Source organism: Micromesistius poutassou (genome assembly GCF_964030765.1).
Source record: "Micromesistius poutassou genome assembly, chromosome: 17".
In the NCBI taxonomy this organism is placed as follows: Eukaryota; Metazoa; Chordata; class Actinopteri; order Gadiformes; family Gadidae; genus Micromesistius; species Micromesistius poutassou.
Window position 1 is genome coordinate 13715775 of NC_140287.1, and position 64487 is coordinate 13780261.

A 64487-nucleotide genomic window follows, 5' to 3' on the forward strand; every position below is an offset into this window, starting at 1 on the left:
GTTTAACAAAGAAAACAAAACATCATACTGCTGAAAATAGTATTTCTCTTTTAATTCAGTAATACTACACATAGGAGACAAGGGTTCACTTTTAGAAAGGAAACACTGGCACTGCCTCCATCTGTAAACCAGAAATACTGAGGAATGATTTTGGCACAATGTTCGAGAAGGCTGAGACATGAGCACAATTGTGTGCCATTCCTAAGAAAAGAAAATAGTTACGAAGATCCATTCCCAGAATCCATGCAATACCTTTTCTTGTCATACTAATGTAAAGAAGTTATATCGTCGCCTCATATGTTATCGTTACTCTTCAAGAATTTAGCTTGGCCCGGGTGCAAAATCATGATTACTCGCATACATTCAGCATAGGAACAGGAAGGAAAAACTGGGAGTAGGCCTACAATTATGAAACAGTAAAGGTCGAGAGGGGACTAAGGGAGGGGGTTACCTGCTGAAGGTCCTAAAGTTAAGTGCTGGCTAAGTGTGGATTATGGCCCTACACAGCCACAATGACACCATGAGCAAGGCTTTACAATGGCAGCCTTTGAGGACAACTTGCAGCTCAGAACCTTAAAGCCGATTCTGCCCGCTCCCTGCCAGCTTGCTAAGCACATTCTAGATGACTTGGTTGCAAACCAAAAACCCAGGCCGGATCCAAACAATGGTTCGTAAATAATAGATGTTTATCCATACGCTCCCAGACTTCCACAGGGTAAGGGGTTAACCATTTGATTGGCCAGAAAGGAAAGTATGTTCTCTCGCTTCCATTCATCAAGACCGGCCTTACCTTCAAGATAAAACTCCTCATGTTCACATTGATCACTAAGCTGACACAAGTTTCACAACAAAGCACAAGTGAGGGACATTGTGAGGACAGTCTCCTACCAAAACACCCAGCCGCTTCTATAGATGGTTCCACTGAGCCTTGAGCTCCTCTAAACCTGATGATCAATGCATTTTAACATTCCCAAAGTCCCGTCCACAGCTAGAGATGAAAAACGATGGAGATATGGATTCTGGTCAGGATGGAATATAGCTTAGTATTCAGGCTAGTTAGCCCAGACTACAGCGTGATCTCAGTGAGACCTGGTCAAGTTAAGCCCAAGGGCACCCTTTACCAGTGAGGTATGGCTGGTGTGTAGGGAGAGAGAGGACGGTACAGTTCTTTGGACCTGGAGTACTGAACAGTGATGGTGCATAACCCTAACCCTTACCCTAACACAACAGTGGAGGGGGTTCCTGCCTTGGTCTTCAGAAAATAAAGACGACATGCGTTCTTTAGACGGGACCCCCTGCAACGCCTCCATAAAACCTGCAGCTTCCAACAGCTGGCCTCTTCCTGCCCCCCCCCCCCCTCTAGGTTAAGACTCTTCTGAGGTATGAGTGGGAGGATGAGGGGGAGACATTGTATAGGAGGGGTGGTGAGGATGTGGGGTTTATTTGGTTACAGGAAGAGAGGGTTCTGAGAAGGGACCTAGCCTGGCTAAGTCAGCCAAACGGCACTAAGCATGGCTTCCACCTATATATACCACCGGTATCACCAAAAGAACAAGAAACCCGATATCCAATGACACGCATACAAACACACACAGACACACAAACCTCCTTTGGACCTCCAGCGTATCTAATTCCACCTCCACGTGTGAAGAGGTTAGATGGGTTCCCCATTAAGGACACATTAACAACGTCCAATAGTACAACACACTCATGGACAATCACCCCATGCATTTTAAACGGTCGGAACTAGACAGCGGATATCTTCCTGCACGTCGAATCTGCCTTAAGGGGACAACGTCACTGTCAAGCAGTCTTCCTCTCCTTCAAAAGGAGAAGAAAAAATACGACAGAATTAGATGCAGCCTTGACCTCTGACCTTTCCTGAGAACCCGGGGGGAGCAGTCTGTCACTTTCTCTGGGAACAACCCCCCCACCTCCCTGCCAACTGCTTTTAGAAAGCCTGTCTAAACTATTGAACTGTCCTCACTGAGAAGCAAACGTATTCCTCATGGAGAAGAGAGGAGACGGAAAGATGACATAAGGGGAAGGAGGAATAAAGACGGATAGAGCAGTGGAAGTCTCGCTCATTCAAAAGTCCAGAACAGAAGGGGGGGGGGGGGGGGGTGTTATAGTTTCATGTAAATAAAGAATTGGATGTATAGAAGGTGGAGGATACCAGAGACTATTTTAAAGGATGTGGTCACCATCTCTTGTCCCACAAGCATAGAGCTCTGACACTATGGCTGTTCTCTCTCTATCAGCTCTACACAAAACTCCACTATCACCACGCCACCCAAGGCTATAAAGCAACTTTATTAAAACAAATCAAAAGTGAGGTGCAGTCTACAATCGTTTAAGGGAATGTCTTTTTTGTTAAGTTTGGCTTAAAATACAATACTCCGTGATTTTCTGGGTGAAAAACATTCTCTACACTCGGATCCAAAAACTGCTCAAATAATAAATAATAAAGGAGTATTAATAACAATATCACACCATTCAAGCCTTATTAACATTCATGTCATACAATACAGCAAGTAGTGGAGATCAACACAACTGACATAGCCCAGTATACTGGCTGAGAGTCCACCAGTTGAAACTCAAGGCACTAATCTGTTATAGAGGGAAGGAGGGGGCATCAATGACATAACATGAGCAATTGGTGAATATAAAATAGGTACATTGGGAAGTATAACTTAACTTGTTTGGTTTTTAACATAATCCATAAATGAAAACAAGGACTAATTACTAAAATGTAATCGCCTGGTCATGGGTTGGTTGGATGGATTGGGTGGATTTCTTATTGATTGATTTGATCAATCGATTGATATGACTACCTCAGACTTTATGGATCAGGTCAAGAAATGATGAAATGTGATTAAACAGGTCTGAACGCAAAAGCGTAAAAAAAAAATCTAAAATCGACAGCAGAATTTCAGGATAAAAAGCAGGGCTTTCCACTAATCCAGTGCCCCCCACCTATGTTCACTATTGCTTTTGCTGTCCCACATAATGAAGAGGAAGTGGATGGTAGGTTAGGTAGGATAGCTGCTGATTCAGCCACTGCAAATTCATGCCATCAAGCAATAGTCATTACCAGATGCGTTTCAGAAGAAAAATGTGGCCCTCCTAACCATATAAGAGTTTCCGGTCAAGAGATGAACATTTGTACTGACTTCCTATTTACATTTTTGTATGTCTTAGATTAAAAAAAAACGAGCAGATAATGTTGTTACTCAAGAGACCAGTTGAACTGTGCTGGATGAATACAAACGTAAGCGGTCACATCTCAATAATATCTTCTACGTCGACCGTAAAATACTTTACGCAAGGTTTCATACTACAATTGTTTCCATGGCACCCCCAAACGGTTACAAGTTCTCCAGCCGAATTGTAGTTCGAGATAAAAGAGTCTGTAGCCCACCAAAGCACAAATTAAAGTTGGATTCCGTAACAAAATAATACACCTCTATTAGATATAGATATATATAGATATATACACTTTTTTTTTAAGGAGCAATGTTAAGACGATTCGCACGGCGAACCCAGTCGCATCTCGAGGTGAACTTTTTTTGTGGCGGGGGGGGGGGGGGGAATCCAAGATGGAGGACTCCTCCTGAAGGTGTGATGATGCGCGGCTGGGCGTGTCCATTCACAGCACAGACTGTTGTTACGCGGATAAGGTCAGCCATTCCAGGCTAGGTTTGCTGCTGGTACGCCTGGTTCCAGTCACAACAGTCAGTTCCAGAAAGATCCGTCTGCGCTTTTTTGAATCATATTGCAGAGAAGAAGTACAGCCGCAACCGAACTTGAATCAAGCACCATGGGTCGTGAAGTGATTAATGAAGTCCCTCAGACAAGAAAATACACATTGCATTCCAGAGAGAGCAACAGCAATGTGTTCCAATTTGAGGAAGGGAAAGGAATGGCCGATACAACAGTGAAGCTAATTACCGAAAAATATTTAAAATAGCCTGTTAAAACTAAATGAAGCAGGCATAATGTTAAGACGATGGCCAAATGAAGAATCTGCAGGGTTTTTTCAAAATGGACCCTTTTTGTAAAAGGAGCCAGCGCATTCCCAGACATACTCCTACATACTGCTCCTAATTTAGGAACATACTCGACTTCCGGAACATGCAGACATTCTCCATAAATAGTCCCCGACCATATATGCAGCATTAGGTCACGCAGACACGCACACACAGGGGTTTACATATGGGTTTAAGATATGCTGCTATGGTAAGACGGTGGAAGCATGTGTTTTTACATCTGTTTCTGCCATGCTGTTCATGAATGCATGTATGCTAGCGTTTTATACTTTAATAACGAAATAATAACGAAGTGTCATAATATTGCGATACAAGTTCTCCCCCAGAGTTAACGTGAGTAACTCGCTCCCTGGCTTCTTTGGTCCCATCCGGGGTAAGGAATCTGTTCTTTCCGTATGGAAGTCTAGGGCTGCACGTTGTAGCTGGGTTCATGTATTTCTTCCTCCTCCTAATAATATTAGCTGCTTGCGACAGACAGACAGAGGGACAGTGGAGAGGGGGGGGGCACATGATGACACACTTCCGAAATGCTATAAAAATCCATCAAGGTCACTGGCCGCTGGTCGCCCCCCCTTTTCGAAGGCCCCTTTCTTCCTCTCCACCCCCTCACCATCATCATCATCAGCCCCCCCCCCCCCTCCCGCTGCGGCCACAGCCTCTCCCTTTGTCAGATCGCAGCGGCAGTTAGCAGTAGCGGCGGCGGCAGTGGTGGTTATACATGTAATACATCCAACAGAGGGAAGCAGAAGAGGACACATAGGCTGGTTGAAGGCTAGGCTAGGCTAGGCTAGGCTAGGCTAGGCTAGCCCCCTCCCCCCGCCCCCCTCCCACCTCCGACACCCCACCACCTCCTTTCAACTCTACATCACTCCCATGGAAACACACTCCATACACAGCCACTGAAAAGACTGTGTGCAGTTACGTCCCCCGCGGGAGTCACAGAGGTTTCCGGAAAGGAAAAGGAAGAAGTGGGGGGGGGGGGTGTTTGGGGGTAGTTGGGGAGTGTGTGGGCGGGGGTGATTCTGGTAGCGCCTGAGTACATGCGTACGCTCGGGGGTCAGGGGTCAGAGGCAGCCAGTCTGTGGTGCTATGATGGATCCTACGGCTCGCGTGGCTGCTGCTGCTCTGTGTGATTCAGTTCTATACTCCTTGCAGCAGGAGCAGCGGATGCAGTGAGTGCAGGCCTGTGGTGGTGGAGGAGGAGGAGGAGGCAGCCACGATGGTTTGCTGGGGACCCCCAGGGGCCGTCTTGGAGCAGGTGAGATTGAGTGCTGTATGGAAAAAATGAGAAAAGGATCACAGCAACGGTATGGTTTGAAGATGTCGTCACAAATCTTCGTCACGCATCGTGATAAAAAGGCCCTGGTCGTTTTTAGGTTGAGATTTACCTAGGAAACGGATTAACCCCGGGCCAAGGGGGTTGCTAATGGGAACTTCAGCAGAGCGTGGGCTTTGTCACCACCTTATTGGACGTACTTCAGCGAGTGTTGACACTCTTGAGGGATTTGACTTAAAATATTCTTAAAATATCTTTCCTTTCATTTGGGATCTGAGGGGATGTTAGTATGCACATTTATTTAAGGTTTCTTTAACGCCCACACAGAGCCCACTGGTAAGACAACAGCAACAACAATTTCAAGCAAACAGGAAGGCGCTGGGTGAAGTTGGCAGGACAGTGAGGAGAGAGAGGGAGAGAGAGAGAGAGGGGATGAATTGTGTTCTGCTGTCTTTACTGTTAGTGAGTGCATAAGAGGTCACACACACACACACACACACACACACACACACACACACACACACACACACACACACACACACACACACACACACACACACACACACACACACACACACACACACACACACACACACACACACACACACACACGAACGAAACCGATGTGAATAAATAGAAAAAAGTACATCCTTTTCTGTTTCCCAGAATGAAAGACCGAAATAGGAAGCGAGCATGACAGACAGGAAGTCTTCCTACCTAGTCTCCCACGGTGTGAACGTCCGACCCAGAGCCGACCTGCTCTAGTGGCGGTCGGCCTGCCGCTCCCGGTTCCAGGGACGGCTCCCTGGCCCGCTCCTACTCTCCCCCTGGTCCAATGAGCCCTGACCTCGGCTGGACCACGGCTCTCCTCTGGGGGAGACCCCCGCCGTCTTGTGGCCCCGGTCGTAGGAGCTGCCCAGGCGGTGGGAGTCACCGCTGGGGGCCAGGGGGCGTCTCCGGGAGGCCGGGCTGTGCCAGGGGTCCGGGATGGGGTCCGGGCGCTCAGCAGGCTGGAATAGAGAATATGAAGAGTAGAGTGGGAGTGTGAGTGTGTGCGTTATGGTGTCTGAAGGCCTTCAACACATCTTTCTTTGGCAGAGCTTACTGACGCACATTGTACACACAATGTTATAACAAAAACCCTGATTGTTATACCACATGTGTATGGAAATGAAGGAAAGCAAAGGAAACAGCACATGGTATCAACTCTGGTCTGTGCGCTCCGCAGCCTAGAATAGAGAATATGAATAAGGTCTTGATAATGCACAGGAGGGTTTCACATGATGCCACACACAATCAGAGTGGCCATCTCAGTACTTTTTCCCCCCATTACAAAGAGAATAACAACAAGTGGTTGCTTTTGCTTGGTTCTTCTCAAATGTTTGTTAAATAAGTACAAGATGGTGGGCTTGAATCTATTGTACCAAAGTGTGTCAGTAAACGAGGGTTTACATGTCGTCAAGTCTGAAAGTGAAAAGGCGATGTCATAGAACATATTTCACATTACTCCCCCCCCCCCCCCATATTCTATTGTTTTACATAAGAGCAATTTGCCCTGTTAGCATAGGGCTTTGTTTGATCCAGCGGTCTATTATTTGGGTATTAGAAACATGCTGTTCATGTGAACTGGTGTGTGACAAAAGAAGATCAATGCCATGTGGATCTTTGCCAGAGGGAAATTTCCCAACTCCGAAAAAACCCAAACATACCCCAAGCTGAGGGACGTATAATTTGGTAGGTCGTCAAAGTTGCAAAACAAAATTCCCCGAGTTACTAGCGTGGGGAGGCTGCATCAGTGCGTCCCCTGGAATAACCTCAGTGACCCCACGAGTGCGAGGAGAAGGGAGAGTTCCATGACGAAGCAGTTCCTAAAAACACACAGAAGCAGCATTCTCCACTCCTGTAATTTCAGCTTCTTAAAACGCACCATAATTAGTGACAGTTGGTGGGTAGGAGTTGGCTTCTGATCTCAGCTTAAGAACGCATTCTTGCTAATTGCCTTTAATGGAGCACTGCTGGACGGCCTGACTCGATCTCACAGGGCGACAGACAGGAAATCCAGTCAGCACGGTAATGGTGCCAAGTGGGTGTGGCCGATTGTGTCACTTCCTGCTTCAGGGGAGGAAATTGCACGGGAGATTTGTCCTTCTACGGTAAGCTACCACGGCTGCAGGCTGTATTTGGTCTGTGGACTAAGCAGGCAGGACTGTAATGCTGAGGTTGATGCTATAGCGATGCTGAGCTCGGCCAATCCGTTCCTTAGTGTCCGTTTATGCACCGGCTAGCATAATATTGTTCTAGAACAAGTGGTTTTGAATGTGTATTGCAATGTGATGTTGTAATGTGTTGTAATGTAATGCTGAGGATTTCATCATCTCAGCACATTCAGTGCTGAATGACGTGCTAAATGACGAATAATTTAAAACACATTTCATTGCCACATTTCTTTACTTCTTTTTCAGAGCCGTTCCCATGGCCAGGCAGAAATGACTCAATGTCCATCCATCACACACACTACCATTCTCCAGTCACATTGCTCGCGGGTCATTTGTGTGAGACTCTGGCTGCTCCAACCTCCTCCTAGACACCCTCCGACTGCCATGCCTGCTCCGGCTGTTATTTCACCTTGTTACTTTCTTCCTTGCACTTCCTTCTCCGTCAGGGTTACGTCAGGCTAAACAGTAAAAAACCAAACCACAACGTTAAGCCCATAGCTTCACCTTGCTGCCGCCAGAGGTTTTTTTTCGACCAGACGGAGAGAAAAAAAGAAAGAAAAAGAGAAAAGGATGTTTTGGGTTCCTGCTCCTCGTCCGGACCGGCTCCGCAGGTCTGGGCCAAACATAAGTTCACAGCCCATTCATGTTGAGCTTGAGGTTTTTTTTTTCCGACAGCAGCACAGGGAAGGAAACACTACAATGCTGTTCTGTACAACGCCGGGAGGTGAGGAGAGACCGCTACATAAAGCACGTAGCCAGACCTGCCAGCGTTATTCACAATGGACTTTGTGTGGCTTTTGGACAATATCCTTCATGCCCCGCCATGGTCTGTGATCCCAAAGCCATTAGTGGGATGGGGGGCGGGGGGACATGACCTCTCAGTAGATACTAAAGTGTGCCTCATTCCCCCATAAAGGCTCAAAAGAATAACAGATTAACAATCTGTTATTCAGCAATCAATCAAAATGATCTGGTATAACAGATACCAGATCATGAATGCATGAGGAACAATAAGCTTTGATTTTATCTGGTTTTATCATGGTTCTCACAGGTTGTCTCCTAAATGACTATTGACTGATGGGGGGCCTTTCTGGGGGAACTTAATTTCAGGCTAGCCGGACGTAATTGCTTGCATTCACTGGGCCGGATTTGCCAACATTTGTAAAAAAGAACACTTAATAGTGGAAAGCATATGTAAAAACAATATATATTTTTTAAGAAAGATCTCTATCGATTTTTTTTGGACTCTGTACTGAGCTGGATGGATAGCTTGTTTTTAACACAGGAAATTGTATTGACCGGGGCAAAGATCACTGATGACAGGCCATTCTGAAGCTATCAAATCAGATAATGCTTTGCTTAGCATATCAAGGATCACTCAAAGCCTGCCCAATATCAATCGAGAAGAAAGGGTGTGATGGTCAGTTGACGTGGCCGATAGCGTCTCTCTTACATTCTCTCTTATTGACCCCCTTACTCTGGTTTAATAACGTAAAATCTGTTCTCGCAACCTTTGCCCTGCCATAATCACATAGTTATCTCCACACGCTTCCGTATCCAAAAACACAGCCTAATAACAGTTACTCTTACTTATGTAAGACATTGCGATTCAAGCCACTGAAATATATTAAAATTGCAAAACCACCAGATTTCAGAATGGAGTTCCAAGATGAGGTTTGAAGGAAGACATTTTATTTTTTTTAAAGCAAAGATTTCTGTAGTGGAACTCTTTTCACTGAAGCGTACTTTGATTATTATGTCTGTTCGATGGAGCGGCTAGTTCCCCAAGTCTCTGAGGTTTGTGGAGGAACAGTATTTTTCAGCTGCACCACAGCGGCGAGATGTTCCCGGTAATCAAGCCTGGAGACCCCCGGATGTCAGCGAGAGCCAACGACAGATTGACAGAGTGGAAGTGAAGGAGTAGTGAAGTCGGGGCACCAGTTCATCTGCTAACAGATGGTAGAGCTCTTGAAGACTGGAACCTGGGCCACGGGCCAAGTGATGATTTCGTAAAACCCCCATAGTCTATCGTTATTTAAGAGCATCAGGGGAGAGGGGGTGGTGAAGGATGGACGAGATGGAGAGGGGGGAGGTGGGGTGGACAGTGAGGCCAATGTCTGTGAGTGGATCTTCACGTGCTTGAGTTTAGGCCTCTGCATCCATTAGGTCAAATATCATGTATCCATTTAATTACGATGCCAACAGTATAACTCACTGAATTAGGAAAATGAGACAAATGATCAAATCTAAGAATATGATAAATATAACCATATATTAGGTAGATTATTCATCGCCTTGGGGAAATTCTGGTGTCCAGCAGCTCACAAAGGCAACTATCGATTAGAGACAATACACAATTACTTAATAAAAAAGAAAGAAAAAAAGATGGATTCACAGCCTTACAGTCAGTCCTGCATAGATGGTGGAACAATACTGTAGCTCTCTTGTTTTAAATTGCCATTTATAACAAGGTCAATTCCTTTGACTGTAGTTCTCAGTCTTGGAAACAACAGCTTTTCCAAAGCTCCTTGTAAGGGCTTGAAAGCACAGGGTGTGCACCAAACATTAACATGACCACAGACCTTTACTAGACCCATCCAAAACAAAAAAAAACCCTTCTCTTCCAATCAGAGCAGCAATGACAAACTGAATGTTGGCAGGACGGGGAGGGAGAGTGAAACAAAAGAAAGACAATCCGAAAGGTCGAAAAATCACAAGATAAGTGACAGACCCCCACTGGTTTGAAGGTCAACGTTCTGTGGTAATGATGAGTGTGTGTTTGTGTGCATGCGTAGCTACAGTGATTGGGGGGGGGGGGCATGTTCCCTCCTATGTTATTTTTATAATTGGTCACCTGGCTGAAGATATGGGGCTCCAGCTCTAGACCAAGGGCCAGTATCCCGGTGTCCCCTGTTCTTGATTTGACGTATGATCGTGATACCCACGTTGATTTTTCTGAATGATGCAACCTCATTAAATGTCACTTAATATCATAGACCATTTACATTTAGGGCATTTAGCAGACACTTTTATCAAAAGCGACTTACAATAAGTACATTTGTCATAAGAAAGTGAAACAATATAGCTGTCGGTACAGTAAGGATTTTCATAGAACAAAGTGCAAAGCACTAACAATCACTAGGTTAACCCATTCCCTGTATACAACAAAGCTAGCTAGGATAGGTAGCTACATAACTAAGTACTATAACTAAATATGACATACATTAAGTGCCAGTCTAGGTGAACTCTGACAAAGTGAGACCATCAGTGATGGTCTGTTGCAGTAAGAACCTGCCAGAGCACTAGAATCAGCCTACTAGTGGCTGACCGTGCAGCCCTGCATGGCTTTTGTTGTAGAACACAGCTGATCCCCCATAACACCGCCCCTTGCCTACACATTGTGACCTCTCTGTGACCTTTAAATGACTATATCACAACAGGCTCTGCTTTCAAAAAAAGCCAGGACACCACACGCATGACCACACAGGGAAAGTAACGACACGGCAAACATTTGGCGTTGGTTAGTAGTCTGGCTAGTGGCTGGGTGGAAGGAGGACATTTTGTGTTTTTGTTTGAAATTGTACCATTAAATGTATTACCTGAAGAAGTTGTCTCGCAAGACTACAGTGACGAATGTCTGGGGCAGACAAAATATCAACCTGACACTAGAACGAACCGCCACCGTACATACCGGTCATAGTCTGCTTCACCTTCAATGTCTAATCAGGCATTGCATAGCAACTAAAACATTATATAATGAAAATAATCATTGTCATACCCCTTGGCCCTGAAATCGTCTTCTTGGGAGTCATTTGAGAAAGTCGCTAATGTCAATCCCTTACTACACATTTAATGCTAAATAAATAATGCTAAATATGAGTTAAAAACATATGAAACAAAGTCAGTGAGTACGACAGAGTCCATGCTTATATTAGAGGTATTTTACTGATCCTAACACTTTTGGCACGGCCCAACATTAATAAGGCGCTCACTGGGCTAATGTGCCTTTGTTTGACAAACTTAATACTAGGAGACAATGGCATTTAAGTTAGTGGTGTTGCCAATTCCCCTCGGGAAAAATACAAACTCAATTGAATAAAAAAACACATAAATAACACCTAGTTGAAAAACTAAAAAATGCACCGAAGCCCAAGTTAGATGGAGCACAGATAGATGTAGGTGTGTGTGCGACTGTGAGTGTGAGTGAGTGTGTGTGGAAAAGCAACGCAGCCTGGCCCTGGACCCAGACGACTAATGTGCTGGCATTCTAAAATACGAGAGAGCTATTTTCTTCTCTTTGAGGTTTCCCTAACCTTTTCTCCCTGTTAAGGTCTTTTTCATTTCCAGCCTCCCACATATTTTCTTCTCTCTTTTTTTCTCTTTTCCTTCAGAGTCCCACCCTGTTTCTCTCTTTGTGCTTAGCAGGGCAGCGGGAGAGCAACTTACAGAACTGCTGTGCTAAGCTGCGAGTCTCAGGGTCTGGCGAGCAGGGGGAAAAAAGCACAAGTCGGGGCCAAGCTCCGGCAAAGTGGACACACCAGTAGCGAAAACACTGTGACTGTGCTCTTTCCAGACTCCACTAATCTTCCCATGCTCAATTGTTTGCAGATTGGAAATGATAATTCCTTCAATTATGGAGATATTTCTGTCTCATTATTTTTTTTTCTCTTTTCCTGTACTCAAAATGTACAGCTTCCAGCTCCTGATGACTGCTTTGGCTAATTCCTTTTAGAGTGCAGGCTATTTAAATAACCATACATCAGTACGCTGCTAAACACTGCTCTTTGTTCTAATGCAGAGCCAGACATGTTCATTAACCCATCACTCAAAGAGGCAGACACACCAGATACTGCACTGATTACGGGCCGATTCTGCTATGGAAGCAGGGATCAGTCTGTTAAGCTTTGGTTTGATTAAAAAAAACGATGTACTTAACTGCCCAAGCACCACATGGGATAGTCCCAACATAGGAGGAGGTTCATCAATTTGTTCAGGAAGTAACTGAATGCTGTGAAACATATGCTCAGACAGCAGCAAACACTGTATTTAAACATGATGTACCCATGTGCACATTTAGCACATGGGTGAGAAGATGGAGAAAAAAAGACATCAGAGTGAGTGTAGCCATTTTCCCCTTGCCAGGGCGTAGAGAGATAAGATAAAGGTTAGCTCTGTATTAGACATAAGTGTCCATTGTGACTATGATCAATCAAAAAACCTATGTTCACTATTTACGTGCATTAAGGTGATTAGAGCTCCAAAATCCTCCAGCTCAGTTGTTCCACTTACCGCGGGCTGCGAGAACGACCGGCCCCACGTCTGTGAGCTGAGAGGCTCATGGGCGATGGCTCTGCCCAGCCCTGCCGCCTCGAAAGAGGGGGACGTCGAGGTCTTGATCCTGCGGGCTCCAGGATCCTGGGCTTCTCTGGTGCCAGGGGCATGGGTAATCTTTCGCATATACAGCTGTGAAAAAGTTGAAAAGTGTTGTTATCATAGAATTACTAGTTCAAAATGTGTATAATTTGCTGTTGTTTTGAGTAGCATCCAGCTGCAGCCCCGGAGCCGGGGCCTTCGGTGTGGCAAGTCCGTTTTTTTCTCTATTTTTTTTTTTAGAGTTTTTCAACGTTTATTAACGTTAATTAACCCTAACCCTTTATTATTTTCAATTAGATTCATTATTCTTATTCATTAATTAATTATTCTATTGAAATTTAACAAGAAAAATTTACATTGAAAAACTCGACTGCTATGGGCCAACAGACGCAAAACGTCGAACAAAGCCGAAAAAACTGACCTGCCACAGGCCCCGTTCCTCCACCACAGGCCCCAGCTCCGGGGCTGCAGCCGGATGCTAATGGATTTTATACTTTTTATGCTGCATTAATATGCCAAAAATGTGGATGCGTGTTAGAAATGCACCCGTATTTATATTTGACATACTGCGTCGCCGTGTCTCACCTCAGCAGGCGTGGCCTTGGCTCCCTTGGGTGCCGTCACACCACAGCCGGCCCCCATCCGGCAGTTCCCCGTCTCCTCGGCGTCCAGGATGCTGCGGGCCCTGTAGGCCTTCCACGGGGCTACCTCATCGTCCGAGCCTCCTCCACCACCGCCGCCGACACCGTAATCGCCGGTCCCCAGGGGACTCGTCTTCCCCCGGACGCATGGCTCAACGGACGCAGGGCTGGGGCTGGAGCCGGCCCGGTTCCTCAAGGTGCTCCTCACCGTCACGTTCCTCAGGTCCGGCAGGTTGTCGTCCTGCAGGGGCGGCCCGTACGTCTGGCTCCTCCAGCTGCTGAGCGAGGCGGCGGTGGTGGTGTTGCTGCTGCTGCAGCTGCTGCTCTCGAAGCCCGACTCGGTGTCGTAGCTGAAGTCCGCCGAGGTGGAGTTGGTGGTGGTGGTGTTGCTTGTGACCTCCGGGGGCGACAGGAGGCTGAAGGCGCTGCGATGGGAGCGGCTGGTGGAGGTGGGGTCCATCCTGGAGGTGTCGTAGAGGCTGGACCTGGAAGGGGGGGGGACCCCCAGGTCTTCTGGGCCGTAGTCGTCATAGTCCGGGCAGGTGCGCAACGGGATGTCACTCTTGGGGATGGAGATCTCGTACGGTATGGAGATGCTGCCGCGGTGCTCCATGCTGGGGCCTGATGGTGATTCAAATAAATAGGATTCATTTTAAGTTTTTTTTATAATTCTATTATTATTCATTTATACATTTATAAAAATATCTGTTTTCAGTTCAATTTTGGGCTTAGCCTAATTCGTTTTTTGATAATCATTTGCAATACTCACCGTTAAAGGTCCACAGTTTAATGCACAGTTGAGAAAAAGACATGATAACCTACCTATGAGGATGTTACTGGTAGAGGTGTGTCGCTCCCGGCCCGACATGGGTTCACTGGACACACTACTGCTGCGACTGCTGGTTCTGGAAGAGCCGGGGTCGTTGGGGTAGATGGTGATGCTGCTGGTCATCTTACTGGCGGCGGTGATCACCATGGGCTTGGTCGAGATCTTGGGTTTACCGTTGGTCGCCAACGTCTCTGACATCATCACCTCCTTCCTGTCGCTCTCCACGATGGCCGGCTTGATGACGGCCTTTGACCTCAGCGCCTCCCGCGGGCTGCACACCCGCCGGAGGTCGATCCCCGACGGCGTGTGCAGGGGCTCCGGGACCCCGCCGTCGGCCAGGAGCGGTCTGCCGTGGAGCTCCTCGTCGAATGAGCTCCGGGTGGAGGAGCCCTCCGAGGGGGGGTCGCGAACGCCGGAGTACCGGGGGTACTTTGGGGTGGTGGTCCTGCTGCTCAACGTGGTCACAGTGGACGCCTCGGACATGGGTTCGGGCTCAGACCGCCTCGACCCTGTGGATTCCGTCTCAGAAGCGGAGGAGGAGTGACCCCCTTCTGACCCCTGGTCGCCGGGCAACAATGGCGTGACATGGGATCTGTACGCGGTGTAGGATCCGTTGGCCTTCGACGCCAAGAGGGGGACAGTGACTGACTCCTGGACCGGGTCCGGGGTTTCCTGATGGGACGGAAAGACAGATTCCTTGTCCTGGGAGGAGACGCTGTTGGCTTTGCCGTACGTCTCGGGCAAAACATCAGAGTGGTTTGACTCGCTGTCGCTGCCACTGTACAACTTGGAGAATGGTTCCACTTTGCTCTTCTTGCTCTCCACCTCAGTCTCCTTCTTGGCGGTCTTCCAGTGCTTCTGATCATTCGCTGCTGGGGGGTAGCGGCTTAAGACCGAAGCTTTCTTGCCTTCGACGGCGGACACACTTACAGAGGCACCGCGCGAGGCACCTTCTCTCGCCCTCTCAGACATTGCTCTTCCGGTCTCTCTTACTCCGTTATCAGATGTGGTTGTGGTGGTCGTCGGGGTCTTTGGCGTCCTCCTGGTTTTGTGTGCGGGACTGACGGGCCTCCTTCCAGCACTGAGCATTCCAGCATCCTCCGAATGGCTCAGCTCTCTGCTCCGCAGCTTGGTCTCCCTCTTGTGCTGAGGAGACAGCTCCCGGTTCTTGGCTTTAGGGGAGCTGGGCTCCGAGGGGGCTGCGGCGCTCCTGTACTTGGGCTTCTCCTGCCTGAAGCCCCCCTTGACGTTGATCTCCTCGTTCTCGGCCTTGCCGTTCTCGTGGACTTTGGCGAGGGTTTTGGGGCACGCGTTGGGGCTCCTGTTGCCGTGACTACTGCCATTATTATCCGTGTCCCCGTTAGCGCAGAGCTGCGTCTGGAGCTGCTCCACCTGCTCGCCCAGTTGCCGTGCTCTGGTGCACTCCACCTGGAACCTCTCCTGGAGCTCTCCGTTCTTGGACTCTGAGTTCTTAAGGTCCTCCTCAACGATCTCCAGTTGTTTGAGGCGGTTCTTTAACCTTTCTACCTCTTGGGTCAGCTCTTTCACCTTGTTGTCCTCCTCTCTCTGACCTTCTAGGCCGCTGTTCTTCTCGTTCCGTAGGCCGACGTTGTCCTCTGAGGACTTCAGGTAGTCCAGGCTCCTTTTGCGTTGGTTCAGCCTGCTGTTGAAGAGGCCCACGGAGAGTTCGTCCTCAATGCACGACTTCCTGAAGTCCCCGAGTCCGGGGTCTGCCGCAGTGCCGATGCGTTTCCTCTGATGCTCCACTTTTTCCGTCAGCTTCATAATGGTCTTCTCGTTGTCCCTCTGGCTCTCCAGTAGCCTCTTGCGCTCGCTCACAAAGGCCTGGGTGAAGCCTTTGAGTTTCTCCAACTCGGCGGCTAAAGCCTGCTCCGCCTTGTCCAGCCTGATCTCAGACGTCTCCATCTCCTTCAAACGGGCCTTGAGGGTCTCCAGCTCAGACGAGAGTTTCTTGGTGAGGTTCTTCTCCTCGTTGAGGCTGAGACACAGCTGGCTACAGTCGGACTTGCTTTTACCGAATGCCTCCTCCAGCTTCTCCAGTTCAGCCATCCGCCGCTGGAGACGTTCGATCTCGGCCTTGAGCTGCTGGGTGAGGCTCTCCTCCTCTTCCAGTTTCTCCCGGACCGTGCGGCAGAGGTCCTCGCACTTGCGGACCTCCTCGTCCTTTCCTTGGATCTTCAGGAGCCTCTTCCTCAGTGCCTCCGCATCGTCCAGCAGGGAGGAGTTGCTGCCTTCTGCCTGGATAATCTTGTCCTATGGTAAGGGGGGAGCGATTTATTAATGAATTTATTTTGAAACCATATACCATCTTGTAATAACTATCCACAAAGGTCTTTATATACATCAATCTCCATCTCTGGGAGAGAAAATACACATTATGCACTTTTTTATCAATAAATCACTATTTATTTCTCAGGGTTCGGCCCAAACTTTTTTTTGCATTTGACTAGACATCAGAGTACTAACCTGCAGCTCAACCAGCTCGTCCTCAGACTTCTGCAGCTTGTTGGTGGCCTCCTCCAGTTCGTCCAGCCGTCGACCGAGACTCTGCAGCTTATGCCGCAGGTGGCGGTTCGTCATGTCCTTGTGCTCAGACATGGTGGTACAGAGTTGTGTATGCGTGGTCTTGATTTCTGATCTAAGTTATTTGACACGGTTTTGGAAAGCCAACATTTGTGTTGGAGTAGCAGCAACGATCCCTCGTGTCCTGGTTAGTATTCCACTCGAGTCCAGCAGAATGGATGAAGGAAGGGAGATGACAGTTCCTCTGCTTGTAGCTTCAAGGGACAAAAGTTGGGTTTTGAGTAGGGAAAACCATCATCTGCAGGGAAGAAGAGAAGAACAACCGAACGTGTTTTCATCAATAACTCGAGTCAAACTCGCTGCAGAGCAAGAGTGAGTACAAGATAGCACACAAGAATGATGGAGAGAGGAAGAGAGAAAGGAAAAGAGATAGAGGAAGAGAGAGAGCACTCAACAGATGGTGTCACAGTTATGCTTGATTACCATGACACAAGCAATTAGCGTGGGTTAAGAGATGGCCTGACAGACACACATACACACTAAAGGAACACACACCCACTCGCCATCTCTCACTATCTCTCATACATGGCAAAACATTTGTGAGAAGTACTGTACGACCGGAAGCAAGTCAACAGCAAATTACCAAATACCAAATAAATAGAAATCAACAAGACCATGTTAACATTCAACTTGGGTCAACTATGTTTCAAACAATCATCAAGCCCAAAATTTTTTTTCCCTAGTTCTCCCGAGCGTAGGCTCACTTAGAATCACATGCACAATTCTGTCTTTAGAGTTAAGGGGAAGCCAGACAGAAGAGAGAAAACATGTAGCATTTAACACAGAAAGACAGCAGTGGGGTTGAACCCAGGACATTTTATCTATGATGCCATGCCAAATTAATCAGCTGCATAGTATCTTGTGCATTCATTTAGCTCTAGACGAAGCTAGCTTGCAGATAGAGTAGAGCATTTGGTGTGGGTCTTTCAGCAGGCTATTCTTTCTATTATACCGCTTCCATCATGATTTTATTAGATTGTATCTGTATTCTATTACATAACAAACCACATTGTTGCCACTCGTTTTTGAAGATCCAGTGTACAAAAGCATGATATGAATTTAGCAATGTATTTAAGATTTGAGGTTAATTGGAATGATACAACAAAAAAATTAGGTTAACATAATCTTGCACTAGTTTTGTGAAACCACGTAGCACTGCATAAATGCAAATCTGAACATAATGGCTTCTCCTCTTCTTGTTTCTATTTTGTTATTCAAATCATTGTAATCATCATGTTTCACCTTCCCTTTCTGTAGGACACACAGAGAGGGAGGGGGTTGTGCTGTGTGTGTGTGTGTATGTGTGTAAAGGATTTTATATCAAGCTATTGATACTAACCGGGCCTGCCTAGACTTGCTGACATCAGCGAATCTCAATGACACGGCTGCCTCTCTGTCGATAAACACACAAAGCAGCTGTCCCCATGGCAACCACGACATCAGAGGGGCCCCCCCTATCACAACACTATTCTTCATCATCAACCAGGTGGGGGGGGGGATGCAACGCTTATTGCAATAAACGCCGTTACATTTCCTTTTTTTCATAAAACGTAATAAACATGTCATAATAAACATATACACACATACAGTACAAGTGTCCAGCCTGAAAGAGAACATGTGCTTGTCCAGAAACCTACACGCTGAACACTATGTTCACCAGCCCGTAGAGGAAACAGGATTTCTGTAGCATGAGAACGGAGATCATTACGCATTCAGAAAAAACTGCTTAGCGGTCAGACTGCTAAGCACTTTCACCTCATGCATGATTCAGGTTCTGGCTCAATTCTTGGCCCCATGTTTATGTTCCTGACCAACCCCCTACTCCCCCACTGACCGTTGAGAGGTATTGACCGAAGGGGATGGGGGGGGCATAACGTCTGCAACCAGAATCACTCATTGTCCCCTGGGAGAGGGGCAGCCTTCACACCCTGCAATCGCTCTCTTCTCCACAGTCCCATCATACAATCTCCTCTTTGTTCCTCATCCGCAGTCCTCCAGCCATCGGCACGCACAATAATGTTAATTGAATTGATGGCTTCAAACTTATCTCTTTCTTAAAGACTAAAAGGAATCTGTGTCTGCTGCCATGGCTTTTTTTTAAATATATATGAAGTAAAGTTGTTAGCCCTGTAAAAAAGACCCAACAATAGCTCTTTGATAGAAACTAATTAACTCAACTGGCGCCTTGTTTGGTGAAACTTTTCATCTCACTGGTATACAAGCACATGCTTCAATGTATGGCCCCAACTTGTTATTTTGGGTTACTTTCAGTGAAGATTCATTCAATGTCTTTTCATTTGGTGCCGAATCCTCAAGCGCTTAACCCGCAATACATTCAAAGACTTGTTGAACACGGACCAAGGCAACAAGCTTTAAGAGGCAATATGGCAATGATTATTTTACTAACGAAAACAGCACAATGTGGAATCAAAGCATTTGGCCTCAGAGTTTTAATTATTTTTTCTACTTTTATGAGGTCTGGTGGTTTGGTAGTGTTGAGAGTGTAACATGATGTAGGCAAAATAAAGCAGCCGTCTCAAAGAGAGCAACGAAGAGATATATATTTTTAAATGGGCGTTGTTGGAAGGGACCACTGCTTAAGCTTAAGCTGTCCACATTTAAACCAAAAACACCTTAGTTAATAAACAGTTTTTGTCTGACATTCGGTGGATCCAGCTGTGCCTCGTTAAATGAAGAATAGGGCCAACTTCTCTCTGTCGTCTCCCATAAAATTTAGTTGGTGTCTGCAATCAAAACTGTCCAACCTGCCCTGAATGATGAACGAACAGTAGAGTAACCTCGAAACGAGGTCTGTCTGTCTGTCTGTCTGCATGTTGTTGGAATTTACCTAAACTGTTTCTTGGATTCCTGATAGGATCAGGACATACTATAGCAACAGGTTTAACTTGTTAAGTTCTTAATAGCTCTCCAAATGCAACGCAGGTGGGGCCTCATGTCCTGGTTGGCGTCACTGCTGCTTGTTAGGTAGGTACAGCTACGCCCTCTCTCGCTCTCACTCTCTAGTTTGTTTGCTTTCTTACTATGCCAGATATATTCCATGCTCTCTCGTTCTATCCCTCCCTCACCCTCGCGATCCCTAGTCGTGCCCCCCTCTCTCTCTCTATCCATTTATTTCACTCCCTTGTTCTATCGATTCCTCTTTCTCATGCTGTCCCTCTCTTTTTCTCTATTGAAAATTTTCCTCCCTCACTCTCTCACTCCATTCTTTGTCATACACGCGTGCCGGGCACATGCTCCTAGGGAGAGGCTGGGTAAACTAAAGTGACTCTGGCAAGAGCTGGTGGCGGCCAAGCCCATCAACATACCTGGTTCCCCTTAGGCCAGAGCCAGGGGCCTCATTAGCTACCTTTAGAAGACACGCCCCGGGCAGGGAGAAGTGGGGTTGTTGGAGGGGGTGAAGAGGATGTGGAGGAGGGAGAAGGAGAAGGAGTTGAGGGTGAAGTGTAGTTGGTGAAGGAGAGAGGAGACGTGGAGGGAACGGAGGAGACGTGGAGGAGGGAGAGGTGGAGGATAAATGGAGTTGGTGGAAGAGGAGAATGGTTGAGGAGGGATAAGGAAGGAGGAAGGAGGAGAAAGGGTGATGTGAGAAAACAAGGGAGGCATGATCATCGTAAGTAATGAAAATTATGGCTGAATGAAGAAATGGACATAAGATAGTGTGACAGAAGACAGAAAGTGTGAAATACAAGAGCCAAGCATTTTCCCCTTCTGTTTTTCTTCCACTCTTCCATCTCAGGATTCTCCAGAGAACCCCCCCCCCCCCCACACACACACACACACACACACACACCATGCCATGCCAAGCTTCCTGGACTAGTGGTTGCAATTACTGGATGCGTGCATCCATGGCACACAATCAAAAGGTGTGTGTGGCTGTTTGGGCAAGAACAGGTTTAAATTGAGGAAGAAATGAGGGCGGGACAATCAGGAGCGAGAGAGTGGCTGTGGAGGAGGTGTGGAGGCGTTTTGAACCTCAACCCGTGTTCTTCACTGTGTCATTTATGGAAAAACCTGGAAGAAGGAAGGGCCAAAACGCCTTGTTGAAACAATTACATAGCAACTAGGACACCGCCAAAACCTCTGTCTGTCCGTCTGGGCACACAGCAAACTTTATTTTCCACTTTGTGTTAAACCTGCTGTTTGTATTGAGTGAGATTCAACAAGACAATACAGACATTGCGATGTCAATCAGCGTGCTTGTTATTTTAATCTCACTTGTGCGGGACGGATTTTCTGCTTAGTCTCTCCTAAGAAAACAATCCATGAGCGGCCCGATGAGAAATCCCACTGATGAAAATCCACAGCCAAGTCAAACTACTCTCTGTAAAATGATTAAATAATAAGCATGCATCGCATGCAGTGCTGTGAACAGCCATAGGTCACTGTTCGGTCACCTTCTGTTTATTCTAATCTGGACAGGAAGGTCTTCCCTTGACCTCGGTTTCCCTTGTTTGAGTGGCCTTCCACTAGGGACACAGGCTCGAGATCCAACAGCGAGGGCTGGAGGGCTGAGGAGGTGCTGGGCTCCCAGATGAGAATGTTGCGGCTGTGGGGCCGGAGAACCAGAGGTTCCTGGGGAGGAGTTAACCAAATGGGCCAACAACAGGGGTGAGTGGATAGTAGGAGTCGAGAGAGCAAGAGTGAGAGAGAGGCAGGTAGGGTTAGGAATCTTACTCAAGGAAGCCTACAGATGGACGTTTGGGGTTTGAACGCGGTTCCTTTTGGCAGGATAGGCTAACCACTAGCCTATTCTGCACCTTAAAAGCCCTCCCAGTGACAGGAGGAGAGAATAGAGTCGCAGAAAGAGATATAAAGGATATATTCTAGTCTCGGGGGCCAACAATACCAATGGGGTTTGGAAGTGCTGAAGAGGTCTGTTTTCTATTTTTTCTGCTGCTCGTGCACTCACCCAAACACACACACACAGCAAGTTCACAATCATACACTATATCATTAGGGCTCTAGCCACTCTTCCTGCCTTGTCGTTGATTCCAGTACATTCTGTTCTCTCTTAAAGAGAGACACAGAGAGAAATATTCTCCCCTTTCCAATCTTGCACTTGACGGTACCTTGGAGCGTGCAATAGAGTTATAAACAATGGTTAATAGGGGGACTTGACCACAGCTCCATGGAGTAGGTCACTTCCAGTGTGTTTAGTGAATACATAACTGCCACTGACAAGTGTGTGTGTGTGTGTGTGTGTGTGTGTGTGTGTGTGTGTGTGTGTGTGTGTGTGTGTGTGTGTGTGTGTGTGTGTGTGTGTGGCGGGGCATCGTTAGCCACAAGATGGTGGAGAGGCCTGACGCTTGCCCTGCATTTTTTACTTTTTCCAAGAAAGAGAAAACCGGCATCCCATAATGTTCGGTTTTGTCGTTTCCTGTGTGCAGTCATGTCTTTCTTTTTCCCTTTTTCTTGTGTTTTTTTTTTATTTGCTTTGAGTTGCTTCTGGAAAAAGTAAAGCAGTGTGGCATTTAAGCAGAAAATGGCCTTAGGAACTGAGAAGCCAATAAAACAAATAACAAAATAAAATTTCAAATTAATATTTGACCGAAAAAATAAATAAAAAAGAATGCCTTTGCGTTACTCGCATAACATCAACAACAAATCACATTTCTTATTAAAAGTCCATAGTTACTTACTCCTTTCTAACAACTTTCTGGTACAATGCTTAACACGCAAAGTATATCCTTCCCAGTTTGAGTTCATGGTCGGTTATTGTGCCTCTAGCCAGGTCTTTCCAAGAAAAACAACAATTTCTAAGAACTGTTTCTCTTCTTGGGTTTTCAAATAGCAATACAGAGAACAGCGAGCCTTATATTTTGTTTTGGTTTTGTCAAAGAACCAAACGAGAGGGAAAGAAAGGAGATGCCAAAACAAAATGAGAGAGGAGAATAGATAAAAGAAGAGTTGACAGGCGAGCCAGAACAGGGCCAGTGTGGCACAGCAACGGCTGAGCACAGGGCCAGCAGATGCATAGGACAGGGGCAGCAGAGGGCCAGTATAGGGCCAGCAGAGGGTCAGAAGAGGGCCAACCAAGTGCTAGCAGAGGGCCAGAACAGGGCCAGCAGATGGTTAGAACAGGGGCAGCAGAGGGCCAGTATAGGGCCAGCAGAGGGTCAGAAGATGGCCAGCAGATGGTTAGAACAGGGGCAGCAGAGGGCCAGTATAGGGCCAGCAGAGGGTCAGAACAGGGCCAGCAGAGGCCCAACATCACGTTTGTGAGGTTGGTGCTTGGCCCTGCATGACCTTCGTCAAAAAAATCAACTTTAAATAGAGCGCTGCAGTTTTTTTTACTACTTGTATATGCCACACTAAAAGACCTGAATCCCTGTGTTCTGTCCTTTACCCTTAACAGTACCCTCTTATAACTCCCAGCCCCTCTCACCTAATCTAACTGTACCCCCCCTCGTATATATCCTCTGTTATGCAATCCAACTCTCCCTCCCAAGTCTTCTTTAACGGTGCCCCCCACTAGAATGAATACTTCCAGTAAACGGAGCAGAGGAAGTGGGTCTCTCTAGGCTGCAGCAGAGTGGTTTCCAGGGTAACATCCACCCCCCCCCCTCTCTCCCTAAAAAAAGCTCATTGGTCTAGAAATGGAGTTTTGTTATTGGGAGGTTGTAAGTATCTAACCCCCCCATCCTACCCCACTTCCTTACTTACTCACTCAATTTCCTCTCACGCCCACACACAGCCCACTGGTAAGACAACAGCAACAACAATATCAAGCAAACAGGAAAGAGCTGGGTCAAGTTGGCAGGACAGTGATGAGGAGAGAGAGGGAGGGTATAAGAGGTGGCCTGTGAAGATGGATGAGGACACACACACACACACACACACACACACACACACACACACACACACACACACACACACACACACACACACACACACACACACACACACACACACACACACACACACACACACCTCTTCATGACCTAAATGTGGACTTTTCAACAGACTGAGCGGATCTCAAAGTCCCACGGGCCACTGGTCCTGATCTGAGGCCTGGAGGCTAAGGAGGTGGGGGGGAGGAGACAGGATTGGACCCTGATGAGCACTACTGCTAGGGGTCCGAGAGGGGGTCTGCAGGGTCATTAGATGCTCTATTTAAAACCCATCAGCACCCCGTAAAATTGGAGCCAGTCATCTGGAGAAACTCTACCGAGGAGAGGGGAGAGGAACGCTGTGCCCCAATGGAACTAACCTTGGACTGGTTCTATGTTCTATATCCCAATCAGAAGAGCTGGGGTACGTCAATAGGGAGAGTATTACTTAGAGTACTATACTCAAAAAGTCTTATTTAGAGCACAGAGCACAGCACATATTCGCGGAAATTGACGACGATAATAGATCCTTTTCACACAGGTGTCATTGGAGAACAAACAGAGGTGTCGCTCATAACACATTATGCGTCTGTTTCTTTTAATGTACCAGGGCACAGGGAGTTATGCTGGGTACACACAACAAGATATCTAGCCCAATGTGTTGCCCCGATTTCCGCCTCCTGACTCTGGTCAACAAAGCCCAGATCTGTTAATGGTTCTACCAATTTATTCTGCAAGTTCTTTTTGTGGTGTGGGGTACGAGTGTTCTTTACCAATCGCAAATATTAAACATGTTCAATATTTATAATCAGTTATCCTGTAGTGTGGCGGGGGACTTAGAGGACAGCAGAGAACCCAGTGCATGGATTGTCACGTGGGAAAGAAGATGGCCAATTTGGAAGCAAAGTGTGAAATAGAGAGTTCCAATTGACAAAATTCAAAATGTATAGTCCATTTTCACTCCGTCTACATTAATGCGTCCATAGTTATTTAGTAGTTCTAGACTAAAGGATATCCGTCATATTTGTTCACGCTCAAGACAAGTTTTTGAACACAAGATTGCGATGGCAATTTTACATCCACACACTTAACCTAACGACCAGTACAATTAAATGTATCTTCGTCCATCGTTTGGTCCCTCACGTTTTTTTTTTAATTTGAAAAACCATCTGGAGTTTGTCAGGCATAAGTAGACTTTCGTTGCTCTAAATAAGGCGTGGGTGGTAACTTTGTATGACAGCCACAGCGGTCAGTCAGGCGTTACTGCCACTGTCAACTTGATATGTCGTCTTTATACAGTTACAGTATATTAAAGTTCAAGTCAACACACCCAATGTTTCCCACGCTATATTGGTTCCTGATCGCGTGCATGAGCACATTTAACGAGATGAGCAAGATGTCAGTAAGTTCGTCCAAATTCCACAAACCGACCTGTAGTTTCGAGGTGTCGTCTCATTGTTATACATAGACATGCCTTAAATAGTACTACGTTCAAAAGGCACCTCATGCTCTCTGATACAAAACTGTAATGTTTTTGGGGTACCTGTAGGTGGCCTATGCCATAGAGAATCTCTGATTAACGTGCCAATAATAATCAATCACATCACTATTCTGGGAACATTTATTTCTCACAGAATTCAGATACATGTAATTTAGGAGCAGCTAAGGTCTAGGCATCCTGCTCAATTTACTGAACTTTTTTTTATTAACCAGAGAAACAATATAGAAAACAATTAGGCTACAGACATCGGGGGTCGAACCTGCTACAATCCTGGCTGGGAGTTGAACACTATGCTATCTCCCTATACATAACAGTCCTGAAAGAAGCAACCAATCAGATATATAAAAAAAAAAGAAGACAGTATCCACCTATTATTTAGAACACAAATTCCAACAAACGATAAAAAAACTGGAATCATTTCTCTTCCGTTTAAACAGGTCTTATAAAGGCAGCTGAGGAGAAACAGACTTTCCCCTTCTCCAGTATGTGGTCCCTTTACCAGATAGCCGTTAGCCGTGAGGACAAACACCGGCCCGCTATTTAAAGCCACTCCGTACAGCTGTTCAAACACTCGGCTATCCGCGCACGTCAGCTGAAACGCTTTACATGACTCAGTGGCTCCACAACTACACAGATACGTTAACTGCTGTGTGCGTGTGTGCGTGTGTGTGTGTGTGCTTCAGTGTGCGATCGTTATGAGGGTGACCCGCTCGTGGAGGAATGTGTGCGTGTCATCATTTCACAGTTAATAAAAAAAATAGGACACAACAAACAAAACAGCACAGTGACTTGCACACGCCGTAACACACGGTATCTACGGTACCAAAAGTTATCAGCATCTGATAGGCGACGTCACTGCATGCGTGTTTTCTTTGTGAGTGTGAGAAAGAGCGAGCGAAAGAGAAGAACGGATCGAAAGAATGACGACAGGCTGAGAGAAAGAGAAGACCGAGTGTGTGGGATGTTGGCTGTATATATTCCGCCATGGCAACTCCACGTTTACTTTGGCAAACAACAGTGTTTACCAGCGAACACACAAGTAGGTAGCTAAATGCTAAACACATCCAACTGTTCCCCTGCCGTGTCCCAGAGGGTCACACTGTATTATTAACACAGACAGATGAGAACACTGGAATTCAGCTTATTATGGGTGTCATAACATATAAACAGAGACATTAAATAAACATCAGCAGTGTTGACAGTTTTAAGTTACCGAATGCCAGTAATCAGCAGGGGACAACATTGACATGACATTTATTAGTCTCTCTTGAAAAGTGACAGTTACTTAGCTGAACATCCCTGAGATTGTTTAGTTATTAATAAGCTATCAGAGTTTGAGGTTGCCTTTTCCTCTATGAAGAAAACAAAAAGCATTTGTGGATGGACTCAAACTTTAGGTCCATCTATAATCGGGGTTATATTATCAAAGCAATCTGTATGTATTGGAAATGCCTTGTTGTTATTGTCATGACATGACCTTGATCGCTCTCCCTCCACTCCTTCTCCCCCATGCCCTGTTCTCCTACAAACTTGATTTCCCCCATCTCCTTTTCCCTCTCTCTGCGTTTGACTCAATCCATTAGTCAACCACTCCACGGTATTGCAGAGAGGAGATGGGGAGCGCGTTTGCCTCCATGATGGATGAGTATTCCACCTGCGTGTCCCCTCCATTACCCACGCCTGGTCACATTACATAACAACAAACAACTGCGTCTGTGCACTGGCACAAGCTCTCGTGTGCAAACAGATTCAACAAACATTGATCAAAACAAACAGGATTGGTCACTTATTGAAAAGCCCAAACAGGCTGTAAGGAAAGGCTGAATATGATGAAGATGTGTACAGGTGAAGAAGGAAATATAGAATGGTGTACATGCGTGTGTGCGTGCGTGCATGTGTGTGTGCGCGCGTGTGTGCGACGTCAGGGTACACGGAAGGAAGTGCGGCGCCGCCTTAAGTGCCCAACAGGAAAAGGTCTCACAAAGAGGAGGATGAGGGAGGGGGGGGGGGTGCAGAGAGAGTGTATTAAATAAGAAGATGAAGAGGAAAATGAAGAGAAGAGGCATGGAGAGTTTGAGGATGAAAATGCTAGTGAATGAAGGGGGACCCTGGAATCCAGAACATTTGAATTTCCTCTTCATGAAAAGCAAGCAGGCATCGATCAACAGAACAGGCTGCGGGACGGACAGAAGGACGCAAGCACACACAGACTAGTGTTTCACCGCAATGTAACACTTATTAGCAACAGCAAAAATTATCATAGATGTGAACAAAAAAAACCCAACTTACTTTTTCTTTTTTAAACAAAAGCGTCTTAAGGATGGCGTGAACTACACTCCTCCTGGTCCCCAACACGTCTCCATCCTGTATCAACACACACACACACACAGGGAGACAAGGTGCTTAGTAAAATTTCACTGTGGAGAAACTAGCTCAGCATAACGTCAAGATAGACGGCTCATACCGTCCTTTGACCGCTGTTATGTTTGGCAGCCCGGAACGCTGGGCCCATGCCCCGCAGCAGGCCGGGCCTGACAAAGCCATCACTGTGGGTGGAGGCGTCCACAGGCAGGCGAACACACAGCGAATGAGCTTACTGCTGCTCTGACACACACACACACACACACACACACACACACACACACACACACACACACACACACACACACACACACACACACACACACACACACACACACACACACACACACACACACACACACACACACACTTTTTGCAATAGGCTCATGCATGAGCAGGCAAAACTGTTTTGGCTGCAACAACACAAGGGCCCTATTCAATGTACTCTGGCAAGAGTCTGAGCGGAGGCATCTCTGCCCTAACCATAATGTACACACATGGTAACACAGACGTACATACAGACACACACACATACACAAAGGTGGTAACACACGCCTAAATACAGACACGCACACACGGCAAGACACATACACACACACCATTATCATAATCATCACCAAGCAACTCTCGTTCTCTTGTTGTGAAAGCTCACATGCACACGTTTGTGCACGACACGTGCACAGAGAGCCCTCTAGGTTTGGAGCATTCTGCTACAGTAGCATTCCGTATGTTTGGTTAAGCACAGAGAATCCAGGTTTAAGACGGAAGTCTGGACTGAATTTACAGGATGAGTGAGCAAGAGAGAAGAGGACGATCAAGATGTTGAGAGTGAAAGATGGAAAATTTTCAGGGAAGCCTTGTATAGTCTTACTTTCCTGCTGCCAACAAAAGGATGAGAATAACACAAAAATAAACATTCCTGGCATTCGTCTGTGCCTCTTTTATGGTCATAGGTATTTAACCAGCTGCTTGGTTTGACTTAATTACTGGAATTTAATTGAGTTCTATTTGTTGAAGTTCTATTGTTATCAGGATCAACTCTCTGACCACTGTGGCCACCTCCCCACATATCCTATCCTCTTCCCTCCTTTCATCACCTCTCCCTGACTCTCTGTGTCCTGCTCCCTCACATCTGGTTCCAGCAGATGTTTCAGAAGCTAGAAGACATGTAGTGCTATGATGAGCGACAATTTTATGGATCCATGAAGGCACACAACAGCATAAAAACAAATACACAACTCATGTTTACGTGTATTATGCAAGTTGGAAATGTATTCCAAACATAAAGTAGGAGAGAGTAGCAAGGGAGAATAACAGCAACCTAAATAATCTCGATACTAATGAACCAAGAATGACATTTTTACCCAAAACATTTTGGTAGGATCACATGGCTCACGATAAAAGTTTGCTCTTTTTTGAAAGTAAAGCCATTTTCCCGAATCCAGGCAGACGCATTCCAGACAATCTTTCCAAAAGACACGGAATACCCTAACAACCAGCAACCGCATGTTTGTAAGAGTGTTTGTATGTAGGGGGATTGGGGGGGGGGGGGGGGGGGGGCACGCAGTGTAGTCGGACAGTTAACCACACACAACTGAAAACAGCTGTCTTGCCCCTGCCCTCTATCCATGCCATTCCATCCATCCCTGCCTCCCTGCACTCTCCGTCTCCCTGCCTCTCTCTCTCTCCCTCTCCCGCAGTCCCCTTCCTCTCACGAACATTAACCTGCGGGTCACATCAGAGAGATACGGTTCCACCGCACGGAGAACAAACTCAAACCAGGCCCGGTGGGGCGCCACACCGGCCCTCTGGAGTGATGCTCTGTGCGAGACAATAGGGAGATATTGTATAGTACGTAGAGTGTAGCCCAAATGACCTAGCGTGTACCACCTAGCGTCATAGTGTGCCACAAAGCACATAGCATGTAGCAGCTAGTATGTCCTAGTGTATAACAGTATAGCACAAAGCATGTCCCACCTAGCATCATGTACCACCTAGCATGTGGCATATAGTCAGTAGAAAAAAGCTTAAACCACCTAGCATGTGGCGCATTGCGTGTATCACAAATCAAGTACCACCTAAGATGAGGCACATATTGTGAAGCCCATTGAGTGTGGCACAAAACACATAGCATGTACCTACTAGCATGTACGGTACAAGTTAGCAGGAGACAAATAGTGTGATGCACCTAGCATGTAGCACCTTGCATTTAACACCATTTGGCTTGCTTTTTCCTTCATCCTCCTCTGCTCCACAGAACCACTGAATGGGGACTAAAGCTCTGCCCATAAGCCTGTCAAATGGATTGGCACTGTATCTTCTGTGAATGTATTATAGGATCTAGTCCACTTATGTAACTGCCCTGTGAATTGACTACAATGTGCTCTAGCAGAGAAATCCAGCAGTGAATATCCTCTGATTTGGTTACAAATATGCAACAGCTTCAAGGGTGTGTAGCTGTTGTTGATTGTACTATTGGACCAGCAACATGGAGCTCCCTGTGTGCAGGCCGATAGCAGAATGTTGTGAGAAGTGCAGGAATCTTGTTCTACTCTAGGTTCAACTCGCCTCGCTGTTAACTCTATATACACGTCATTGTGTTGCGTTTCGCCTCTCACACGCCCTTATCAAGACCTTCCACTTTAATGGACGTCTTCAGATAACATATAGCAGTGTTGCTGAGCACTCAGGGCTCCGCTGACAAAACGTATACAATATGACAGACAGAACGACACAGGAACCCCATTTATTCACACTGACGAGTCCCTGTACCCCCACCCCCTCTCAGCATGCTGCCGGTTTGTAAATCAGTCAAACGCAACCTAAACGTAGAGTCCAGTAGACGCAACAAGCAAACATCCCTCTACTTAATTGAGTAAGAAAGCTTGAATGCAGTTTATACAAATTGCAATCTTCACACAACTACGGTACCATTATACAGTATTGTGTGTAAAAATGTTTAAAAGATTCACAGAATAACGGACAACTGCATGTAGTGAGAGGGGGTGGAAAGAGGAGGAGGAGGAGCCATGTTGAGTGAAACAAGGGGTGGTGGAGGGGAGGAGAGAGACAAGCGGGAATAGAGATCATGTTCAATTTCCTCCACTGGGGAACTTCTCAAGGCTCTGGACCTGACGACGGCCTGCCCTCGCCAGGCAAGCCTCGTTTGCATGGGAGCCCATTTCCTGTGGGTGATTAGCAGAGGGGAAAGCGCGCTCTCTCTGTGTGTGTGTGTGTGTGTGTGTGTGTGTGTGTGTGTGTGTGTGTGTGTGTGTGTGTGTGTGTGTGTGTGTGTGTGTGTGTGTGTGTGTGTGTGTGTGTGTGTGTGTGTGTGTGTGTGTCTTGGTGAGGTCTGGGGTTGTTTTGTCTGCAAGGGGAGGAAAGGAATGCCCAATCAAACACAGTGAACAGAACACCTGGAGAGTGGAAGGAGTCATATAGAGAAGAGATTCATATAGGAAAGAAAGTCATATACAAGAGAGATTCATATAGAGAAGAAATTCCTATAGAGAAGGGATTAATATAGAGAAGAGAGTCATATAGACGATATTCCTATAGAGAAGAGTGATATAGAGAATAGATTAATATAGAGAAGAGTCATATAGAGGAGAGATTAATATAGAGAAGAGTCACATAGAGAAGAGTCAAATAGGAAAGAAAGTCATATACAGGAGAGAGTCCTATAGAGAGGAGTCATAGGAAAGAAAGTCAGACAGGAGAGTCATATAGAGAAGAGTCGTATAGGAAAGAAAGTCATATACAGGAGAGTCATATAGAGAAGAGTCCTGTAGAAAGGAAAGTCCTATAAAGAAGAGAGATTCACATAGAGGAGTCATAAAAAGAAGAGAGGGAATAAATATTATCATTATTATTATTATTATAACAACCAGTCAGGTTAACTTCCGTCACTGTGAGTCTCACAGACGGGCGTGTTGAGAGATGGATATCAAAATAGAGAACTAAGTGTTTTTGTTTGCCAGCCCTTATGACTGTAAAGAGCATTCCTTGCACTGGTCTTTGCATTCCACTGGAAGGAGAGGGTGGAGCAGGAATGCATCAGGTCTGTTGACAAGCTGTCAGGTTTGAAAAAAACACTCACACAAAAAAAAAACAACACAGCCCTCTTTACCTTTTTTTTTTCACCTTGAACCTGTTCCTTATGTCCTGCTGTGCATGATGTGCCAGTCCTTTGGTTCCTCTCGGTTACACAAGGAACAGCTAATTGTTTCCCTCAATACCATTTGTCAGCATAGAACTACACGCTTTTAAATGGTTACCAATACCATTTTGAGGCTACACATTTAAAATGAGGCCATAGAAAAGAAAGAAAACGTCTATAAAGTTGGAGATGTTGAAAATATAATAGTATTTTAAAACATTGGGAAGCCATTGTTCTATAAACATTTAGTTGAAGAAAAAAATATTAGAAACAGTAGTGCATAAAAAAAAATCAGTTATTTTATTCCCCCAAGAATTATGGCATGGAAGCAGGGGTAAAATGTGAATAGAATTATGTCATTTGTAGGATATTTTATATCAAAGATATTGAAAATAAACTCATAAACATAACATGATACTCATGTACAGTTTGTGAGCAGGGCTGTGTGTGTGTGTGTGTGTGTGTGTGTGTGTGTGTGTGTGTGTGTGTGTGTGTGTGTGTGTGTGTGTGTGTGTGTGTGTGTGTGTGTGTGTGTGTGTGTGTGTGTGTGTGTGTGTGTGTGTGTGTGTGTGTGTGTGTGTGTGTGTGTGAATAGAATAGGCCGTGGAGGTAGACATTCCCCTCCATGTTCCAGAAGGAAGTGTTTGACCCAAAGCCTTGGTGTACAATGACCGAGACAACAATCCCAAACTGCCAAAGCTAAACCACACCTTCACTGCAAACAAAAAAGACCTCACCATTGGTTATCACACAATACACGCCAACTACAAGTGGTACAGACGTGTTGATTGGAAGTTGGCTGGTGTTGTCCATGCAGCATTCCCCATTTGAGGGACACTACAGCAGGCAGATGGAAGGCAGCCCAGGAGGAATGATTGAATGGAAGACCCTCCAGATGTAGACCAAATAATGACTCGCACATGGCCACCAAGTGAGGCTTTTGGTGGGCGCGGGTGTCTGTGTTTTGAGGATTGAAGTCCTTATTCTACTACAAATTCAAATTGTGGTTCCAGGGCGCCGGGTCTGTTTTTACGATCTAATTTCTGCCTGTGTTATCCGGCTACGTTTAGTCTGGTCCGGACAAGCTAGCCAGAGATAGAGAGACCTCTTAAGGAAACGTTGGGTGTTGGATAGGACTAATATGCCCCCCCATGTTACAAAACATTTCTTCATGAACAATGATTCAATGTCAAGAGTCCCCCTCCAAAATAAAACCAAAGCAGGGTCAGAAAGAGAGAGGGAGGATTACAAAGAGAGACAGGGCTGGAAATAGCTAAGCTGTCGATGTCTGTATGGGTCGATCCCAGTATGGTGAAAGTAGCAATGAGCAGACATGCCAAGACACACAGAGGGATGGATGGACCAATGCCTCCGGGAATGGGGAAGGAAAGTGATTGCTAGTTGCTGCTTCCAAACATTTGAGGCCCCCCCAACTGAAAATAACATTTCAGTCGAGTTATTCAAGTTGGAGCTTTCAGTCCAACTGCGTCTTGACACAAGGACCAACAAAAAGGAGAAAAAACGTTTGTTTCAAAGGTTAGACTGTGTTGGCGTGCTTTGATTGTTTGCGTTCTCTCTTGCGACCCCTTTGGATATAATAGCTTTGCTTCTAAATGATGAGTACAGCAACAATATGAAGGCCTAGTTAATGGAGTAATCCAAGTAGTACACAAGTACACCTGGAGAATGGAATAATAAGTTCATAGACATATCAGAAAGAATGTGAAGAGTGGGTGATCTATGGGAAGGGAGAGGAAGGACAAAAGGCCCGGTTGCCATGGCGTCTGAACATTCCTTTCACTGAGAACATGTATATTTTCTGATCACAAGAAAAATAATCCACGGGAGGAATTTTATTTTGAGAGCCGGCGGGTAGATCATAGGCTTACAGCGGGTCGGAGGGGATTTTGCGAATGTGTGTGAGTCTGAGTGTTTGTGTCTATGTGTGTTCCATGCATCAGAGAGTGAGTTAATAGAACACAGCCTCTTCCTATCCGTCCCCTGACTTATCACTCTGTCACCGGTGTCTTCTGCTGTGCCCAGCGAGCAGGAAATACAACTTCCCACCAATCTCTGGGCCAAGACACGCGTGCAAGCTGCTGGCACATGAATCACAAAGCCAACTTGGAGGCATCAAGACACATAGACACACACACACACACACACACACACATATACATACATACATACATACAGAATGTTATCCAGCTGTCTAACTGTATATTACAGAAATAGATTTCTAAGGATCACTTTTGGAAGGATGTTTACACAGGTGTCAGATTACAGTAAAATCCTCTCCTTCGTCCTCATTTTGGTTGCCTTTGTTTTGCATGCAGTCTGTTTTCAATATGCTCACTCGGATTCTAGATTTCTTCTATTGATGTTTAAAGATTGTCAAACAAACTAATGTTCCCAATAATGAGTTGCATAATTACACATCTGTTGGTCTTGAACAGCATAAAAGTGACATCACAGGTCAGTACCAAGGAAGCAGCCAATCAGGGTGCAGGAACGAACCAGCAAGTGGATCTAACAATAAGGCTGTACTTGTTTATTCTTATTCACACTAGATATAGCATTTCCTGGTGATAAAGAGCATTATTGATCTGTTATGAATCCTATTCAGCCTAACTCAAGTCACTTTTTGAAATCGGTCTTTGAGCAGTTAAAATGTAATAATACTGTAGTTAGAGATTTTGTCATCAAATGATAAACCTCTCTGTCAAAATGTGACACACATACACACTGCTCTGGGTTCTCACACACACACACACACACACACACCAGCTGGAACATCAGTGGAGCCTGAAGACCTCTGGACGAACCCAGAGAAGTGCTGGGTTCTGTGAGTGGGTCCAGCCTACAGACACACAGAACCCTGGCCAAACAACCTCACATCCAACAGGCTTTTAACGCAACGCCCGTGAAACAGCGAATCCAAAACATTGGCTCGTTTTAAGCAGGGTTCTGGATTAGAGGGTTTGGAACATTTGTTTAACTGTCATGGCGTGGAGGAGACCTATTATGGTGGCACAAAAACACATTAAATTAAAGACGAGTTATGGTTACTGGACGCATACCAGCCTCACTGGGTAAAGGACAAAAGATTCACAGTGGGCTCAATCGTTGATGGGTCAGTGTGTGTGTGTGTGTGTGTGTGTGTGTGTGTGTGTGTGTGTGTGTGTGTGTGTGTGTGTGTGTGTGTGTGTGTGTGTGTGTGTGTGTCTCAAGTCCGTGTTTTAATTCAGCACACATATGGCGTATGTTCAGAGCCAAAGAGTGTATGTTATTATCCGTTAAAAAACATTGTGAATGCAATTCTCTGATTGTTATCAGCTTCTTGTTCCAGCTGGTGTTGTTGTGACCCTGTTGTCTAAAAATACGTAATTTAGAATTATTGCACGGTAAACTTAACTTATAAAGAAAAACTAACAGAGACAGACAGAATTATTAAGAGACCGACAGACAAATGTACAGAACAGTTAAGAGACTGAGAGACAAACAGTGAAAGACCCATGGATGGACCTTTATACATGTTGACTGAGCAGTCAGCAGAGATCTGAGAGGAAGCGGGCAGATCTGGAATGCACCTTGAACCAGACTGGAATGACTCCTGAAATATGCCAAAAATGTCCCCCCCCCCCTGCCCCCACCAAGACATGGGCTAGCTACCCACCTCCCCTTACAGACCCCAAACGCCACCCCAGCTCTGCCCCCCCCCATATCCTACAGCCTTGACAGCATGCATGTTTATTCTCTGGGCATATATTACATTAATCCTTGTGTTCTTGATCACACACACACACAGTTTCCCTTTTTATTAACTTCCAAAAATATCCCAAGGTTGGAGAGCAAGGGAGGGAGGGAGAGAAAGAGTGGATAGAGATAACCGAGATAGGGTGAGTGGGGAAGATAGCAAGAAAAGGACTGGGAAAATTGTATTAAATCAATAACCAAATCAAACCGAAGTAGTGAACAAGGAAACGAGAAAGAGATGGATGAGAGAACAGGTCATTATAGGGAGTTAAGCTGTGCTGGAAAGTTTGGCTTTTCCGCACGATTCAAAAAACACCCTAAAGAGGGAAAAAAATGTGGCAAAGGAATTTACAAGAAACGTCTTTTAACTTCCCAGTCTCCTCCCTCCCTTAGTCGCATTTTCGCTCTGCCCCACTCTCTCTCATTATCTCTCTCCCTCTTTTTCTCCATCTCTCATTCCCATTCTCTCTCCCGCCCTCTCGTTCTCTGTGCCTCCTGCAAGCGTTTGAAGTCTGTGTCGTCCCCCCCCCCCACAAGATTGTGGAGGTTACCGTTTTAAAGAGAAACATACAATATATATATATTTGACCCCTTATATTTTTTATTATATATATATATATATTTTTTATATACATATATATTACAGTGTATTGAACCAAACATGAACAGGAAGGGGGGTGCGGAGCAAGAGAACTGCTGTTAAACCTGCCGAAGGGCCAAGAGTCCACACACACACACACACACACACACACACACACACACACACACACACACACACACACACACACACACACACACACACACACACACACACACACACACACACACACACACACACACACACACACACACAGGTGGAAGAGGAGAAGGAGGAGCAAGGATTATTTTAGGTCTTAACTTGGAAACCAGTATAACAAACGGTAGCGGAGATTGACCCACATGGGAGTTGATGGCAGTCCAAATTCCAGCTGCACCATGGGACAGAGCAAGGGCATGACTCGTGATTACAGATTGATAAGATTCAACACCTGCTGAGATCAGGCCATGTTTTTTGATACAGCCACGGATAGTTGTTAAACTGAATGACCCCACTGATTTTCTAGGGCAGAGGATAGATGGAGAGGAGAGACTGACAGACAGATGGACAATAACCAGCATAATGCATTCAGAACCTATGTGGGCCTTGTGCTTTAGCCCTGTATGTGTGTATTAAGGACAGAGTCAAAAAAAGAACCAGTACATTGGGACCACCAAGGCGCTGTGGTTTTTTCCCTGCTCTACAATGAATAAATAAAAACGAGACAGGCAGACGGATACAAATATAACACGTCTGTGTATTCTCTGGCCCAGACCGGACTACCAATATAAACAACAGAGTTTGCGGTTGTAAAAAAAAGAGTTAAATTCTTGTGAAGAGTCAAGGTCACGAACAGTAAAACAAATGCAATATAGATAGATACTCTGGTCATAAGGAAATAAGGAGTGATTGAGAGAGAGAGATAAAGGTTGTAGCTCGTACATGCCAGTAAGTGTAAAGGAGTGTTCAGTTGGGGGCAAGCAGTCAGAGAGAGCATGTGTGCCATTTTTCTCATGCTGCGTGTAAATGTAGCTACAATTCAGTACACATATGGCATGTTCAGAGCCAAAGAGTGTATATGATCCGTTAAAAAACATTTTGTGATGCATGGTGAGAATTGCATTCCTCATCATGCATTATAAAGTATATATTTTTTAAATGTTATGTTATGCTTGGCGTGTTATGTAGTGGGGAGAATGTATACCATTGACGCAGTAAACCGTATACTATATTGAACAATGTTATGGTTCATAAATGTTAAGAGTACACGGAAGTAGAAACAAGGCCCTCTGATGTGAGAGATAAGACTTTCAAGGAACATTATGTTTAGCCAGAGTTAGAAATAGTTGTACTTTATAGATATTAACTGTAAATACATGTGCACCCATTCAAATACAGCCATTTTCAATATTCCTTACAATTAATTAAACTCCACATCCCCGGTCCGAAAATCTGTTGCCGTCACATGGACACACACAGCCTCCTAGAGAAAACAGAGCCCAGAACTCAAGCTTGTGGTCCTTCAAAAGACACCCTCGGCCTGGCCAGGGTCACCTGCAGTGGGGGGCTTGCGCTCCAAGACCTCCGTGTCAGAGACCTACGTCACAGCTCAGTAATGACGAACCCCGTTTGAAATGGTCTGGGGGACAGGTCCGGGGAGGCTTGGCACTGGCAACGCAGACCACACACGCTCACACAAACACCAGCATATCCATGTGATTTGTACATGGTATAAATCACAAACAAATGCAGAATTGTTTGGGCGGAAATTTTGAAGAGAAAAAGTCTTGCTTTTCGTGGCATTGTTGACAAAGGGCAGATAAATGTCTGTGTCTGCTTGATGAGCGACACTTGTTCTCTAGTATCTGACGGAACACACAGACACACACAGTTGTAAAGCCAGGGCCCTGCACTGTCGCTGATAAGGAAATCTGAAAGGGATGGTCGGCAAGAAAAGAGGGAGCAGGGGAGAGAGACCAGAGGGGAAAGCAGGGGGAGAGAGAGAACAGGAGAGAGAGCAGGGGGAAAGCGACCAGGCGAGAGAGCAGGGAAGAGAGAAAAGAGGAGAGAGACCAGGAGAAGAAAAGAGATAGGTTGCCAACTGAAGAGGAGGTTGAGGCTGGCAGGAAAGAGAAAATGTATAGGACAGGAATGGAGAAGTCCATACAGTGTGTGTCGGCCAACAGTCCCACAGACCAGCTGGCCTGCGTTGTGTTAACTGCAGCTTCTAGCCCGGATACTGAACACATTATTACATTATATCTCTGAGTCTCACACACACACACACACACACACACACACACACACACACACACACACACACACACACACACACACACACACACACACACACACACACACACACACACACACACACACACACACACACACACACACACACTTCATCTGGGCTATTTTTAAGACAAACCCCTATGCCCACTCATCCTTTTTTAAACACTGCTACATCCTCCTGTGTGTCATCCACTACTCCATCCCTTGGGAGATGGGTGCTGAGGCTAAAAGTGAATCATCCATCACTAATAATAGCACAACATATGACCTACAATATCCAACCCTAGTGCTGTGTGGCCTATCAATTAAAGCAGTGGGAGATGGATCAAGAAGGCAATGTTTTGTTTGCACAGCGCTTTTTCCTCATCAAAAAATACATTATGCAACTAGAGCAGCAACTGGCCAGCTGCCTGTGTGTTAATATATAGATAATATTATTGAATAAATGACAAAGAAAAAAAATATGATGGATTTTATAATTATCTGAGAGAGGAAAGCTATGAACAGCAAATGCTTGATATATTTACTTGCTAAATAACAAATACACACAGATGATATATACGTATATATGACATTATGAATACACACACTATGGTTTGTCACTGGTCTTTGATTCCCTTGACAAAACCTGTAAAGACAGCACCTGCATGGTTTAATCACTAGAGCCGCTCTGAGGGATCAAACCTCCTCTGATGTGACACTCTCCTTGGCCTCAGCCAATGGCAACACACAACACAAGCCATGCTCTGTGACCCAATAAAAGGTAACACTACACTACCACCGGTAGGCTAGCTCCAACGTGCCCAGTGGTTTGGGTCTCTGAAGCATAAAACCACAATATTTTAATTGAATCCAAAGAGCAGCCGTTAAGCCACTCCGTAATCCCCTAGGGCCAGCATTTACCGTGATAATTACAATTATTGGACACCCATAATGATTGGTTTAAGGTTTTTGACATGAAGCAGGACAGGCAGCTTCAGTGGGCGGTTGCAGTGTTCCATGCAGTGGAAAACAAATAATGCATGACGTGGAACACTGTCCTAAAATAAAGGACGGGTTTACATACATATAAGCAGGCGACAATCCTGGACCAAGTGACATGCAAGATGGACGCAAAAAAAGCCATCGCCGTCTGACTGCGCGGCTATGGTGTTGAGGTCCTCCATTTAGGCATCAAAGTTCCATGTTCAAGAGAGTAGCTTTGGCCGTGGCACTCCTGTTGTGTAAACAGAAGTCTCTGAAAGTGTTCGAACCATTACGTTCCGTAAAAGGCAACAGCCAAAGTTCACATCCTCTTGGAAGCTTTCCTGCCGTCAGGCCAAAAAGATCTAAACACATGCACACACACACACACACACACCAGTCAAACCTGAAGCAAAGAGTACCTGGCAGAGAAACTTGTAGGATGTGTAAACAGTGTTCACACACACACACACACACACACACACACACACACACACACACACACACACACACACACACACACACACACACACACACACACACACACACACACAAATGACGACTTAAAGGACTACTTCTTCAAGTATCTCTATTAAGCTTCTTGTTGAAGTGAGGAAGCAGTTAAAGAACCCTGGAGAATAAGTTAGATAGAAAACTGTCTGTGAAAAAAGCCTTTCTAACCACACAGCTAAGCCCAGCTGCCGCCTCCTCCACGGGGCTGACTTGCAGATACTTGTGCTTTAGGTTGGGGATATGTGGGTGTGTGGTGTGGGTGGGGAGTTGGCTGGCTTCTGGTGAGCCAGCCAGGAGCAAGCAGCAGAGAGGCTGGTAGCTGGCATCGACTACAGCTGGCTGGGAGGCAGGCAGCAGCTCCTTACTGGAAAGTGATCAGTGAGGGTTTTTTTCTTAGTTGCTTTTTTTCTCTCCCTCCTCGTTCGTGTCTGAAACAGGTCAAGGCAGGTCCCCCTCCATCACCCTGCCTCTCTCCTTTTTTTTTTTTTACGAGCCCCACCTGGCAGCTTAGTAATCAACCTCTGCCACCGCCATTTCTGGTTGCTGACAAACGGCAGCAGAGACAGAAACAGCAGCAGCAAAGTGGGGCCGGTGTTGGACAAGGACACAAACACATGTCGTCCATTTCAGTTGTTATCAAGAGAGCAACAGGGTCACTCTGTTCAGAAGCGGTGTTCATATGTTAACAATTAATTTATATAACATAACAAAAGCTTTGGCCCCAAATTATGACTATGAGAAGTCCTTAGCAACACATGACCTCTCACACACACACACACACACACACACACACACACACACACACACACACACACACACACACACACACACACACACACACACACACACACACACACACACACACACACACACACACACACACACACCTCTACCAGAGGACAGATTCGATTTGTGATCCCAAAACATCATTCATTAGCAACTCGAGCTAAGGCCTATATGCCTTTGACGTGCTAAAATGTCCCCACGTTACCCAAATGTGATCGTTGCCTTGTGCTTGTTAAATACACGAACCACAGCACATGACAGTTAATGTTAGGCTACCTACCTAAGCAATACTAATCGTCTCGGTTTGCTCGCCATAACATCAGATGTCGTGGGTGATAGCCTATTTGTTTTCAGTCTTCCTTTGCCCACCAATATGCCTAATTCGCGTTTTATTTGCAAATTATGACTGCATATAGGAGAAACAGTTTAGCTTCATTAAAAAAAAAAAAACTAGTATAATGAATTAGTGTCGTGAACAATGACGTAAAGTAGCCTACGTCCTCAAGATTGTTAATTGTTAAACGTCTCCATTTGAATGACACTTAGCAAAGAGACAACAAACTTAACTTGATCGGTCGGACAAATGGCTTCCAAAGCCCGAATACCCGCGGCGGTTAACTAAAACAAGAACTAAGAAGTGGATATATCACTGCTACTTTTTGTTGTTGCCACCTGGCTTTCGCCGCAGTCCTGGATGCTTCCTCTGACTACGACACAACTAGCCCCATTCCTGACCCAAAAATACAGTGTGTGGTCACCATCATTAACCACCTTTTGGACGGTTTATGACAATGGCCTATTATGAACATCTTTGGACGGGGTTTGATAATGATAATAAGCCGGATTTTCGGGTGCCAAACGGGACTAGGACAGAACAGGAGGGAGGAGGAGGGGTACAAACTTGCCGCAGTTCAGAGTTCTGCAGTACCGACATTGTCGAAGTAAGAGAGCCGCTGCCACGCACACATCCCATAGCGATTTATAACAATTGACAAATGAACATGGATACTTACTATCGCGTGCCTTGGCGAGAAGCGCGAAACGCAGGTAATCCACAAGTTCACGCGATTTGATACGGAGAGTAGTTGACGCGAACAAGATGACTCGGTGACGGTGAACACAAGTTCTTCCACATAGTCGTCGGCTGGCTAGACGTACCCGGGAGCAAAAAATTAGGGGGATTGTTTTGTTTTTTCACTCTGACCGGATTGCTTTCTCTGTTTCTTTTCTCCACGTTCACATTCCCTGTGCTGTAAGATCAAACCATCACATTCCACCGCGTCCCCAACAATGAAAAAGGTGGGTTTTCCTTTCTGCGCCGGAGGACCCACCCCTTGGAATGACTCTGCGCTGTCTGACCGCAAAAAGAACGCCCTTCCCGGCTACAAGGTCCCGCCTCTCAAGACCAGCCGGTAAAAATGTGAGGGAATCTGAAATAGAGACAAGCAATTGGGCATATTCAAGTTCTTGGAGGAATAATCCCTGCCTGGTATGCAGGTCATCACATTGCCCAAAAAAGGACGTTATTATTACGGGATGTTATGTCAATGGTCACACCACAAGTGTTTTCTATCTGGCTTCTGTCTGCGTTAAGTGAAGTTGTTTAAGCCTAGGTACCTTTTATGGGTACAGTTTGAGAAATAGCGAGGGACATTTTATTCAATGACTCACTTGATGGAAAAATGCAGCAGCTAGGCCTGTCTTCATTACAAAAATACCCCCTCCCTTTCAAATTGTTTTAGAGTGGGTGGGTACAACTAGTACAAAAAGTATGTTTGTACTAGTTGTGACCCTGATGCTTTGCACTCACACTCTGCATCTAACCTGCATTCAGTCACTTTGACATTTGAATGTAAAGGACATTCCTCTTGTTGCAAATCATATTCATGACTGTCCCCTTTGAAGCGACATACTTAAAATAAGATAAGCTTGATGTTTACATTTTTATGGATTCAACCCTCATTCAACCCTATTTTCTTACCTATCTCTTAGCCCCAGCCTTTGTTTCGATTGGTAACACACAACATTGAGTGGCATACTGTCGGCCTGTACAGCTGCCCTGTAGCGGGAGCCAGTGGCTTCCCTCAGACAGTTATCCCCCCCCCCTCCCTCCCCACATACACTTGTCTGGGGGGAGATTGATGAGCAAGACTCAGCAGGTCCACCCGAACCACCACACGTCTAAATCCAGTCTATTTAGGAGTTAGGGTATTAAACCTTCAGCAGAAAGGTTCTGGGTTCAACCCCTGATGGCTGCAGTCTACCTGCATGTAATCATGCCTGAGAAAGAAGCCCAACCAGTACCTGTATGTGGGGAAAAAAAGAAGATATGCTATAGATAACTAGTAAATCAAATGTTTGCACTACAACTAGAAAACTTGACAATATATTATTGGTTGTTTATCACTATATCCTTAGAATAGTGTGTAGAACGTATAGCCTAGCATGTATGATATATCCGTATCATTAACATGAAGGGGAAGAGAACTTTGGCCTCTTGTTAAGGCCAATAGGACTGTAATTGACATTGGGTATTACACATTGATAATAAAGGTTTGATAAACTATGAATGCTTCATTGTCCTCTTTATTTTTTTGCCTCAGTGTGTGTATGTTTGTGTGTGTGACTGCTTGTGTGTGTCTGTGAGCTGTGTGGGTGTGTGCTATAAAGGTTATTATATGATATCCTAATCTATGATGAGAAATTGGTCTCCTTACAGAAAGCAAATATCCCAATATTTGCTTTGTGCAACAAATAGCAACAAAAGAAAAATAAAATAATGTTGAACATACTAATTTGTTCATTTGCGTCACCCATATCTTTCAAGCTAGCCATTGTATTTGCATATCAGATTAGCCTGACACAATTTAGCAATAAAAAATAACACTCTGTGGCCCTTTGTGCCGTCGAGTCGTTGTCCCATCCCATGAACTTATCATTAACCATTCCCCCCTCCTTAAAATATGAAAATTCCTATTATCATATAATGGCGGTATTTTCAAACAGGGGAAAAGGCCAAACAAAGAAAAAAATGAAGAGGAAATTAACAACAATTTGTAATAGCTGCTGTTGGCTTAGAGGCAGTCCAAGGTCTGCCCGTCATCTGAGCACCACAGAGCCAAGATGGAGCACAGGTGCATGATCGGGGACATTCAATGTGTATCAATCAATACATCAGTATATAGGTTCAGGCCTGTAGTGTATCAATGAGAAGTTGTAAATAATAAATAAAGAGATACTTTTGCATTTGAAGACACAGGTACCCAAAACAAGAAAAAGTGAGGAGATGGAAGTAACAAACCGGAGTGGAAACTAACCTGTTATGTAGATGAAGCTACGCAACTCTCATGTTTCCCTCCTGGGGCACTTGGCTCACACACAGACAGCTTTCTGTAATTTTGGAAATTTGCTGAAATAAATCGAATTAACCGAGGCTTGAATGTTAAACGAACTGGAACGCAGTGCGATTGGAGGTGAGCAGGGTTTGGGATTTTCCTCACGCCATACAGTGATTCGCACTTGGTGTACACACACACACACACACACACACACACACACACACACACACACACACACACACACACACACACACACACACACACACACACAGGAAGAGAGATGTCTCCCCTGGCCCACATCCTTCCTAATCACAAACATCCTCCACCAGCACCATAGGCTACCAGGAACACATAGACAGTATGAATCATAGATGAGTGACATATGTGACAAATCCTTTCCTCTGTTTATTGACATGTTAACTATAGTATTTTGTTTATAGGGAAAAGTTTTCCTTGTAACATGTTTAGGTGGGATTGATTCCAGATTGACAAATAATTGTTTATTTATATTTATTTTTACAGCAAGGATTAAGGATTAATCTGTTTACTTTCCAAATCTAGTCGCACTGATTGCACAGATTTCTGCCCATCTAAACGTGTTGTTCACAAATGCAGCAGCAAACAGTATACTGCAAGCTGTTTAGCTGAAGTGCCAATCCCTTCCAATTCCAGTTATTTTTAACCACATCATAGCTAAGGTAATGTAGGAATTGTCTCATGTAATTAAGCATTGTGTAAATATCTAAGAACTTGGATCATCATGTAATTTCTGTCAACTACAGAAACAAGCTTATGTTATATGATTTATACTACCTCCCTATCTGTTGAGCACAATCTTCCACATTCCACATGCCGAACCAAGTGTGACACGTGTGTGCGTCACCCACACTCATACCCACAAATACAAACACAAACACACACACGCACGCACGCACGCACGCACGCACACACACACACACACACACACACACACACACACACACACACACACACACACACACACACACACACACACACACACACACACGCTTTGAAGTCGCTTTGAATAAAAGCATCAAAGCAATTAAGGGGGAGAGGGGTGATGGGACATGCAGAATCTCTCTGCCCTCCCTGCCCCCCTGGCTCTGCAATTTAGAAAAAAAGTCCTTAGCAGTGTTCCCTCTCTCCCTCTCCCCCTCTCCTTCATTCTCTCTGAACACCTGCACTGTAAGCCTACCGACCGTGCTTTATCTGCGTTATCTGTGGAGATGGAGAGATTCCTCAGGGTGACCCAAGCAGCAGTGCAGAACATCAGGGTACGTGGAGCATTCATAACCCTTCTACACAAACGCACACACCCACGGAGGAATGAGACGGGCGTAGTTTTGAAAAAACTATCATAACCTTCAATTGGTTAAAAAAAACCTTCAAAGGTTACAACAATGTGTGTAAGGATTAGATGGGATTAGATTAAAACCAACCCATAAAATAGAAACTAAAGTCATGCAACATTCAACGCTAAAACGAGCGACAAGATGGTTTTAAGTACCCAAGCCTGTATTATAACACATCTATTGTTAACTAACTTAACTAACTATTGTTGTTAACTAACTATTGTTTTGTTTCCACTGCCCAGTCATAAAACCAGGCTTGAAAGGGTTACAGGGGCTTGTTAACCTTAATGTAGGAATTAAACAGTGCCCCCAGAGAGATCAGGTTGCTTTTACAAAAATACCTACCACTGACCAGGCGTGGCTATTAACACATCAGAGGTTCGTAGGACAGCATACGCACTGCGAGAAATGCGCATAGTCTACTGGCAATTATGGGCATAAATGCCCATAAATGGCATGGCCCGGTCTACTCCGCAAAGGCTTTTAGGACTTTTCATCAATCTCTACTTCCATCTAGCGATGGAAATCCGGCACTACATTATAGTATTACTACAATTATAAAAATTAAAAAAAAAAGTTTGCTAGTTTGCTCAAATTTTCTAATTTGGCAATTGATACATCTATATAATCTTGTTTTTCATATCTATATGAATACATGTAATAGTAATTAGATTAGGTAGGCTGATGATCCATGAATTCAAGACATTACGATAATGATATATCCATGATAATATATAAGAAAAGTAAAATAGATTCGATGAACGTGAATATGGATGTGAAACGTCTTTACGAACAATGCTCTGGAAGAGGGAAATACCCTCATAGATTCAGACCGTAACTCTGTGGTTTCCCAAGGAGTGCCGCCAACACCTTTTTGACGCAATCTATTTTCCCCCTGCTTCAAGTTCTCATTCAGTCTCACCAGTCTGACAGACTAGACGCGCCTTTGACCAGCTCAGGAGGATCTGCTCTCGTGATAAAGAGAATTACCGCTGTGTGGAAGGTCTACAGGTAAGTTTCAGTTGTGACTGAAACTGTTGAATATGTTGAGACGGTTAAGCCATTAACGTGCTGCGTTACCTATAACCTATTTAGAACAAAAACGTCATAAAGATGAATGAAAACAAAGATGTGCTTCATTTCAGGTTCGCCAGAATCTAACCTCCAAATTGAATAGGCGAAATAACAAACATTTCTAAAACACAACTAGTTTAAGTTAAGACTACAACTAGTTAAGACTACAACTACATATTTAAAGTAATTAATATGCAGTGCAGTGTGCAAGTGCAGTGTCGGCCTCTCCTATATTCTTTTATCTAACAGCTTACACATTCTGTGTGAGTGTCAGTCTTAACTACATTTTATAATTAACTTTATTTTACGGCTAGTAGGAAGTAGGAATGAAGGGTTTCCTTGTAGTACAGCTTCAAATTCAGTGTGTCAGAAAAGGGCTAAAGCACAAAAGAGCTCCAAATGTTTTGGGTAGCCTATAGCCAATATTTATTACTTCTAGTCCTTATTTTTCCTATTGGTCTCTTTGTTTGCTTTGGTTAAGTGGTCATCTGGAGGTTAAATGACATTCATAATACATGAATAAACTTGTTACCTTGATGGACAAGTTAAGATAATTTGTGGTTAATGAACAATACATGTGGATGTCATTTAAACATTGGTATAAAAGCTACATTTTGGAATCTGATCTGATTTCTTTGCCACTTCCAAGATAGAAGCAGTGTCTTCAAAAAACACTGGACATGACTATCATCACAGAGGTAAAACCACGATCCCCAGACATCACTGGGCTCCACAGTTCCGCTCCGCTCCACATCCCCAAGGTCAACGAGGACTTCCTGGACTCTGAGTTCCGCTACACCCTTTTCTCCGCCTCCTATAGCATCATTTTCATCCTGGGCTTCCTTGCTAACTGCTACGTCCTCTTCGTCATCCGCCGGATACGTGGGGCACACGCTATCGAAGAGATCCGCATTTACATGGCCAACCTGACCGTCGCCGACCTACTCTTTGTCTGCGCCCTCCCCTTCTGGGTGGACTACTACAGTCGCCACGGTGACTGGATCTACCCGGACTTCCTGTGCCGTGTGACCGGCTCCCTGTTCTTCATCAACACCTACTGCTCCATCCTCTTCCTCTGCGCCATCAGCGTCAACCGCTACTGGGCCATCACGCGGCCTCTGAGCGCGGTCGCCTCAGACCGCTGGCGGCGGGGCGCGGCCGTGTCCATCGTCATCTGGGCGATGACCTTGGGCGCGGCGGTGCCGTCGCTGCTGTCAGCCGGCTCCTACATGGACGAGCGGAACGTGACGCGCTGCTTCGAGGGCTACCACCGCGAGAGCGACGAGACCAAGCGAGGCGTGGCGCTCATCCACTTTGCCATCATCGCCATGTTTTTCGTGGTCTTCTTCCTCGTGGTGGTGTGCAACCTCCTCATTGCACGCACCCTGCTACAGAGGCCCCCGGGGGCCCGGTCTGGATCGGTGGCGACTGAACAGGCGAGTCAAAGCTTCAGGGCCCCAGCGTCCGACAGGCCCCGAGGGGTGAGGCGCCAGGCGCTGCAGATGCTCTGCGCGGTGGTGGGTGTGTTTGTGCTGTGCTTCCTGCCCCACCATGTCATCCAGGGGCCGTGGACCCTGGCAGTGCTGGAGATCGGTGAGGGCTGGGGCAATGTGCCCTGGAGCCGGGACACCCGGCAGACGCTGAACGACGCCCATCAGGTCACCTTGCTCCTCATGGGCCTCAACTGCATCCTGGACCCGGTGGTGTACTGCTTCGCCACCACTAAGTTCAGGACTTTCATCACCAGGCACATGAGGAAGGTGGTGAAGGGGGAAACGTGCTCCACGCAGACGTACACCAGCCAGGGGTCCCATCAGGAGAGCAGGAACCACAGCCGGAGAGGCCCAGGAGAAGAGCAGTCAATGCAGACGGTAGGGAAGGACTGCTAGATACACTGAGAGGAAATACAGCAATGATCATGAAGATTTAATGATGGTTAGAATGTGGACTATTATGTTAAGCCTGTGATGTATTATTTCAGGTTAGCGACAGTACAACTACGGAGGTAGTGTATAGCTATATTCGAAAATGTATTGCTTGGTATTGTTGCTCTCATGCACAAGAGACATACATGTTGTTGGTGTTCCATGTATATAGATTTTACATTTCATATTTTTTATTGCTAAAATTGTGTATGGTACCATATATATATATATATATTTTTTTTCATTGTTTTTGTGTGAAGCACATTGATATGAAATGCGCTATACAAATAAATATGCCTTGCCTTGCTTTGCCTTACATGGAATATATAGAGTTGTGTCGACAACTTCCAATCTCCCATGAGCATGTTCAAGTTGTTTAGTGTTCGTAAATTTGTTTGCCTACAGGGTCATATCACAATCGTTAGAAATACAGATCGGCAGCAAAAACAACACACTGATATCTTTGAATGCTATTTCACTCTGAAACTGTAGATTTTGTGAAGACGTTCCAACGTTAATGTTGGGGAAAGCAGAAGTAAAGTCACTGTGTCTAACTGTGTCTAAATTGTCATTGTGGAATTTTATTGAAATTGCGAAACAGGATCCTATTGTGAAATAAGGCTGTGAATGTTTGTTGACCTAATGTATACAGTCATTCTGAAAGTATCAGGCTATCAGAATACGTCAACTCTAAAACACAAAGTCAAAAATGGGTGAAATAGTTTTAGCAATATTCTAACACAAAAAATATTTAATTTAATATTTAATTGTTGCGTAAACTAAACACTAAATACAACTACACACATCTAAACCCACTCATGTCCCACACAGGGTCACAACAAATCACTTCAATCAGAAGTCATGTTGAGGAAACTTCCAGAGAGGAAGTGATTAAAAATGTTCAATATTTGTTTTGGATATGTGTATATTGACTAGACCTAGATAAGCAGATTTGAAAATGAGGATGTGGACTAGAATTTTAAATCCACATTCCTATGTGTGAATTATATCATTAATTTCTTTCAGTTTGTTTCTTTTCAGTTTGTTTGATTTATGTTCCTCTTTAGCCAATGTTTTTAACGACAAACTACATGTAGAAGTCTCTTCATTTAAGTTATTTATTAAAATAAACATTTTCACATTTCTCACACGAAAATTGGAACTTTCATGAATAAAGATAACATACATCGGACAATCCATGCAATCTTCAAAAGCTGTTGATAAAAGCGGAAATGTAGTTTTGCCATTCCCCGTCCCAAGAGGTCAATTACTAGTCATGGAAGTCAGGGTACACTGATATATGTAATTTCCAGTCATGAAGGTCTAGGATAGGCTGGAGTAGACATCATTACCAATCATGGAGGTCTAGGAAAGGCTGGATGAGACGTCATTACCAGTCATGGAGGTCTAGGGTAGGCTGGAGTACAGATCAGGGAGTTTGACTTCAGGTCTTGGGCTAGGTGTAGGCTAGGTTGGTTCTGGTGTAGTTCATGTAGTCACCTTGACTTTCAGCATGTGGCAGGCCATCACTTGGGTTAAACCAATATACTGTATATCAACTTCGGATGCTATTATATCAAATATATTCTTGGCAATTCACTTTTTGACTCTCAATGTGACTTACACACAAAAATGAAGATTCACTGTAATAATGGTTGTCATGATGTGCGTGTTTATAATAGCTATTGGCTTACCTTGTGGCCATTTTAGATTCAGTCAAACCTGTATATGATTTGACCCATGCACATAAAAACACACACACACACACACACACACACACACACACACACACACACACACACACACACACACACACAACCATTTTAATAAGTGCAAAAAATTGTTAAATAAATACCCATTAAATAGAAAATTGTATTTTAATTCGCACATTTAGCCTTGGTGCTTGAGGATATCACTTCCTGCAGAGCCGGGCACCTGGTTCCATAACCCCCCCTGGCAAACAGCAGCAGAGCAGCTAGCAGGATGAGCCAACCCAGGAGAGACAGAACAAAGCCTGCCACACCCAAATGATCCACGAGAGCCAGTCCTAAACATATCAAATACACAGACACTTTATAATCAACAGAGGTTGGAGGTGAACACAGCATTAGCGGTGGCAACATTAGCAATAATAAGTAAAGGAACTCTAGAGGAGCGAGTACACATCATGTGCAAATCTAAATGTCATCCAACAATAAACCTGTATTTTCTTTTTCATGATTTTGTGACAAATAGCAAAACTTGCACATACAAAATAAATTCCATGACGTCACAAATAAATACAATACAAATGACCATCTAATTTCCAGAGGGGTGAGTACAGAGAAAACCTACCTGTCTTCGGCACAGCGACAACCAGAATCAGGAATTGTGAGCTGGTCGCCATTTGATTGATCCCCATCTCCAGGCTCTGAGCCAGGCAGTGGTACAGCCCGCTGTCCTCTGGCCGGGAGATAACCACATCCCTCCCCGTGTATATCACCTCATTATCATATCTGTTCAGAGGAATCATGTACCAGGACCAGTTGATAGCGAGCAACGTGGTGGGGGCATGACAATGCAGCGCCACGGGTTGACCCTCCATGACCACTGGGTGGGAGGGAGTGGCCACCACCTCCAACCTCGCCAATCGCTCTGAAGCAGGCGGAGAAAAGAAGTACGGATAACAAAGTTATTCAATGTAGGTATCTTTCAAATATTTGCGGCAACAGAAATCTTGCCTACAGCACCTTTAAGTAAAAGGTCCGTTATCAAATGGGAAACATGGTCTTTCTGTACACTGAAATGATCATGAGGGCAAGGGTAATCTACACACTACAACAACACACAATATTCATCAATAAATAATAAATATGGACAATAGGTCCAATTCAGTTATATTATTATATTATAAAGTAATTCAATTATATTAGTTATGTTGCTGTTGGATTTTCATTGGTGGTCACGGTAATACACTTACCCACTACGGTGAGGTTGATAGTGTGATTGCTAGCTGTTTCCTTTGGCTCATGAGAACATAGATATTTCCCAGAGTTCTCAACGGTTGCTTCGAAGACTAGATTAAGACCTTTCCCTACAAAGTGGTATTCGCCCAGAGTGTGGTTGAAATAATACCAAGAAATGTTTGAAGTTTGAAACTGATTGCATGTCATATTCACTGTGTCCCCTGATAATACCGGTAACGTGGTAACAACAGTCTTTGCACCAACTGCAGGAACAGCAGGAGAAGACGTAAAAAGATAAGCTTTGTCCCATTTTTTTTCTGTGAAATGACCTGTAAATAAAATAGAACAAAACTTAAAAACAGCCCTGCGGTCCCTCTCTGAAATATACTTCATCACCGGAAAGACAATTTGACAAGACAAAAAAGTGTGTTGATTTTTCATAAATAAACACAACTCGGCATGTGCCACTTTCAGAACTCCAACATCCAAGACTATAAGTTGCTTGAATCTCCTCATAAAGATTTCCAAACCTGCTGTTGCAGACAAGAAGAGTAATAGAAGAGACCAAGGCAGCATCTTCGATGGTCAACTGAACTCGTGATTGCCACTGTCTTCTCAACAGAGAGAGTGGTAAGAGTGGCAGGTTTGTGTTATCATCCAGAATGAGGGCGGAAGTACCAGGTTCCCTTTCAAATGTTAACTGTTGACTTTATGTACCTCAGTGAACGGTCAACACTATACAAAATGTAAATATGCATCTGTTTTAGGCACACCATCATACACACACACACGCAAACATGCCACACACGTACACACACGCACGCTTGCATAAACATACAGACATGGTTAAATGAACTGCCACAAGTTAGTCACACAACTTACTCATTGACCTTTGAATTGATGGTAAGTTGTGAGGGCAAGTCAAGTTTACCAGGCTACATCAAGCCAAAGCCTATGTAGGTTCATACCCCCCCCCTGCACTATGCACTATTCACCCTCAGACTGCTCCCAGTCAGATTGGAACCCTCCGACAGTTTGACACAAACCCCGTCCCCAGAGGAAAAGCCGGCCCCAGGCCCACTACTGGCCAGTGACACGTTAGAAGTGCAGTGTTTCTCCTGCTCGCGCCACTGCAATCAGCCATGATTGTTGTGTTCCGCTATCAAACAATAAAGTTGTTTCCGCCCACATCAGCACTGTGCACATGCACATCAGCAGCATTCACACACATCAACAACACACCACATTTTGTTTCCCCTAAGAAAAGATCTTAGGGGAAACAAAAGCCCAGCAGGCTCAGAAGGATTTGGACCAGAATTTACTGCATCATTAACTGCACCACGCCGATTTGTCCAAGAACTATTTCTCGTTGACCTCAGTCACCTGTTTGTTTTCTGGGCATAGGATCCAAGTACGTCTCGCTGTGACCTGCGGGAAGGCGGGGCGTGACATCACGCCCTGCCCACATCACAGGCGAGTGCATTCTGGGAACTCCTCAAATCATTCGTTGTGCAGTAGTGAAATATTTTATGTTAAGGCCTAGCTAATCTAAGTCAGGTTTGGGTTAGGGTTAGCTGCTAGTTAGGGTTAGGGTTAGGGTTAGGGTTAGCTGCTAGTTAGGGTTAGGGTTAGGGTTAGTGGTTAGGGTTAGTAGGGTTAGGGTTAGCTGCTAGTTAGGGTTAGGGTTAGGGTTAGGGGTTAGCTGCTAGTTCAAGAGGACGTTCAAGAGGACGTATTTAGATCAAGTATTTTCAAGAAAGACGTATTTTTCTTCTTCTGTTGGTTTTATATGGGCTATGCAATCCCAGAATGCACTCGCCCGTGATGTGGGCAGGGCGTGATGTCACGCCCCGCCTTCCCGCAGGCCGCAGCGAGATGCTTCTCATAGGATCGGTTCTACAGAAGTACTTAAAGTCTGTGTTGCAGGGTTAATTTTTTTTTTGTTTGTGCAATTTGCTTGTTGGTAATAAACATTTAAACGGTTATCCATTGTATTTAATGTTGTTGGGTATCACAAAACAGAATTTAATACGAAAAAGAAGGTACGACTTTAGCGGTTTGCAATTGATTCTCATTTCCCCCACAATGCATTGCATGACGTCACATTGGGGAGACGACAGACTGAAGCCCCATTGAGACCCTTGAGAGTAGAGACTAGTAAGAGTGTTCAGCAGATTATACAGATAAATAGATAAATACATAGATATATAGATAGCCTAGATAGATAGATAGCCTATTCAAGTATTTATTATTGCCAAACGACACAAATCGTCGGGAATTCATTTTGGTGATTCGGTTCACACAGGACAGTAGGCTACAAGACCACACAGAACAAGGGAGACAACAAGTATGACTGGACATACACAAAAGACATCACATTAAAACTAGACACATGCGTTGATAGATAGATATAGATAAATATGTTATGTTATATATAAATATTTTTTGCCAAGCGGAGCCAGCCAGTCGTGTGCGTATGCAAATTGGCCATGTGCGCCAAACAGAAGAAGGGTAATGTTGAGAAGTCATACTAAAAACGGATAGCAAGCGAAAGCTAAACCAGAGTGTATCACTCACACATTTTGGGTCCATTCTAACTTAAGGTAAGAGGCTATTTAAATCTTTGCAGTGACTGAATGTTGATGGTAGAACTGATTGTTGTGCATAAAATGAGTGTGTGCGACTGTGCGTTGTGTCCTTCCCGGCTAGAGTGGTAAAGTTGGTTTTATATTGGACGTTGGATATTGGACACATTCGAAAAATCTATTTAGCACTGGCTTGGACGATGGACGAATGAATTTGTGTCAAACCAACTTTGACGTGTTAATACAAGGCCTGCCTATAGAACACAAAGCTTCTTTTGTCAAAAAAAACAACCTTTTGATTTTATACCATTTTTATGTTGATAAATGCTTTAAATCTATTATGCGGCTTCACTTTTTGACTTACCCATGTCAAAACACATAGGGTGAACTCAGCTCACTGCCCTACACATAACACAAAGCTTCTTTTCTCCAAAAAAAACACCCTTTGATTTTATACAATTTTTAAATGTTAAATGCTATAAATCTATTATGCGGCTTGACCTTTTGACCTACACATGTTAAAAACATGTGGTGAACTCAGCTAACTGTCCTACACATAACACAAAGTTTAATTTCTCAAAAAACCCACAGTTTGATTTTATATATATTTTTTATGGAAAAAAAATGCTTTAAATGAACTGTTACCAATTTTGATGATGAGGAACGTGGAACACAGGAGTGTTTGCTTTTTCTCATGCAGAGGGTACAGAGGTACCCTCTGTACCCTAGAGTACTTACCCTAAGCTTTGTGTTATTTGTGGGGCAGTTAGCTGGGCTCATCAGATGTATTTTGAAGTGGGTAGGTCAAAAGGCCAAGCGGCATAATAGATTTATAGCCTTTTTTAACGTTAAAAAATATTTATAAAATCAAAAGCTGGGTTTTTGGAAAAAATAAGCTTTGTGTTATGTGTGGGGCAGTTAGCTGAGTTCACCAGATGTGTTTTGATATGGGTAGGTGAAAAGACCAAGCCGCATAATAGATTTATAGCCTTTTTTAATAAAAAAGAAATTGTATAAAATCAAAGGGTGGGTTTTTGGAAAAAAATAAGCTTTGTGTTATGTGTGGGGCAGTTAGCTGGGTTCATCAGATGTCTTTTGACATGGGTAGGTGAAAAGGCCAAGCCGCATAATAGCTTTAAAGCATTTAAAGCATTTATTTTTACATTAAAAATATATACAAAATCAAACAGTGGGTTTTTTGAGAAATTAAACTTTGTGTTGTGTAGGACAGTTAGCTAAGTTCACCACATGTGTTTTAACATGTGTAGGTCAAAAGGTCAGGCAGCATAATAGATTTATAGCATTTAACATTTAAAAATTGTATAAAATCAAAGGATGTTTTTTTGGAGAAAATAAGCTTTGTGTTATGTGTAGGGCAGTGAGCTGAGTTCACCCTATGTGTTTTGACATGGGTAAGTCAAAAAGTGAAGCCGCATAATAGAGTTAAAGCTTTTATCAACGTTAAAGTGGTAGAAAATCAAAAGATGTTTTTTTTTTACAAAAGAAGCTTTGCGTTAGATAGACAGTCCTTGTATTAACACATCAAAGTTGGTTTGACACAAATTCGTCCATCGAAGCCAGTGCTAAATAGTTTTTTGAATGTGTCTAATATCCAACGTCCAATATAAAACCAACTTTACCATGCTTGCCAGGCTTCGCACTACTGCATGGTTAGTTGTGGTCTTAGTGAAGTAGCCTAGCCTTGGAGTTGGAGAAGTTGGAGTGATTTTTGTGTACGTGCGTGCGAGAGAGAGAGAGAGAGCACACCCGCCGTGGTGATGTTTGGCTCGTTGTGGGCTGTCAGCATCCACCGGGTTGGACGAATGTGCTTTGTGTGTCAATGATGTAGCTGTCTGATCGTATTTGCTGTAGATGGATGGTTAAATAGATAGATGGATGGTTGGTTAAATTAGATCACACGATCGGTCATACTGCAGGCTCTCATTTACAAGTTCACTGATTGCGTGTCTGATAGGCTAATACAAAACGGTTTATCAAAATGGTTAATTGTGTGCGTGTGTGTTGTCATGTAGGCTATAGACTGATTGTCTTGGCTTGCATCGATGAAATATTGTAATGTTATAGGCCTACTGCATATTGAGGAATGTAGATCGGTATTAAGCAACAATCGGGGGACCAAACGAATATTGACGGGTATTTCGCACACTGGGTAAAAATAAACACTAGGCAAAGATGTTGTTACTGGAGCTAGTAGACTACCATCAAAACGTGGAATAACTAATCGGAAATGTGTTCACAACGTCGGGGGGGAAGATTTAATTAGGAATTATCTGGGGGGGAATTTCACAGGTGGGACTGGCAAGTTAGCCCATAGCTAGCATTATGCCTTCTATTTCTAGATCTTCTGACTAAGTACCGATACGTATATGAACTAACAACATAATCACTGTCACTAGATATAAAGAAAACGTTGACTTTCACTCGGTGCTATTCACTGACAGTAAAAAAAAAGTGTTGTTATTGTATGCACTGCTGTTCATAGACTAGCTCCAGCGCTCGTTGCTGCGTTGCTAAATGATAGCAACTCTTCACCCATTCTCCTCTGACCATGCATTTAATCGGCTTTGACGGACATCAGTTCTCGGCAATTCCTCATTTGCCCTCTTACGTCTGACAGGTTCGAAATTATACGGTTGTGGGCCATCATACATGTAATTTGTGGTTCTTGCCACCTCTTCCTCATCCAAGACGTTCTAGTACTAGGCTGAGGCTACCTTCCACCACGTCTCCCCAACGTGACGTAATCGCCGAGTTACGGAAGAAAACACCCGTTACTATCAAAAACGACAAAAACTGGACTTTAATGCTATTTTGGAGACATTTTATTAATGATATATTTATTTTGAGTGCTTTATGTACCCACTAATCGAAACTTCGTTAACCTGCAACATGGGCTTTAAGAAGGAAAAGTTGCATCTTAGCGAGGACTGTGACAAAGTGTTCCCTTTTCTTTCTTTAGTAATAAAGCCCCTAAGGAAAATAAAAAAAAATGCAACAATGGATGTCATGGCTAATAGTTCATAGAGAAGAATATGTCTTCCCCACTGCATTCCCAAGTGACAACCTCAACTGAGCTCACAGTCAACAGTTTACAGGCAAATGTCATTAAAGTCTCTAAACTCCTTGAAATAATGTTTGCGTTGAATAAAGGCTACAACCATAATGGATAAGTTTAAGTGTGTAAATAAAAGCATTCAATTGCAAATGATGAGCTATCAAAGTGTTAGCTATTATAATAGCATTTTCAGACTATAGCCCAATTCAACACAATTGTTCCCCAATTCCTTACTATTGTATTTCTGACTATGTAATTTACGCTTGTCAATTTTAGTCTAACTGCATCACCCTTGCCAAAAGAAATCAGTGACAATATCAAATGGTAATATTTTTTAGTAATCCAAATTGTTCTAAACTAAGCGTGGATTGTAGCTGTTGAGTTTTCTGAAACAAAAGCAGTATAAAATAAACACTTACACTAAAGAGAGCAACAACAATATCATGCAATAACAGAACAACAAGTTTATTAAATATGAGCCTGTGCTAATTGCAATGTTATGGTGAACTACTATTTTCTGGGGTTATATTTGTCTAAAAGCAGAGCTCTAAGAACGATAACATTCACTGCCCAGGCAAAGTCTTCACTTCCTCTTTATAAGGTTCTGTAGACCAGAGGGGGAAGGGGGAAGCTGTGCCTGTCATTGTATTTCCGTTTCAGTGCTTCCCCTTTTCCGCTATCACCTATATATCTCACTTTTTATTCATTGTCTTTCTTCTTACACCTTTGTTTTATGGTGTTAATAACAAAAACAACATGTACTTGCCAGCAGATGTAGGTTTGTTGGTTTTAGTTAAGGAGATGGATATATAAAGAAATGAACTGGTTTATAGATGTTATGACTCAATGATTGATAATGAGAGGTTAAAATGAAGCTCAGTGATGGAGCCACTGTGTACTTTCTGTTTACATTTATTGCCATAGTTACAACAAGCAATTATTGTGCACCGATCATTTTATTAAAACATTCAGTGCATAAGGTTAGTTGTTGCTACAATAGTGCTGGATTGTCCCACCTACTTTGATGACGAACAGCTGGTGGTCATTTTCAAAATAATCAAGTCAAAGTAAAAAAAAAAAAGCCATATTACCATACCTACCAAGCTCACCATACCTCCACATACGTAAGAATTATATTTCTCAAAATATAGTCTAATCTGCCCTATACAGTCTATAGTGTAGTGGTAAAGGTATTATTAATTAGGCCACCATAATCATCATACAGTAGGACCCTGCCATGGTTGCTTGCAACTATATTTATTATTATTACATGAAAACTATATTTGATACTTTAAACTTGAACTTGAATAGTATCTAAATAGTAAACAAACAAATAAAGGAACAAAAAAACAACAACAAAACACTAGAAGTGTGCAGCCAGGTATACCTCTAGCCACTAGGGGGCGCCCACCACACATACATGCACGCTGTTAACACCGGCATTCTGCTCATCGACAACCCTCGTGGTCCAAATGGTGAACCGTGGTCGCCAATTGTATTATTCAGTATCACACAACGCATGATGATCCCATCAATGAATACTAACTGTATTGTACATTCTTTATTGTACTGTACTACCGTTTTTTCTCTTTCTTTCACAGAAAGGGGTCTCATTGGTCCTCTGAACTGAACTGTTTGAATGATGTGTGGATTTCCTCAAATGTCCATTTGTATCATCAGAAGAGTCTTGGATCCTTTGGATTCCTTAAACTCAACTTGCTCCCACTCGTAACGGCTGTTTGTGTCCTGTGTACATTAATGATGAAGAGAAAGCGTTATGATGCTTGTGATGTACGCAGAAAATCATGAGAGCAATGTGTGTGCTGCACTGCACGTGTGTCTGTAAATTGATGTTTATGCATGAATTATTTTCATGAGGGTGCATATGTATCGTCTTTTTTGACGGACGGATTCTGTCTTGCGCGTCTGTCGCCACGGCTATGGGACGTGACAACGAGTTACTCTGCGCGGGTTTCTAGCGGCCAACACGAGGCAGAGAGGGGTAGAGATGAGTAAGAATTGGCACAATGTGTCTCATTCTAAATGTCTGCGACTGTCTGCATGTCCACAGTTTATATAGTCATTTTCAGGGTTCGTATTGTCGTCCCAGATTGATATCTTGACAGATACATTGTCACTGTTTGTATAATTTTTCCCCAGCTTAGGCCTATATCGTAATTTCAACAGTTTATATCGTCATTTTCATCGTTTATATTGTAATTTTCACAGTTTATAATGTCATCCCATAGTTTACATAGTCATCTTCTCAGTTTATATAATCGTTTTCACAGTTTATATTGTCATTCCACAGTTTAGATAGTCATCTTCACAGTTGATATTGTCAGTCCACTGTTAACAGTCATCTTCAAAAGATACCTGTCTAAGAACAGCGCTCAACACTCGAAACATCTGCCTGCCCGAGGAAGGCTACGTGTCTAGATAACAACAATTGTGTGAATGTAACACAGCAACACAGTGACAAGACAACACTAGTAATATTAACAATGGAAGAGATTGCATTACGCGCAACAGATCGGTGCTGCCCAGAATTCGCAGTGTATTCCCCGTAATCAGTGTGTGTGTGTGTGTGTGTGTGTGTGTGTGTGTGTTTACATAGGACAGGGTAAACAATCATAATCTCTCTGTTGTTCCTTCTCTCTAACTTCTATAATTTCCACTTCCTTAATACAAGTTTGTTCCCCCCCCCCCCCCTCTCTCTCTCTCTTGTTGCAGCTGGTTCGATTATATCTCTGTATATAAATTTTGTGTAAGTGTGTCTTCATCTCGTCCTTACATGTGCTAGCCTGTGAGCATGTGTGTGTGTGTCTGTTTGTGTCACTCTGTATGGGAGCGATACTGCATCCCCCAAAGATATGTGTTGAACAGATGTCCTGGATGCTGATACTCTGCCTGTGATAAGCAGAAACAGACCACACCACACACACACACACCTTCGGATTACAGATGACCCCAGAGATCTCGGCTGGATTTGCAAAATGTAAATAAAGAGGGTGTGGGAGGGGGGGGGGGGGGGGGCGGGGCGGTGTAATCCAGAGTTCCAGGATGATGGAGGGAGTGCGTAATATGCACAGGACGGACTCCAGATGGCAGCTTTGTATATTGTAGCATGTGTGTGTGTGTGTGTGTGTGTGTGTGTGCGCATGTGTTTCAATGTCAGGATTATGTTCCGTTTTAGCTGTGCCGCCACAGATGGACAAGCAGAACATTTATTTTCTCTGTATCCAACGTTTTGTCACTTTGACTTGGGTGTCCAGCCCAGCCTTGCTTTGTGCCTGGCCTTGCTGTCTCCTCTGCCTGTTGAATATAAGGTCTTGGAAGCCTGTCTCTAAGTGCCCTATCTCAGACGGACTGGCTCAGCGATTGACCATGACCTGTTACTGGTGAATGGAGAAGTGAATGGAGAAGTAGGAGACAGGAGACAAAGTCTCCTGCCTTCAGTAGGGGTCAAACCTTTGAGTGCATACTGAGATAGAGAGAGAGAGAGAGAGAGAGAGAGAGAGAGAGAGAGAGAGAGAGAGAGAGAGAGAGAGAGAGAGAGATCACACAAGGACCTTATTTCCCTTCCTTCCCAAACAGCACACCCAACTGCAGTAGCTATGTAAGCATGCTACGCTAGCACATGCTTCTTCTTGGGATCTGTTCCTGCAGTTAGAGTCTTCATGCTGCCCCCCCCCATCACTCACAGACAAATCAACCCAACCCCCCCTCACCACCACCCCACAATCCACCCCCCCTTACCCATCAAACCCACCCATTTTGTCCTTCCCATAATTTAACTGCATGTCATTAGCAGCCTGACTCTTAATTATTTTCTTATCTCCCAGAATGGAACGGCTGCGTTGATAACATTTATTATTTTCTGCACTACCATTACCGAAAATAGAGAAAATGAGTGAAAGTCAAAGAGAGTTAGAGAAAAGAGTCTTTGTAAGAGTTACAGAGATGAGAGACAAAAAAAAAATGGTGGCCGACAGACGTAGACAGATTTAGACAGACAGGCAAAAAAAAGTCAGACCCATTTTTTTATTTTACCAAAGGACAGACACAGAGACAAGGGCATGAGATGAAGCACAGAGACAGACACATCTCTTGGGGGCAACAGCGAGAGAGAATAGTAAGTAATGTTTGGTTTTGTTGAGGTCGAAACACCGACAAGCCATACCCGTCTGTGTGTTCTGTTGCAGGGTGGGGGGGGGGGGGGGGGGGTCTGGTGGCACACCGGGATGGCTGTGCTACACGGAGAGACATCATCAGGAGCATGTGGTGGAAAATGACTGATGTGGAGCAGACAGGGTAAACAATTAAACGTGCGACGATACATGACACAGAACACAGAACACAGAGTGCAGGATCTTCAGAGTAAATGACGAACGGCAGCTTCCGGAGCATGACTCGGTTCTGGCAGGAGACATGAATACCATAAAGCCGCCACGTGACGATGAGGGATGAGAAGGCTGGAACAGGGAGAGAGAGACGGAGCAACACAGGACACTGGCAGATGGGAAAGTTCTGGTCTGCCACTACTGTTTCTTAGAGGATTAAATGGTGCCGACACACGTGTACACACACGTGAATGCATGCACAAACACACACCCACACACGTGCATGCATGCGCGCGCACACACACACACACACACACACACACACACACACACACACACACACACACACACACACACACACACACACACACACAGTCACACACCCGGCCCGGTAGCTACATGACAACTGTTCCAGCCATATCTGGCAGAACACCGCCCACCACTGTGGCGGTATACAAGTGGCAGATCCTCTGCCAGCCCTCCTGAGCAGTTTTGTATCTCTCCTGCAGCAAGGGGTAAGGATGGCCAAGAGGGGGGCTAGTTATAGGCCAACGAGGGGCCAGATAGAACCCAGCGTAGGAGACGCCTCGCTGGGACCCCCAGCAGCAACATCAGGTGGGTGGTTCAGCTCCCCTCACGGAGCTGGCCCTGTTTCTCAGCTGAGGAAACCCACAGCAGGAGAGGAGTGGGTGAGAGAGAGAGAGAGAGAGAGAGAGAGAGGGGGGGGGGGGGGGGGGGGAATGGATGAATACTTTATTGCTCACCAGGGGAAATTCAAAGTCAAAGTCTTGAAAAGTCTTGAAAAAGAGAGTGAGAGAGAGAGAAAGCAGGATGGTTAGAAGGAGAGGGAAAGAGAGATGAAAAGTGAGACAGAAGAAGGATGGAGTGAGAAAGAGAAAGATTGAAGAGAGTACCAGTGAGCAGAGCTGCTAAATACACGAGAGGAAAGTATGTGAAGGCGAAGAATATGGAGGCGGGGGGATGGAGCGAAAATGAGAGAGGCAAAAAAAAAAAAAAGTAATGGAGGCAGATAGAGGGAAAAGAAGAAGGTGCAAAGTGAGACGGAGAGAAAGAGGAGTTGAGAGGGTGTGAAATGTGGGGAGAGAGTTTAATTTGTTTTTGGGCAGTGTCGTACCGTCACAGAAATGTGTATACCAGCCCCTTCTCTGCCATTAGTGACACTTGATCACCCCTGTAGAAGGAACCCAAATAGCATCATAACTGCCTCATGGATCCTCCAAATGTCCCCATAGCTCTCTGTCCTCTGGACTGTGTCTGTCCATATGTCTCTTCTTGGCCTCACTCTCTTCGTCTTCTCTCTTCTTCTCTCTCTCCCTCTCACGCTCTCTCTCTTTCTCTCTCATTATTTTGGTCACTCTCCTTCTCTTAAGCTCTTACTCTGTCTCTCCTTCTGTCTCTCTCTGCCCCATTCCCCCCAGTTTGACCCCTGCAAACCCTTCTATCTCGTCTATCTCTATCTGGTCAGTTAGTTCCTCTATGTATATTACTCTTCCAGCCACGTCTGTTTCTTTTCTTTTCTGTTGGAGTTCAGGGAGAAGACAGATTAGAGTGCATTTGATATACATTATTGCAGCATTTAAATGTTTGAAGACAATTTCTCTAACAGCTGCTCTCTGGTTCACTAGAACTGAACATACTGACCATGTTTCAACCGGAGAGATTAGTAATCTTCACCTCTGCTTGAAAAATTCCACTTGCGTTTCTCCTCAATTTCCGTTGCCCTTTCCCGACGCCATAAGGGCTTTGTCTGTCTCTCGCCTGTCCCAAACGGCCGGCGTTTTGTGTGTTTTCTGCAAAGGCATCCGAGGCAGACTCTCTCTAAGCGCTGATATCCTGTATGAAAAAAAAATAATGCCACCTGACACGGCGTGCTGAGCCACAGAAGCCTGCCCTTTAGCAGTTATTTTTGCTTTATTATAGAGTGAGCGAGACAGGAGGGTATGGGAGATATAAGGATGGACATGCAACAAAGGACGGGCAGGAATCAAACCCGGGTCGCTGCGACCAGGGCTGAGCCTATATGGTACGCACTCTACCCGATGAGCCACCGGGGCTCCCCCAACCAACAGAAGTTAAAAGACAAAAGCTTTGGTTGGTACCCACAACATAGTGAGGGCCTTTGTCTGTGTTTTCTCCCTGTTTCTCTGTGGTGTCCTCTGATTCTTCTTTGGTAGGTGAACATGCCTCTGTTAGTGCCCTTGACCTCAGGCAGGAAACCCCTCTGCATTGCACTGCGCCCTGCCAGAGCTGGGGCAGAGGACAGATTACCCCCTAAAGCCATCCACAAAATGAGTCTTCATTGTTTTAACACCTCAGACATTTGACATCGAGCACAGAGAGAGAGAGACAGATGGAGGTAGAGAGGTAGAGATAAGTCAGGGTTTCTTGTGGGCCAAGCATAAGTACAAGACACTGGTCGAGTTGTCCATCAGTCGTCTCAGACGTGATGAATGCGGGGCCAGTCATCATGAATCAGCCAGCTGAGGTAATGTTTGTGTGTGTGTTTTTTTAGGTGTGCGAGTATGTTCATATGTGAATAAATGTGCTTTTGTGCGTCTATGAATGTATTTATGGTGCGAGGATGTACAGATTTAGAATTTTTCAAGGTAGAGTGTGCGTGTGTGTTTAAGTCATGATACATGTATGCATATATGTGTAAGTTTGTCTGCGTGTGTGTGTGTGTGTGTGTGTGTGTGTGTGTGTTTGAATAAGTGTGCTTGCGTGTGTGCTTGTTTGTGTTTGTCTATAAATGTGTGTGTGTGTGTGTGTGTGTGTGTGTGTGTGTGTGTGTGCAGAAGGTGGGGGGATGCTGTCTTTCTTTCTGTCCAGCTCTGGCCTAATGGGCCCACAGCCCTTGCATAGCTGACGTAAAATCAATGACCTACTCTAGGACCGACACCACTACCCCTGGCCGGAGAGAAATGGAGAGGGAGAGAGAGAGCGGCGAGAGCGAGAGAGCGAGAGAGAGAGAGCGAGAGAGAAAGAGAGAGAGGCAGAAGGGACAGATGCGATTTGCCCAATCTTAACAACACCATCTACTCATCTCCATGGCTTATGACA

General features: G+C 44.7%; 3 protein-coding genes across 3 annotated transcripts; 1 reads left to right on the top strand and 2 right to left on the bottom strand.

Annotated features, from left to right (window-relative positions):
- Positions 1–4713: 4713 nt before the first annotated feature.
- luzp1 (leucine zipper protein 1) lies at positions 4714–42005 on the bottom strand. Its single transcript, XM_084481800.1, has 8 exons — positions 41761–42005; positions 27630–27704; positions 16872–17226; positions 14378–16658; positions 13500–14176; positions 12831–13004; positions 6043–6335; positions 4714–5320 (listed from the first exon to the last, which is right to left on the bottom strand). The coding sequence occupies exons 3-7, from the start codon at positions 17001–17003 to the stop codon at positions 6087–6089; spliced, it is 3513 nt and encodes a 1170-aa protein (XP_084337926.1). The 5' UTR covers positions 17004–17226; positions 27630–27704; positions 41761–42005; the 3' UTR covers positions 4714–5320; positions 6043–6086.
- Positions 42006–47212: 5207 nt separating this feature from the next.
- On the top strand, positions 47213–48837 carry ptafr (platelet-activating factor receptor; the record flags this gene model as incomplete). The annotated part of the gene is made up of 1 exon (XM_084482669.1): positions 47213–48837. The coding sequence occupies one exon, from the start codon at positions 47213–47215 to the stop codon at positions 48419–48421; it is 1209 nt and encodes a 402-aa protein (XP_084338795.1). The 3' UTR covers positions 48422–48837.
- A 1076-nt stretch (positions 48838–49913) lies between these two features.
- On the bottom strand, positions 49914–54355 carry LOC311362295 (uncharacterized protein; the record flags this gene model as incomplete). Its single annotated transcript, XM_084482121.1, has 6 exons — positions 49914–49986; positions 50152–50179; positions 50346–50504; positions 50792–51091; positions 51417–51530; positions 54352–54355. The coding sequence occupies 6 exons, from the start codon at positions 54353–54355 to the stop codon at positions 49914–49916; spliced, it is 678 nt and encodes a 225-aa protein (XP_084338247.1).
- Positions 54356–64487: the final 10132 nt, after the last annotated feature.

What these genes read in the sequence shown, in the direction of transcription:
- luzp1 (XM_084481800.1), bottom strand. Translation starts at nt 17,003, where the DNA reads ATGTCTGAGCACAAGGACATGACGAACCGCCACCTGCGGCATAAGCTG. An exon ending in TACCAGTAACATCCTCATAG is followed by an intron (nt 14,177 to 14,377) that starts GTAGGTTATCAT and finishes AATCACCATCAG; the next exon opens with GCCCCAGCATGGAGCACCGC. An exon ending in GGTCGTTCTCGCAGCCCGCG is followed by an intron (nt 6,336 to 12,830) that starts GTAAGTGGAACA and finishes TCTCTATTCCAG; the next exon opens with CCTGCTGAGCGCCCGGACCC.